Genomic DNA, 68,904 nt, shown 5'->3' with positions numbered 1-68,904 from the left:
TTTCCAAAAGTGGACAGTGCTAAAAATGGAAAGTTTAGGTGAGTTAGAATTTGTCCATTTTTAGTGGTGGAGAGCCTTGAAGGGGCTTGTGTGGCCTTAGTGGCGGACTTTTGAGTCATTTGTGCCGTGTGTGGCAGTCTTTTTAGACATTGTGTGGCCTTTGTGGCAGGGTTTTTAGCCAGTGGTGTGGCCTCTGTGGTGGGCTGTTTAGCCAGATGTGTGGCCTTTGTGGCGGGCTGTTTAGCCAGAGTGCCTGTTTAGGCGGTCCTTCGGGACAGATGGTCCTTCGGGACAGATGGCCTTTGTGGCGGGCTGTTTAGCCAGAGTGCCTGTTTAGGCGGTCCTGTTTAGGACAGATTGTTTGGTCTTTGTAACGGTCCTGTTTAGGACAAATTGTTTGGTCTTTGTGACGGTGCTGTTTAGGACAGATTGTTTGGCCTTGTTGGCGGTCCTGTTTAGGACATTTGTTTGGCCCTTGTGGCATGTATATGATCCTTGTGCGGTCATGAGGTCTTCCAGTGAGGGAATATGTGGTTGGTAGGACATTGAGATGTCTTACGTGAGCCACGGGAAGGAAACCTGGATAGGGATAGGACTCAGACATGTTCACAATTGTTTGCTCGCGACTCTTGGAGGACTTAGGTTCTCCTAGTACTGCCATATTCAGAGACTTTGTGGCTTGGGAGTATGGTTGGTATATCGACTTCGGATGATTATCCGGGGGCGCGCTGTAGGGTGGCAACCTGAGAGACGAGTATGGATTTTTCCTTATATATTGTGGCATGCAGGTTTAGGCTAGATGAGGAGCCAATATAACTCAAAGTTTAGGCCTATGAGTAAAGGAAAGTCCAAAAGTCGAGAGCAAATGATGCCTGGAGCGTGAGTCTATCGCCTAGAGGTGACCTTCTGTAGATCGGTCGGAGGAGTGTGGGCCGTGGAGACAGTTGCACGGGAGTCCTTGGCTGATGGTTGTTCGAGATTCGAGGACGAATCTAGCATTGGCGGGGGAGAATTGTAACATCCCTGAACAAAAATCCCGGTTTGGGGATTGCATTGGTCGATGCAATTGGTGCATCGGTCGATGCAGATTCAGTTTTGTGCGTTTTAACTTTTGTTAAACGCTGCGTTTTGGGTTAGGGAAAACCCTTAAGTCGACTTTTTTGTCTCATTCAGCGAGTTTAGCCGTTTCTGAGAGGAAAGAAGAGAAAAAGAAGAGTTCCTGGTGTTTTTGAGTGTTCTTGGTGATTTCTTGGAGCTGGAAGCTGTTTCTTTAGAGATCTGTAGCTGGGATCGTTGTAGGAGCGTCCTAGGAACGTTTTCTTCCTGTGTTTTGGTCGGTTTTCTTCTGTGGCAAAGGTAAGTGCAGGACCATGGCTTATCTAACCTAGAGAACTCTCTAATTTGCTTGTTGTGTGTTGTTAGACTTGTTAGATCGTTATTTTGGACGTTAGGAAGCTTTCTTGTGGCTTGGGATCGAGTTTTGTGGTTGTAGGAATGAAGATCCGGCGAGAAGCTTCGGGGAAAACACGATGCTCGGCATTGCATAGGTCGATGTTGCCCTGGGAACAAAACACTGTATCCGTTTACCCGAACCGGAACCGACCCAAAATAACAAATTCGGTTCGGGTTCGGTTATTGCCAAAATAACAGATGGATAATTATTTCTTATATCCGTGAGTATCGGGTCGGGTCCGGTTATTAGCCGAGAACCGAATGGGTACCCGAGAACCCGAGAGACTCTAATACTCAAACTTTAGTTGTTCTTCGTTTATTCGTTTATTCCCGAACCTTCACCTGTGTGATGAATCATCACTTTTGACAGCCCGCATCTGCTTTTGATTTTTGTCTTTCTCGATTCAGCCTGGTTTCCGTACGAGTCGTACATCTTTGTCATCTCTTATATATCAGTGTCTACCCTAATTCAGAAAACTGGAATCCTTAAATAATCTCTCCTCCTCACTGCCGTCTGCGTTGTCGAGAAACCAATATTCAAAGGTATGTTTTCGATCTGTTTCATTTCTCTTTTTCTATAGCCCACTTAATCCATTATTTGTTTAACTATTGTTATCACTTATCACTTCTTTGGGTGTTTTGTTAATCTTAAATTTAGATTTGTAACCTTTGCCTTTGCTGTTCGAAGTTTAAAAAAAAAAGATTTGTAAGCTCGGGTGTTTTGTTTATGATGTTCGGTCTAGCCTGTAGTCTAAGTTACTGTCTCTGATGTTCAATGTTCTTATCTGGTTTGTGCTAAGGTTGAAAAACGATTTGCCTTTGTAAGCTCGGGTGTTTTGTTTATAAATTGTAAGCTTTGCCTTTGCTGTTCAAGGTTGTAATGTAAGCTCTAGTAAGTAGTAACCTTTGATGTTCAATGTTCTTGTCTGGTTTGTGCTAAGGTTGAAAAAAGATTTGCCTTTGTAAGCTCGGGTGTTTAGATTTATAAATTGTAAGCTTTGCCTTTGCTGTTCAAGGTTGTAATGTAAGCTCTAGTAAGTAGTAACCTTTGATGTTCAAGGTTCTTGTCTGGTTTGTGCTAAGATTGAAAAAAAGATTTTCCTTTGTAAGCTCTGGTGTTTAGATTTATAAATTGTAAGCTTTGCCTTTGTTGTTCAAGGTTGTAATGTAAGCTCTAGTAAGTAGTAACCTTTGATGTTCAATGTTCTTGTCTGGTTTGTGCTAAGATTGAAAAAAAGATTTGCCTTCTCTGTTTTAAGCTAAGGTTGAAAAAATAAGATTTGTAATGACCGTTTGTGATGTATGGTTTGTGACTGTTTGTGACTGTTAAAGCTTTAGTCTAGGTTACTACTTAATGTCTGACTGTTTGTGATGTATGGTTTGTAAGATTTAATCTGATTTTTACTATTTCGTATTTCGTTGGTGTAAATTGCAATGTTCAATGTTTTGGTCTTGTTTGTAAGCTGTCCTGTTCAATGGCTAAATATTTTTTCTTAATGCTGCAGATGGCGTCTTTTGATTCTCCTCCACCAAATGATCAGTTTCCATTGAGTGATGAAGATGATGGTGAAAGAGACAATGATGTTGATTCACCTAGTTTTGTTCCTGGAGCTAACAACAAGAGGAAACATGGTCACGGAGGTATTGAGGATGGTTCTAACACAAAGAAGAAAGCAGTGACATCGTGGGTCTGGGAAAACTTTACTAAACAGAAGGGCAATAATGACTTATGCAATTGTCATTATTGTGGGGAACAAATGAAATGTCCTAGCAAGTCTGGTACCTCCAATCTCTCTAAGCATCTACTAACTGCATGTAAGTCGTACAAGGTATGGCAAGCTGCTCATACAGAAAAAGTCAGAATGTGTTTAGTCCCGATGGTATTAATGGTGATCTTAGATTGAGTAAAGTGTCTGAATCTGTTTTTCGGGAAGCTTCCAATGAGTTGTTTTTTTTAGCTGAGCTGCCATTATCTTTCATAGAGTGCTTAGCTTGGAGATACTTTTGTGCCAAAGTTCAGTTGTATAAGCCGCACTCTCGTAGAACAGCAACAAGAGATGTTGTGGAGATGTTTGTTAAGAGGAAAGCAGCTATGAAGAAGGTCCTTAGGGAGAATAAACAGAGGTTGTCATTAACAACCGATATTTGGGTGGCTCCATATACTGGAAATAGTTATATGGTCATTACTGCTCATTATATTGATGCTTGGTGGAAGTTAAAGAAGCTGATCATTGGTTTCAAGAATGTTCCGGATCATAAAGGTTCAACAATCTCCAAGGTTCTTATGGATTGTATGGAAGAGTGGGACATCAAGAAGATCTTTTGCATCATAGTAGACAATGCCACTGCTAAAAGTTCAGCAATAAGGAGATTCAAGGAAGCATTTACACAGCTTAATGGGAATGATGCATTTATTCTTAAAGGTGATTATTTGCATCTAAGGTGTGCCACTCATATATTGAATTTGATTGTTAAGGATGGTCTGACAGAGGTAGATGACAGTGTGGCTGCCATCAGGAATGGAATTAATTATCTGAGAGGTACAACGGACAGATTGAAAGCATTTGATCTTCAAGTGGAAACAGCAAAAGTTAAACGTGGAAGCATACCTTTAGATGTCAAAACCAGATGGAACTCCACTTACCTTATGTTAGAACAAGCTTTAAGGTTTAGGGTGGCATTTGAAAAGATGCAAGCTGAAGACAAAGTCTATAATGAGTACTTTGAGGAAAAAGTGGATGGGACAAAAAGGGTTGGACCAGCCGTCAAGAATGATTTCGATGCAGTTGAGAGGTTGGTTCAATTTCTTGTCATCTTTTACAAGTCTACACTAGTACTATTATCAGCTTCAACTTCTGTGTGCTCCCACAAGATATACAATGAGATAGTTACCATCTTAAAAAACATTACTGCTCTAACTACAAGTATTGGTCCTGATACAAATTTGAGATGGAAAGCATTGGTTATGTTAGAGAAATTAGAGAAGTATTGGGATCCTTTTGGAGGGAAGGTTGAAATGAATAAGTTGTTGATAGTAGCAAGTATATTCGACCCAAGAAAGAAGATGAAGTTTGCTCAGCTTTGTTTTGACACACTTTATGGTAAGAATAGTGTTGAGGCTACTCATCTTCATGATTCAGTCTTGCAAATCCTTAAGGATATGTTTGCAGAGTATAGTGTTTTAGTCAATAGAAGTGGCAGTGGTGAATCGGAGACATCTACTCAGTCCCAAAGAGCAACTTTTCAGTCTCAAGAACAAGTTGGAAGTGATTATTGTGAGAGAACCGTTGGTTTTGAAAGCATGGAGAGTCTCTACAAAGACGTGGTTAAAGAACTAGGAATTCAAGATTCATCAAATGACCTGGAGTAATATTTGAAAGAAAATGTGGAGAATCTGACCCTTCTAAATGGTGCTGAGTATGATTTGCTATCTTGGTGGAGGATCAATAGCCCAAAGTTCCCTATTCTATCACTTATTGATAGAGACATACTTGCAATGCAAGTGTCTTCAGTAGCATCAGAATCTGCATTTAGCACTAGTGGGAGGATATTGAACCCACAAAGAAGCTGCTTAACCCACTACATGATTGAAGTCTTGATGTGCACAGAGCAATGGATGAAATGTGAGATTCATGTCAATGAAAAAGGAGTGATAACAATCCAACAATTGCTTGCGGATGTGGAGTTGCAAGATGAGCTCATGCAAGGTAATTATATCTTCTATTAAACTCTTTTAACTCAAATGTGCTTTTTACTTTCTATTTCTGAAAATTGATCTTTTGCTTTGTTATGTACTATGTAGAGTTTGATCCTGAATTCAACTTACAAGGACTGTAGAGTGAGTTTCAATTTCAAATCAAATTTTAAGTTTGATGTATTTGATGAAACACATTCGATTTCTTACTACTGAACTAATAATCTTTTGTTTTGATATGTAGAGTTTGATATGCTGAAATGAATCAACTCGCAAGGAGCTGTGCCAAGGAGTCAAGGACGGTTTCAAGAAGCTTTCAAGTTTCAAGTTTTATCTTTGATGTCTAAAGTATGAACTTCAAGTCTTTGATAGTTTGATGTCTGAATTGGTCTTTGATGTTTGATGTCTTAACTTTGAGAGTGTGACTTTTGTTGGTCTTTGTCTTTGATGTTTGATGTTTGAAGTTTCAAACTTAGAAGACTAGAAGTTTTAAACTTGTCTCAGGTTTTTGTTTTCATTTTCGGGTATTATGGTACATGTGGGTACAAATGGGTACAAATGGATCCATTTTACCCGAAAATACTTGGGTATTTGAGTTTCGGATACAATTTGGTTCTAAAAATTACAAAACCGAACCGACCCGGAACCGAGAAGAACCGAACCGAATCTTCTTGGTTCTTAAATGGATACAAAATTTGCATAACCAAAAGAGCCGGACCCGATCGGTTCTTACCCATATCCGACACGAGGACCCGAATGCCCAGGGCTAAGTCGATGCATATCTTGCGTCGGTCGATGCACGTGCGAGACGGCGTGTAAAACTCTAGAGTTTTCGTGTTATGTCGAGCATGCGTCGGTCGATGCAGTGCGAGTGTTGGTCGATGCAAGTGCATCGAGCATCGGTCGATGCAACCCTGTGTCGGTCGATGCATCCCCATTCGGTGTCGATTGATGCATGTTGGTGTCGGTCGAGGCAGAGTCCTGGTTTGTCCTTTGTTGAATGTTGATTGTTGTTTGATGGTTAGAGATGACTCTATTGTTTGTGTGTATGGCCCAGTAGATGGGAGGATTGCCTTACTGAGTGTTTATAAAATACTCAGGCGTTGCAATTTGTGTTTGTGGTGCAGGTAAAGGCAAAGTGTGACCATTGAATCAGGGCAATGAAGAGGAGGATGTTCTAGTGGTTTGCTTGGTTGTCTAGCTTCTGTTAGATTGCTAGAGTTGAGTTCTATAATGTTGTTTAGGATTGCTGGCTCTCTGGTTTATATTGTTTGGATCATTAGTTTATGAATGGAATTAATACTGGTTATTATTTTATTGGTTGTTGGATGATTGATTATTTATTGGTATTGTTATTTCTGCTGTTGGTTGTGATTGTGGTTAGGCGGCTATTGGGTATGAGACCACTAGTTGTAGTTATTTAATTATTATTATTACTTATTTATTATTAAAAAAAACGGGTCGGATCGTTTTATTATTACTCTATAAATTAATAAACATTACAAAATTCAAAGGGGTGAACACAAAAAAAAAACAATTTTTCTTTCCTTATGAGTTCGTTGTGATGGTCGACGAATTGAAGGAGAGAAACTCCATGAGCTTTTCAAGGAAGTTGTATGTAAAATGAAGCTTAGGATGACGAAGAACAGATCTAACAACGGCGGAGATGCGGTGTCGGTGATGATGGGAGATTAGAATTACAGGTGAAGATGAAATAATTACATTTATGCCATTTGTTAAAAACTGTAAAAAAAGGGAAAAAGGTTTTCAAATGTGTTATTAGAGAGATTTAAACACACTTTACACCACTGGACTACGCCAATATAATTATAACTTTGTATATTGATATTGTATATATTTATTATACATGTGGAGTTAAAATCTAACATATTTATTGCTTACGTAATGGCTGTTAAATTTCATGTACGCTAACAAAAAAAATGAAGTATTTTAAAATCATATATATATATATATATACAATGAGGTATTTTTTAATTTTTAAGATAATAAGATAAGAATTTTTAAATCTCTATGTATATATATGGTTCCATTAATATCATAAAAATTTACATATATATATATAATATAAGTTAATATATTAGTATATACTGTTTAATTGAGTTTTTTTCTTAAAGCTTATCTCCTTAAATAAGAGTTATGTTGTTTCTTCGAACTATAGTATTGTAATATAAAAATAACTAAAATTTCCATTAAGTTTTAAATTTCAAAATATGCATCATTTAGTTTCGATAGTCTTATAAGCTGTTAAAATACAATAATTAAGATCATCTTATATATTAAAGAAGGGTTCTTTCTAAATTTTTCACGAGCTTGACATGTGGTATATGAATAATTGCCACATGTCTAATTAATTACTTGATTCTCCAATTAAAAATCCTTCAATTGATTTTTTTTTGTTAGCAAGCATCTCCAATCCATTTCTCTATTTTTTTTTCTTTTTAATTGAGTAATTCTATTTTGGAATTGGGGTTTACTCCAATCCTACTCCATTTTGAAGAAAAAAAAAATAGAGATCTCCAAATTATAGTGTAAAATATAAATGAAAGTCTCCAAATATATATATAAAAAAAGATTTCTAATTTTGAAGATGGAAATGGAGATGAGAGTTGGAGTAAAATTGGCTTCAAACTCCATTGTAAAAAATAAAAATGGATGGGTTAAAGATGGTTTATGGGCCATAAATGCATACATATGAGCTACATCCAAATTTCAGACCGTATTGCAATAGTATTTTAGTAATCATATATTTTTACCTAATAAGATCATCATCGTCTCGCCGCCATAAGAATGATCCTCACCATCTTCTTTCTCGATTCAGCTTAGTGGTGGAGTGGAATCTGTGTGTGTTTATGAGACTCTAAGCATTCAATACACTTTTTCTATCGGAGAGTAGGTAACAAAAATAGTATAAAATTATAACTTTGGAAGTCATTTGAATGTATTTCTCTTTTTTTTTCTAATTAAAATTTTTTTTTGACCTAATAAAATTAAACAATAAAAAAATACAATAAAGTTACTATTTTATCTTTTAGATACTTGATAAGTATCTTTTAATAGTTGATTAGATAATGACCCGTGCTGGTAGTGCAGAGAATTTTTTTATTTTTTTATTTGTTTATATTTGTTAAGATTATGATTATATTGTAACATTCATTTACATGTATATAATATAGTATTATATGGTGAGTTTTGAGTCATATAAAACTACTAATAGGTAAGCCTAGAAACTAATACCGTTACCCGTATTCAACCTGTTATTCGGCTCATATCCATCCCGAAAAAGGGTACCCGCAGCTTTAGGGTCGAGTGAAAGGTATTATAATTATATTATTTGTGAGTAAGGATCGAGTATTGGGTATTAATTTATTTTTTGATACCCGTACCGTTACCCGTTATGACAACCCGTCCTGCGGACCCCACTAGCCCACCGCTAGCCGTCCCAACGGACCCCAAGTTGGCCCTGCAGGGCATCGATCCTAACCCCTCACCGTGGACATGAACTATTCATCCAAATCCACCAGTAGGTTATTGGTGCGCCAGGCGTTCCTCGAACCCTGGTCCACACCAAGTTGTCACACCCATCTCATTATCCGTTTTGTTACCTGACCCATAAATACCCGTTAATATTTTGTAGTACTATCATTTATTAATAATTTATATATATATATATATATATATATATATATATATATATATATATTCTAGAATAAAAGTTAAAGCCTAAGTTCAACTTAGCTTTATTTTTAATGGAAAATGATTGTTATTTGTACATTTTGTTATTTATATATGAATGATCCGTGCAACAGTGCGGGAAAATAACTTTTTTCTTTTTATAAAATTATTTAAATTATATTATTATATACTATAATTATATGGCATATTATATAATATAGTGTTTTTGAGTCATATTATTTAGTACTAATTATTTTTTGTGTATAATATAAAATAAATACATATGATGGACTATATATTTCCATCTACTTGAAAACGTTTATATATATGTACGTTTTATCATAATACGTTATGTTTCCTTTGCTATTTTGTTAGTAAACATTTTCTGGTTACAACAAAATTAATATTAAAATTCTGTCATTATATTGAGAATTTGTTAAAAATACCCCTTTTCAAAAATACGCTCTTTTTGGCCATTTTTATTTTTGTCCTCCTTTAATTTTTAATGACCATTTTACCCTTAGATGAAGAATATTTTATTCAATAAAAAGAAAAACAAAATTTTCCAGCCAAAAAAATTTCCGATATATTTTTCCACCTAAAAATTTTCGACAAAAAAAACTTTCCTCTAAAAATTTTCCCGCCAAAAAAAATTTTCAAGGTTTTTAAAAGGCTTTTATAAGTTAACACCTTGTAAACGCTTTTACAAGATTTTTGAAAGAGCTTTAAAAGCTTTTGAAAGATTTTTAAAAGAGTTTTAAAAGGTTTTAAAAGGTTTTTTAAACACTTTGTAAACGCTTTTACAAGGTTTTTATAAGCTTTTTAAAAGGTTTTCAAAATATTTTTTAAAAGTTTTTAAACACCTTGTAAACGCTTTTACAAGGTTTTTAAAAGCGTTTACAAGGTTTAAATTTCAAATTTTTTGGCGGGAAAATTTTTCAATTTTGGCGAGAAATTTTTTTTTTGGCGGGATGAATTTTATTTTACGGGATTTTTTTTTGATTTTGGCGGGAAATATTTTTGATTTTGGTGACTGTACATTCTTGTTGTCATTCAGAGAAATGGTAATTTGATCATTTTGTAAATAAAGAGGGGTAGTTTTAAAAATGGTCAACATAGAGGGGTATTTTTAAAAAGTGACATGAAAAATGGAGTATTTTTGTGAATGCCCCTATTATATTTTGTATTAAAATACAGTGGTATTTTATGTAAATACTACATAGGAGTAAGGTTATTTGTTTAGAACATTGCTTTAATAAATACATAGAGATTCCAATGTCAAAATTTTCATTACAGATTTGTTCGTTGGTTGGTTTAATTCTATTTCGGACATATGCAAGTATGTAATTTATATAAGTTTATTTCTTATCTATATTCCCATTTATTGTTTTGGGTTGGTGTTCATTAGCATTATAATTTGGTTAGTTTTCCCTTAATAGATAACACAATTGAAAAAATTATAACATAAAAGCAACTTCCGCCGCTGCCGCAGCCTCCAACCAGGAGGTTGAGCTGAGAAAGACTTATCTGCATTTCCAGCGGCGTCTTCAAACCAGGAAAAACCAGAACCGAATCCTTTCGTCTGCCGGGAAAGGGCCACAACCCCAACGCTTGCCGGAAAAACCACACCGCTCTGGTGACAGAGAAGACAGTTTACCTCACTCATGATGCGGTTTGCATAACAGACCAACGATGAAGATCTGAGCCAAAAAGAAAAAAGAGATCGAGATCTAGATTTGAAAAAAACTTTTCGAGAGAGAGAGAAAGATGAACAGGAACGATTATCCTTTCGAGAGAGAGACTTTGATCAAACAAATTACCATTTGATCAGTAGTGTCTTCGCACGCTTTGAAAACTCGATCAGCAAATTTCCCCTACATATACACGGTAGACACTCAATGCTACATGTGTAAAAACACATAGCTTAAATTAGATAATTTTTTTTATTGCTATTAATCAAATATTGTCAAATCATGATTACCTTGTGCTTCCGATTTCAAACTCTAGCTTCTTTGTTGGCTTCTTGTATACCTCAATGGCTTCAAGTTGACCCACATCCACAACTTTACCAAGTACATTTAGGCACGTAAAATTAAGAAATAAACGTCACAGTAATCATAGTAAAAAACACATAGTAATTATTCTCTATGAAATGATAGTGAACTGAATATTACAATCAATAAAAACGGATTAATCCCCAACAACGATGTTGTGCTAATCGGGCAATGTGAGGTACACATCATCCGAAATGGAAAAACATGGAGTTACATGAATGTTGTTCACAAAACCCATCTTAAATTGATGATTAGTAACTATGAATTGTCCTCTCACTTGGGTTAGCCCAAAATGTTTGTTAACTCTTCACTCACCTTTTGAAGTCACAAGTGCTTGCTTGACAAAAAAAAGAAAAAAACTCACAAGTGCTTTCTTAATGGAAGCATGGATCTTGCTACCCTGTTTATGATAGAAAGCAGAGAACAAAATACTAGTTAATTTAGATTGTATTTTCTAATGGGAAAAAAGCTTTAAAATATTTCATTTAGTTTTTATTTGGAAGTTTAATACTTCGTCTTTTTTGGTTAGAAGAAAAATACCTCATTTAATTAAAACGTGTGATTTAATACTCAAACTAATAAATTTTGTTAGTTTCATACTTACAATTTTTTTGACAAAAATAAAATTCCGTTTTTACCATTACTATGTCAATTAATAATTAATTTTAAATGATATGGTATTAATTTATAATTTTATTTGAATTAAAATTAATAAAAAGAAGTATTAAATAAATTTAATTTTAATTCAAATAAACCTATAAATTAAAAAAATTCTTAGGTTTACAAAAGAGTGATTAGGGTTTAGATTTTACAATTAAACAAAATTATATGTCAGTTTGGGTTTACAAAATAGTGGTTAGGGTTTAGATTTTATAATTAAACAAAATTATATGTCGGTTTGGGTTTACAAATGAGTGGTTAGGGTTTAGATTTTACAATCAAACAAATTTATATGTCGGTTTGGGTTTATAAAAGAGTGGTTAGGGTTTAGATTTTAAAATTAAAGAAAATTACATGTTGGTTTGGGTTTATAAAAGAGTGGTTAGGGTTTAGATTTTACAATTAAACAAAATTGTATTTCAATTTGGGTTTATAAAAAATGATTAGGGTTTAAATTACACAATTAAACAAAATTATATGTCGGTTTGGGTTTATAAAAAAGTAATTTAGATTTACATATTATAATTAAAACTATAATAGAATGTTTAGAATTAATAACTTTAAAATTGAATGATACACATATTTTGTTTTTTAATTAATAATTTGTTTCCTTAATTAAGTGGGGGTGAACCCAAGAATTGTCCATAAATTAATACCATGTCATTTAAAATTAATTATGAATTGACATAGTAAAGGTAAAAATGGAATTTTATTTTTGTCAAAAAATCGTAAGCATGAAACTAACAAAATTTATTAATTTGAGTATTAAATCACACGTTTCAATTAAATGAGATATTTTTCTTCCTGAAACGACCGACCCTTTTTTTTTTTTATAAATAAATAATAAATACAATATAATAAAATAAATTACAACTAGTGGTCCCATACCCACTAGCCACCTAACCACAAACACAACCAACAGCGGAATAACAATACCAACATCCAATAAATAATAATTCAATAAATATAAATAACAAATATCCATAACATCAACAATATCCAATAACCAAATAACAGAAATCATAGAACCAGCAACCTAGCAATTTTCTAATGACTCAACTCTAGCAACCTAGCAAGCTAGACAACATCAAACCGAGTCCCTAGAACATCCTCCTCTTCATTGCTTGGATTCCACGATCACACTTTGCCTTTACCTGCACCACAAACACATATTGCAATGCATGAGTATTCTATAAACACTCAGTAAGGCAATCCTCCCATCTACTGGGCTATACACACAAGCAATAGAGTATCAATAACCAACACACAATAATCAACAAACGACAATAACAAACCAGGACTTAGCATCGACCGACACCACACATGCATCGACCGACACCACACATGCATCGACCGATGCCAAATGGGGAAGCATCGATCGACTCAGAAGCTGCATCGACCGATGCAAGTGTAACCTGCATCGACCGATACCCAGTCTGCATCGACCGACGCATGCTCGACGCAACACGAAAACCCTAGAGTTTCCGCGCCGTCCTCGCACTTGCATCGACCGATGCAAGATATGCATCGATCGACGCAACGTCGAGCACCGTGATTTCCCCGAAGCTTCTCACTGGATCTTTGTTCCTACAACCACAAAACTCGATCCCAAGCCACAAGAAAGCTTCCTAACGTCCATAGCAACATCCTAATACGTCTAACAACACACAACAGGAAGATTAATGAGTTCTCTAGCTTAGATAAGCCATGGTCATGCACTTACCTTTGCCACAGGAGAAACTAAACCTTAAACAATCAAGAACACGCTCCCAGGAAGCTCCTACAACGATCCCAGCTACAGATCTCTACAGGAACGCCCCAAATCTCCAAGAAATCACCAAGAACTCTCAAGAACTTTTTCTCTCTTTTTCTTTTCTCCAAAACGGCCACACCACGAAAATGAGACCAAAGGCCTCGACCCTAAGGGTTTTCTTTTTCCCTTTTAAGTCAAAACGCAGAGAATTGACCCAGCATCGACTGATGCTCCTACTGCATCGATCGATGCACATCCCAAACCGGGATTCCGGTTCACGGATGTTACACTTCCAACCAAAAAAGACAAAGTATTAAACTTCCAAATAAAAAATAGATGAGGTATTTTTAAGCTTTTTTCCCATTTTCTAATTTAAAGTAATGGTACACCCTATTAATAAAAATAGTTTGTTTATAAGAACTTACTCTCTGATCCACCAAAACCACCTCCATTGTTTCTCTAGATGCGAGGTAAGTCATAGCCATCCAAACATTCATTTTTGTAGATTTCTGTTTTGCTATAGTAATTTGATAACTGGTTTCATGAATGTGTTGCTAATAGACAGTATATTTAGGGAATTAGGTAGCTTTTAAATTAGATATAATTTTTTGAGATAAATGTTTGAGGTTATCTTCAACCAAGGAATATTCGAGATATAAGATCTTACTTGAAATATTTGAAAACCTTTCTGCCATTGTATGAACGTTGTTTTCTTAGTCCAGGTTCTTAAACTGTTTAATAAGACTCTTAAGATTGGTAGTTTTGTATTTAAGGGATTAAGATGTTTTGTATTATCGTAAATTGGCGAGTAAGATTATGTGAGATATGACACTACTTTTTTGCGCAAAACTAATTTTTTTTGTTGTTGTTTTTTTTTTAAGAAAGAATTACTCAAATGTTATCCAAAAGTTGGTTTATTCCTCATATCTAACAATTTTCTAAAAATTGCTCAAATGTTTAGTGTCCTGGGTGTAATTACAATTTAGATCTTGGGTTTAGTTTTTCGATTTTGATTAAAATTAAAATAAAAAAAATACACATCAGCAAATTAAAATACACATCATTTTATATTTTCCACGTCACAACCCAAAAAAAAAACTTAACGGCTGAGTTATAGTATTTACGGGAAGACGAAAGGTCTCGTCGATTCATATGACGGTTGATTTATAATGTTTTGTGGCTGAGTTATCATAAGAAATAATCTGAATGCAAATAGTTGATTTATATTACTTGACGGCTGAGTTACAATATTTACGGGAAAACGAAAGGTCTCGTCGATTCGTTTGGCGGCTGAGTTATATTGCTTTGTGGCTGAGTTATCACAAGGAATAATCTGAAAGCGGAAAACGAAAGGTCTCGTCGATTAATATGACGGCTGAGTTATAATGCTTGACGCCTGAGTTATTGCACAAAATAAAACAAATGTATTACAATAATACTGCATCGGACAAGTTTTTGCATTGTGCCCAACTTGTTTACATCGAGAGCATGCGTTTAGCTCATGGATAAACGCGTCCAATCCGTACCCTTCAAGAACAAGCTCCACAAGCTTGTCGTGTGTTGAGCCTCCATCTATCTGCACAACTATACACCCTCTATCGTCGGTGTTTAATACACATCTCTGTTTTTTTTACCCAATTACCGAAAACAACTAGTACCATAACTGGATCCATGAAAGAAAATGAAGAACAAGGTGAAGAAGAAGAAGAACAAGGTGAATAAGAAGGTGAAGAAGAAAGTGAAGAAGAAGTAGAAGAACAAGGTGAAGAAGAAGGTAAAAACCATGTATGAACAAGATTCAAAGGAACGATGTTTCGTATTTCCGGAGAAGAAAGATGATGACATGGATGATGCGTCTGACGTGGCAAGTTAGCCATCAAACAAATTATAACTCAGCCTAAATAAAACTCAGCCATCAAACAAATTATAACTCAGTCACAACATGAATAACATTACAGTAATTAAAAAACAACATGAATAACATTACAGTAATCATAAGTCAGCCGTTTTTCATAACTCAGCCACCCGGAAAAAGTTAATTCAGCCGTGTTTTAGTGATAACTCAGCCAAAATTATGACAACTCAAGCATCGGGTGAAAACTCAGCCGTAAGGACGGCTGAGTTAGAGCATAACTCAGCCGTAATGCTTGGCTGAGTTATGCTCTAAGTCAGCCGTCCACTCTTACTCACATGTTTTTTCCATAAATCAGCCGCAACATACCTATAACTCAGCCGTCATTACCTCTGTAATGCGTTACGGCTGAGTTATTTAATACACGTCAGCGATTTCTGACGTGGTGTGACAATTTCATTTTTGTAATTACGTTTTTCCGGTAACATAAAACAAGTGCACGCTAGGTATTTTGAAAATACCTGAAATATTCTAGTAATAATTTTTTTTTTTTTTTGTAGATTTTGATAATATTACCTAAAATGTATAACATCTAAGTAAATCTCCCTTTTTTTTAATTGGTGGAGGGCGGGAGGTGAAGCAGAATAAGTGCTACTTTCGTGGGTGAGAATTTTATTATTACAATCGTATAACCCATTAGTCTTTTTTATATAGGCCTTGAATGGCCCCTGATTTTGCATTGGTTTTTGGCTTTAGATTCTGCAAAATCTCCTTTTGAAGCCATTCATGATTATGAAAAAAATAGAATTCCTAAAATTTAGAAAAACCAGATTTTGGTGGATTTTACCAATTTGTTTGTAAAATCTAAAAACCACATTTTGTGGATTTTTAGCCTGAATTTTTTTTTTCTAATATATATTTATTCTAATTTACTTAAATTTGCATTAATGTGTTTTCTATATACAATAAACCTATGTTTTTTTCTGCATCATTGTATTTTTTAATCTTTTAATAAAAATTTATAATTGTTATTTTCTAATTTTTAAAATAATTATAATACATAAAACCCAAAAGCTAATCAAAAGTTACCATTCAAGATTTTGCAAAAACTAAAATCTACACCAAAAATCAAAATTTTTTAAAAAAAATCAATAACTATAATGCAAAAACTAAAACAAAAATCTAAAAACCAGTTAAAAACCAATAGCCATTCATGGCCATAATTATACTGACAATACTTGGGTTCACCCCTAGGAATGAACCTATTCATTCACCTCCTTTTAAATAAGGAAATAAAATCTGTATACATTATTATAAAATTAAAAACTTAAACCGTTCATTTATAAACACAAACCGATATATAATTTCATTCTAATTGTAAAATCTAAACCCAAACCATCTCATTTGTAAACCCAAACCGACATAAATTTCTTTCTAATTGTAAAATCTAAACCCTAACATCTCATTTGTAAACCCAAACCGACTCATTTGTAAACCCAAACCGACATATAATTTCGTTCTAATTGTAAAATCTAAACCCTAACCATCTCATTTGTAAACCCAAACCGACATATTAATTTTGTTCTAATTGTAAAATCTAAATCCTAACTACCTCATTTGTAAACCCAAACCGAAATAATTTCGTTTTAATTGTCAAATCTAAACCCTAATTCTCATTTATAAACTCAAATCGATATATAACCTCGTTTAATTGTGTGACAACCCGTCCCGTAGACCCCACTAGCCCCCCCCCCTCGCTAGCTTGTCCCCATAGGCCCTAAGCTGGCCCTGCAGGGCATCAATCCTAACCCCTCACCGTGAAAAGTAAATCACATCCAAATCCACCAGTAGGTTATTGGTGCGCCAGACGTTCCTCGAACCCTGGTCCCCACCCTTTAACAACCTTCCCACAGGACAATTGGTGACAGCTTGTCCTGTGGGAGGGTTGTTAAAGGGTGGGGACCAGGGTTCGAGGAATGCCTGGCGCACAAATAACCTACTGGTGGATTTGGATGTGATTTCCTTTCCATGGTGAGGGGTTAGGATCGATGCCCTGCAGGGCCAACTTGGGGTCCATGGGGGCGGCTAGCGGGGGGCTAGTGGGGTCCACAGGATGGTTTGTGATAACAGGATTTTCACCCAGGGTATCAAATCCCTATGCAGTTGTAGTACAAAGGGTTATCAATCCAAATGGTTGTTATGCTAGCAGATGAGATATGATCAGAACTATGCAAGTCAAGCCAAGAAATAAAATGGGTTTTATCTAACAATCCTAAAATAAATTAAATAAATTAAATAAACAAGAACCACACGACCTAAGCACTCGATGCAAGCATTCAAGTACAGGATCGGGTGGGGTGATCGGGTTAAGAGATCACGGATGAACAGCTCAAAGGTATACACAAAGCTGGTGATCGAGTACCAGTTCGGGTAAGGGATCGAGTTATGAATAAAAATGTAAACAATCAAGATGCAAAAGCTCCTAAGGATGGGGTAATCGACTCCTAAGTGTTCCTGACCAGTATGGATGACCTACATGCCTCCCTCAAGCAAATATACCCTAGAAAATGAATCTCTAAAATCTTGTTAAAACACTCTCGTGATAGAAACAATCAACCTTGATCACTCCCCTACCCAAGTCTCGTTGGAGAAACATGACCAAGCAGGCAATACAAACCGATTCATTATTGTCAATAAACTCCTTACACATCTAATCTCTTAGGCTAAGTGAGTAAATCTCTAGCATTGATTGATTCAAGCATTTCATCTACATCTTTCGATGGTAAAACACCTTAGATCTAATCTCAACCTCTCGGTCTCTTGATAGCATTAAAAACACCAATCTGGAAAGGAATTTATAAAACATAAACAATCAAGCTAAGACATCCTAACCAATCAAGAACACAAAATCGTCTATCCCATCCCTAGAAACTTTGATTCACTACTCAGATCTCATTGCAGAAAACACAAAAACATAGATAAACGAAAATTGCATTGTATTGAAAAATAAGATAGAAGTAAATAGTACATAGTATAAATCTAAAAGGATAGCAAAAGAAATGTAAAACAAATCCTAACAAAGTAGAAAAAGTGTTTGAGTCGCTAAAGATCTCTCTCAGAAGCTCTCGCTCTCTGTGTTGAGTGTCTGCGGCGTGCTAGGGCGAGAGGAAGAAGAGGGGGGTTTATATATGGAAACCCTTTCAAACAATACCTTTGGGTAGTTTTCTCTCAAAAGATGGAATACTAGACGGTTGTGAAAACTATCTAAGATTGAGAATAATTAATGAATACAAAGCTTAACTCTTGATAATCTACCATTTTCTCATTCACTTTTTTTTATTTTATTTTATCAAACCTCCTAGAATAAAACTACCCACAACTTCGATATTAACTCTTTTTTTTATAATCTCTAAGGTCTAAACTTTAAACATCTAGCTCTTTTTTTTTTCTTTCTTTGCTAAATTTCTAATAACATTTCTATATTATTATTTTTTTCTTTTTCTTTTCTTTTTCTAGGAGACTATATAGCAAGATCTTTTTTTTTTTTTTTTTTTTTACTTAGAGACTTAAAGCTAATTGAACCGAACCTTAGGGACCTTCTTCTTTAATTTCCTTTTTGTTCCTCAACCCAACCCCAGATAATCATGCTAACCACCTATCTTTTAAAACTGATTCTATTAGCTAGTCCAAATGATTCTAACTTAGCTAAATCAAGAGCCAATTCTTTGTCGATCTCAATACTCTCAAGGTTTCACAACCTATAGCACAATGAAAAGGCCTCACTCAACAATTTACAACAAGGTTTGAAAGAAAGGTTTGGGCTCAAGGGCAGAAAAAACAAATCGGGTTAAACGAAAAGATTGGTAAAAATGGAGTGCTAACCCGAGTTTAGAGTTATCATGAGCGAGTATTCAAATTCCATAAACAAGACAATTTAAGTTCAGGTTAAGTACAATAATATAGAGGTGATTCAATGTTCAAGCAAGTGGAGGAAGCATTCAAAAGACACAAGGTTCTAAACAAAGATTTTTCATTTTTTTCCAAGGATTGATCTAGCAATAATGAATTGTGATTAAGGGCTATAACTTCAATCCTAAGGTTTAACTTTAAACAAGGTGGTTTTAATCATTGTCCCCTAAGATGCATATGCAACAATCCTATATGAAGCAAACTAGACTAAATCTTAATAATTTTAAATGCAACTACATGAACACTTTTTTATTTTATTTTTTTTTTTAAATTTTTCTAATTTTTTGGTTTTTTTTTATGCAAATAGATGCAGACTCAAATGAATAAAACTAGCATGCAAAAATTTGAAATAAGAAAATAAAACACAATGTTATATACATTCCCAGACTCTCTCCCAAACCTAAATTACACAGTCCACTGTGTAAATAAAAGTCTGAAATAGAAGTCTGAGAATCACACAAAATGAAACAAAAGAAAATGCAATGGTATAGACAATGGTTTGGATGAAAGTGGTACCTCATGGGTTGGTGAAGAAGGAGGTTGTAGCAGCCTCCATGCTCGCCAACGTGTAGCCAGGATCGTCACCAGCTTTAGCAGGCGCCAGGATTTGCTCATCAGAGAGCTCGGTTATGTGCACGGACGACTTACTCGGACCAGCATCCGAGGGTTTGATCGGGTAAGGCATCGCGTAGTTCATCGGGTAGGGCATTGGGTAGTACGATGGGTATGGTGGAAGAGGTCCGGAATGGTCACCCGTGTAGCCGCTTGCATGGTGCATCGAGTACGGCATCGGATATGGCATCTGATAGGTCAGAGGGAATGACCCGAGTGTTCACCCGAATGGGTGCTCGATGGTGGCATCGGATAAGTTATAATGTACACCATCAGGTTAGGCGTCGGATAGGCATCTGAGTGGCTTCTAAGCGATCTGTCGGGTCTGGTGACATCCTCCTCTGCCTGGGGCTTGTAAGATGACGCTCTGTGAGGCTCTGGAGGTGCTAATCCTTGAATTCTTCCTAGTGGTCCGCTCCTCCCCATCCATGTGGGTACATATGCCGAAGTGGGAGCTGAGGCACAGCTTGCCTTGTCTTGCAACTCCTTGATCTGTCCTCCCATCACCTTCACTGAGCCGGTAAGGTCCTTCACCTTCCTAGCCAGGAACTTGTTCATCCTCTTCAACCATTCGATTCTCTTGTAAGCTTCTCTCACCCCAACTTGTTGCTTTTGAGAGCAAACATACTCCTCAAAGTCATAGTCCTCCGAATTGTCTCCATGTCCTTGCCCTGTTGGCTCTCTCTCTTCAGCCTCGGACTCCCCCTTAGGGTTGTATAGCTCCTCCAATGGTGGCATGAAGTCTATGTTCTCCCCTAGCCAAATTTTGGTGCACACGATGTTGGGCAGGATCATTTGGGTGGCTCCGGCAGCTGGATGGACGAACTTGAAGAGCAACATATCATTTGGCCTCTCATAGGCCAAGAATCTCGCTAGTGTCAGGTACTCGATCTCTAGCCATCTCAGCTCATGTACCACTCCCTTAAAAGGCACATCACAGGCTACCAAAATTGGTGTGACCAATTCTCCTATGGAGATCTCTCTAGCTCCCTCTCTTCTCTCAGTTTTCATTGCCCAAGACTTTAGGTAAAGAAATTGATCGAGCAGCACAAAGATCATTCTAGTGTCCGCAGCATCCCTTACCAGCGGTCTACCATCCCTAGCATTGTCTAATACTCCACACAAGGCAATGTCTAGCAGCTGGTGCTCATGATCATTCACATTCCCAGTCTCCTTCCTGGCGAATAATGTGCAAGCTAGAGACTTGTGAAAATACCTCAAAACAGGGCTCCTTATTTGAGCAGACTTGAAGCTTGTATACATGTAGGGAAGCTTGTCGCCTATTGTCAGCCATAGGTGTAACACCCGCAAACCAAATTTTGGTATTTTGGTAAGGGTGTCGATCGACACCTCCTAGTGAGGCATCGATCGACACCAATTGTGGTCGGTTTGGTCGGTTCAATTTTAATTGTCCGGTTTGCGTGGTTGGTTTAGGGAATCCCTAAATCGAGTTTTAAAAGAAGAAAACGACCTAGGGTCGTGTGGTTTGGTCTTATTCACCGTTTTTGAGAGAAAACACAAAGAGATAGTGTTCTTGAGCCTTTGGGAAAAGATTGAGAGATTCCTTGCTGTTCTTGGGAGATCCAAGGCTGGGAAGGTGCTAGGAGCTTGCTAGGAGTGAGGGAATTCGTTCTTGTTGGTCAGAATCTTCCTGCAAAGAGGTGAGTGCATGACCATGGCTTATCTAAGCTAAGATCTCTAGATTCTATGTGTTTTGGTGCTTATGTGGTTGTTTCTTTGAGTTCTCTATGATATTTCGTTGCTGTCGGGGCTGGGTTTGGCTTCTGGGAGTGCAAGGAGCGGATTGGAGAAGATTGGAGGCGAGATTCGGAGTTTCTGATCGAGGGAAATCGCTGCTCGGCATCGGTGTCGGTCGACACCAGTTGGGGGTGTCGGTCGACACCAACGCGAGGACGGCTCGGGACTTTGGCGAGTGTCGATCGATGCCATGTGGAGGTGTCGGTCGACACAAACTAGGGTTTTCGGGAGTGTCGGGCAGGGTGTCGGTCGACACCAGTTTGGTGTCGGTCGACACCAGATAGTCAGTGTCGATCGACACCATCTGGTGTCGGTCGACACCCCTCGTTCAGTTACGATGGATGTTGCATGCTATGTATATTGCCTGGTTTGTTTTATTGATTGTTGTTTGTGGCATGTAGAGATCTTATTGCTTGTGTGTATAGCCCAGTAGATGGGAGGATTGCCTCACTGAGTGTTTATCAAATACTCATGCATCTCAATTTGTGTTTGTGGTGCAGGTAAAGGCAAAGTGTGATCGTGGAATCAAAGGCAATGAAGAGGAGGATGTTCTAGGGACTTGATTGTATGGTTATCTGGCATTGTTAGGTTGCTAGAATTGAGTCTTAGAGCATTGTTAGGATTGCTGGTTGTTTGATTTATGCTGTTTGGGGATTAATGCTGGATATTACTTATTTGGTTATTGGATATTGTTTTATTGGATATCTATTGGTATGTTGTTCCGCTGTTGGATTGTGAATGTGGTTAGGTGGCTAGTGGGTATGGGACCACTAGTTGTAGTTATTTATTATATTATTATTTATTATTTATTTATTAAAAAAAAAAAAGGGGTCGGTTGTTTCATTTTGGTATCAGAGCCCTTACGGTTCTAGGTTTGGGTTCGCTAGGTTTCTGTTGTGATGTTTTGGATTGCATGCTTTATTGATTATGTGAGTTAGTCAATTGTGTGTGGCATGGAGTCCTAGAACATCCTCTTCGAGCCTTCAATGAGATTCCACGGTGAGTTATTGTTATGTTTCTTTGTGTGGTATTGATTTGTTTTATGCTTGTTAGCCTCTGTTCTTGGAAGATCAGTGGTTAAGGTGTTTGAGTTGTTGGTCGTGGACGGGGACGTGGTCGTGGTCATTGTCGGGCGGGTCCCGAGGCCAGCGAGTGTGTGGTCCAGAGTTCCACGAGGAGGTACGTCAGAGGGTCGCAAGCGTATCAGGAGGGACCAGAGAGGGTTACCCGGTGAGTGTGCCGGGGGTGCTGGGAACCCAGTTTTGGGGTTGCAGCAGGTGGAGCCCAGGGTCGAGATGATCGTTTGGCGGATCTGTTGGCGTGCTGTTGGAGCAGTTACCGAGAGGGGTACCAGTGCAGGCTCAAGTTGTGCCGCAGATGACGGGGTGCAGCTGAGGGCTGCGGATGTTGAGGACTTTCCTTCTTATGTTAGGAGGATGGAGCGGTTGTAGATGACCAGTATGAGATTATTCTTAAGGGGTATCAGGCCTAGAGAGGCGGATAGATGGACATATGCAGTGGAGCAGATATTTCTCTGTTTGGGGTTAATCCAGTTGAATATTATAAGTTGAGTGGGCAGGTGTAACATTGCAATGTTATACTCGGACCACAGGAGGTACTTGTGTCGAGAGATGTTTATAGTCATTAAGGATTGTTGCTCCTGAGGGGATGGTGATTCCCCTGAATACCGATAGCTCGAGGGGCTGAGGGCTCCGAGAGTGGCAGAGGGGATGTTGTTCTCCTGAGGGGATGAGTAGTTCCCCTGATACCGAGATCTTGAGGATTGTGTTCCAAGAGTGAGACGGTATAACTCGAAGACGCTAGTCTGAGAGTGAGATCGGTATGGCTCGAAGGTTGCGACCTAAGGGTGGTGGATTTGGGAGCAAGCAATGCCTAGGACGTGAGTATAAACAACCCGATTGAATGTAGACCTCGAGAGATTGACGGTGGTTTCATCTCGGTTTTTAGATGTGTTGACCAATGGGTCAGGGTTTTATGAACCAGAGCGGTTATGAATGTGTGGCTGTTTCGCCAGTATTGTGAGGCCGGTGGTGCTGGAGTCCCGGGGAGGGGAGTTACAGCAGGTTTGAGCCGGGAAAGGCATGTTTGCCAGATACATAAGTTCACGAGAAGCCTTCATGGCAGGATAAACTAATCGTTGCGACGATGTTGGATGAAGTTCATTGGAGATGGACAAGGTAGCTAGATTCAAGGTTTTGGTAAGCTTGTTGGAGGGAATAAGTCAAGTGGTTTGAGTTAGCGGCCTGCAAAGCATTTGAAGCGGTGAATTAGAATATGCGAGCGTATGGTACTTGTTTGTTTTATTACGTTCGTACTGATGATTTGCTGTGGAGAATTGCCAAGCGGAAAGCTATCTTTGGAATAAGCTAACTTGTGGAAGTTTCCCTAACTGGCAAGTTACTAGAGGTTTTTGAAGGAACAAGAGGGTTGATATTCAGGTGGCGGCGAGTTGATGTCGGCATACTTGAGTATTTGTTTAGGTTAGTTGAGGAAGTAACTAGAGGATTTATGGAGCAAGGGATTTATACGTTCTAGTGTATCACAGTGGAGTGCACCGGTGTTGTTTGTTAAAAAGAAGGACGGAAGTCTCCGCTTGTCTATAGATTAATGGGGTTCGAACCGGGTTACTGTGAAGAACAAGTACCCTCTTCGCAGGATTGATGAGTTGTTGGATCAGTTGAGGGGTGCTACTTGGTTCTCTAAGGTAGATCTGGCGTTGGGTTATCATTGGATACCAATAGATGAGGTAGATGTGAGGAAGACTGCTTTCAGGACGAGGTATGGGCATTGTGAGTTTATGGTGATGCCTTTTGGGTTGACTAACGCGCTAGCAGCGTTTATGAGATTGATGAACAGTGTGTTTCAGGAGTTTCTGGATGTATTTGTCATCATTTTCATAGACGATATCCTGGTTTATTCTAAGAGTCCAGAGGAGCATGCAATGAATTTGAGGGCAGTTCTGGAGAAGCTGCAGGAGCAGAAGTTATTTGCTAAGTTGAACAAGGGTAGTTTTTGGCAGCGTGAGATAGTTTCTCTGGGTCACATTGTTTCTGCATAGTGAGTTTCTGCAGATCCGGAGAAGATTCAGGCTATCAGGGATTGGCCTGGACTACAGAATGTCAATGAGATCAGGAGTTTCCTTGGTTTGGCAGGTTACTACAGGACTAGGAGATGAAGTCTCTGGTAGGAGAGATCAGTGAGTTGAGCTTATGTGCGGTTTCTCGAGAACCATTAAGTTAGGAGGCGGCTTATAGAGCGAATATTCTGAGCAGAGTGTGGTTGGCTCAGGAGAAGGATTTGGGGCTGGTGAATGTCTCTAAGGATGTTGATTCAGAGTATCAGGTCGCAGTTAATGGTATTATCTTGGTGCATGGTCAGGTTTGTGTGCCCAAGGATGAGGAGTTGAGGCAGGAGATCCTGAGAGAGGCTCAAGCGAGCAGGTTATCTATTCATCCAGGAGCGACTAAGATGTACCGTGACCTCAAGAGGTACTATCATTGGGTCGGGATGAAGAAGGATGTAGCTAGTTGGGTTTCGAGGTGTGATGTGTGTCAGCTAGTGAAGGCTGAGCATCAGGTTCCTGGCGGGTTACTGAAGAGTTTACCCATTTCTGAGTGGAAGTGGGATATGATCACCATGGATTTTGTGGTAGGATTGCCAGTGTCACGGACCTTTGATGCTATTTGGGTCATTGTGGACCGGTTGACTAAGTCAGCACATTTTCTGGCCATTAAGAAGACTGATGGAGCAGCGGTCTTGGCTAAGAAGTATGTGAGGGAGATAGTCAGGTTGCATGGGGTGCTAGCGATCATTGTGTCTGATAGGGATTCTAAGTTCACTTCGGTGTTCTGGAAGGCATTTCAGGCAGAGATGGGTACTAAGGTGCATATGAGTACAGCTTATCATCCCCAGACTGATGGACAGTCAGAGAGGACGATCCAGACGCTGGAGGATTTGCTGAGGATGTGTGTGTTGGATTGGGGTGGCCATTGGGCAGATCACCTGAACCTGGTAGAGTTTGCTTACAACAACAGCTATCAGGCGAGTATTAAGATGGCTCCTTATGAGGCTTTGTATGGGAGGCCATGTCGTACACCATTATGCTGGACTCAGGTGGGAGAGAGGAGCATGTTTGGTGCTAGTTTTGTTCAGGAGACCTCAGAGAAGATTCGGATTCTCAAGCTGAACATTAAGGAGGCTCAGGATAGGCAGAGGAGTTATGCAGATAGGAGGAGGAGAGATCTTGAGTTTCAGGTAGGAGACAGAGTGTACCTCAAGATGGCCATGTTGCGGGGTCCGAACAGGTCATTGTCAGAGACTAAGTTGAGTCCGAGGTATATGGGTCCATTCAGAGTGATTGAGCGGGTTGGACTAGTGGCATATAGATTGGAGTTACCTGAGGTGATGCGTGCATTCCATAAGGTTTTCCATGTGTCTATGTTGCGGAAGTGTCTCCGTGAGGGAGAGGAGGTGTTGGCTAAGATTCCTGAGGATCTACAGCCTAACATGACTTTGGAGGCGAGACCAGTGAGGGTTCTCGAGAGGAGGATCAAGGAACTTCGGAAGAAGAAGATTCATTTGATGAGAGTCCTGTGGGACTGTGATGGTGTTGAGGAGCAGACTTGGGATCCTGAGGCAAAGATGAAGGCAAGGTTCAAGAAGTGGTATGAGAAGCAAGCCGCGACTTGAGCTTGTTTAGCCTGGTCCCATCTGTAATCCGTGGCTGGAGCGGGAATGGAGTATTCCAGCCCATCTCTCTTGTTACTCGATCGCTTGGGGTGGTTGGTTGTGCGACTCAGTAACAAGATGAGGTGGTGTTCGGGGTACAAAGTTTCCGTGAGGCGGGGTTTTGGAAGAAAGTTTCCTGAAATAGTAGTTTCCAAAAGTGGAAAGTTTCCAAAAAAAAATGGAAAGTGCTAAATATGGAAAGTTTTCCGGGAGTTGGAATTTGTCCATTTTAGCGGTGGAGAGCCTTGGAGGGGCTTGGGTGTGGCCTTAGTGGCGGACTTTTGAGTCAGTGTGCCCGTGTGGGGCGGTCTTTTTAGACATTTGTGTGGTCTTTGTGACGGGCTTTTTAGCCAGAGTGTCTTTGTGACGGTTCTCTTTAGGACAATTGTGTGGCCTTGGTGGCGGTCCTTTTAAGGACGTTTGGTTGGCCTTTGTGGCGGGCTGTTTAGCCAGAGTGTCTTTGTGATGGTCCTTCGGGACAGATGGTCCTTCGGGACAGACGGTCTTTCGGGACTGATGGTCCTTCGGGACAGACGGTCCTTCGGGACAGATGGTCCTTCGGGACAGACGGTCTTTCGGGACTGATGGTCCTTCGGGACAGACGGTCTTTCGGGACTGATGGTCCTTCGGGACAGACGGTCTTTCGGGACTGATGGTCCTTCGGGACAGACGGTCCTTCGGGACTGATGGTCTTTCGGGACAGACGGTCCTTCGGGACAGATGACCTTTGTGGCGTGAAGATGATACTTGTGTGGTCATGGGGTATCCCGGTGAGGGGATATGTGGTTGGTAGGGCATTGAGATGTTTTACGCGAGCCACGGGAAGGAAACCTGGATAGGGATAGGGCTCAGACATGTTCAGAATCGTTTGCTCGCGACTCTTGGAGGACTTAGGTTCTCCTAGTACTGCCATATTCAGAGACTTTGTGGCTCGGGAGTATGGGTGGTATATCGACTTCGGATGACGATCCGGGGGCGCGCTGTAGGGTGGCAACCCGAGAGACGAGTTTGGACTTTTCCTTATATATTTTGGCATGCAGACTTAGGTCTGATGAGGAGCCAATAAAAACTCAAGGTTTAGGCCTAGGAGTAAAGGAAAGTACAAAAAGTCAAGAGCAAATGAGCCTGGAATGTGAGTCTATCGCCTAGAGGTGACCTTCTGTAGATCGGTCGGAGGAGTGCGGGCCGTGGAGACGGTTGCATGGGAGTCCTTGACTGATGGTTGTTCGAGATTCGAGGACGAATCTAGATTGGTGGGGGAGAATTGTAACACCCGCAAACCAAATTTTGGTATTTTGGTAAGGGTGTCGATCGACACCTCCTAGTGAGGCATCGATCGACACCAATTGTGGTCGGTTTGGTCGGTTCAATTTTAATTGTCCGGTTTGCGTGGTTGGTTTAGGGAATCCCTAAATCGAGTTTTAAAGGAAGAAAACGACCTAGGGTCGTGTGGTTTGGTCTTATTCGCCGTTTTTGAGAGAAAACACAAAGAGAGAGTGTTCTTGAGCCTTTGGGAAAAGATTGAGAGATTCCTTGCTGTTCTTGGGAGATCCAAGGCTGGGAGCGTGCTAGAAGCTTGCTAGGAGTGAGGGAATTCGTTCTTGTTGGTCAGAATCTTCCTGCAAAGAGGTGAGTGCATGACCATGGCTTATCTAAGCTAAGATCTCTAGATTCTATGTGTTTTGGTGCTTATGTGGTTGTTTCTTTGAGTTCTCTATGATATTTCGTTGCTGTCGGGGCTGGGTTTGGCTTCTGGGAGTGCAAGGAGCGGATTGGAGAAGATTGGAGGCGAGATTCGGAGTTTCTGATCGAGGGAAATCGTTGCTCGGCATCGGTGTTGGTCGACACCAGTTGGGGGTGTCGGTCGACACCAACGCGAGGACGGCTCGGGACTTTGGCGAGTGTCGATCGATGCCATGTGGAGGTGTCGGTCGACACAAACTAGGGTTTTCGGGAGTGTCGGGCAGGGTGTCGGTCGACACCAGTTTGGTGTCGGTCGACACCAGATAGTCAGTGTCGATCGACACCATCTGGTGTCGGTCGACACCCCTCGTTCAGTTACGATGGATGTTGCATGCTATGTATATTGCCTGGTTTGTTTTATTGATTGTTGTTTGTGGCATGTAGAGATCATATTGCTTGTGTGTATAGCCCAGTAGATGGGAGGATTGCCTCACTGAGTGTTTATCAAATACTCATGCATCTCAATTTGTGTTTGTGGTGCAGGTAAAGGCAAAGTGTGATCGTGGAATCAAAGGCAATGAAGAGGAGGATGTTCTAGGGACTTGATTGTATGGTTATCTGGTATTGTTAGGTTGCTAGAATTGAGTCTTAGAGCATTGTTAGGATTGCTGGTTGTTTGATTTATGCTGTTTGGGGATTAATGCTGGATATTACTTATTTGGTTATTGGATATTGTTTTATTGGATATCTATTGGTATGTTGTTACGCTGTTGGATTGTGAATGTGGTTAGGTGGCTAGTGGGTATGGGACCACTAGTTGTAGTTATTTATTATATTATTATTTATTATTTATTTATTAAAAAAAAAAAGGGGTCGGTTGTTTCAATAGGGACTTCATCTCCTCCTTGCTTAACTCCATGTTCTCTCCACTCCCAGCCTTGAAACCATATGAAACACATCTATTTGTGGGTGTGATGATGAATGTATGGAATGATGAGATATGAAATGAATGGATGGCAGGGTGTTTCAATTCCCCTTATGCAATTGTAGTATAAGAGGTGTCAATCCAATCTGAGAGTTTGCAAGCAATCAGGATGTGCATATATGTCTAAGTCAAGCCTAGTATGTAGGATGTTTGTCACTAACAACCTAATGATGAACGTAAAATGCAGAAAGTAAAAGCTACAAGAACTAGATGCTAAATATAAATGGAACAGAATGATTATGACAATTATGAAGCTAGAACAGAAATAGAAGCTATGATAATGCAAGTAATGAACTAATGCAAGGCAAGTAATGAACATGATACTAAGTGAATGCAACAGAAATGCAACCAAAATGAGACAGGACAAACACAAATCATAAACCAAAGTTCTGGGGATGAACTCGAGCAAGCACTCAATCGAGTGTAGATCGAGTGTAGGGTCGAGCTGGACAAACGCGAAAAATAGAGCAACACAAGAAAAACATAGCAATATAAAAGTTAATCAAACAACAAACAAGCAGCAGGATTTAAGCTAGGAAATCAATAAACAAGGAGAGCCTTGAGGAGGGATTCATGGGCTGGACTAATGATTGAGGTCATCTAACTTGGTCAACAAATCTCAAACAACTTGAGCTAATCTCTAGACAATAGTTTCTAAAAACATGTTTAATCCACTCTCATGGCAAAAAAACAATCAAGCTCATATATATCTAGACTTGTTCTCACAAAGTAAAGAATCCACACAAGCAAGCATTAAGCAATATGTCAAATACAAAACAAGACCTCTAATCTCTTAGCAAGCCTAATGGTAAACTCTAGATCTAGCAAAGTTGAAAGCAATGTTTTTGAATAACTTAAAATTAAAAATAATTAAATAATAGTATAATTTCTAATTTTATGAAATATATATATATATATATATATATATATATAATATTTATATAGAAGTGAGTATTTACAAAATTTAGAATTAATAATTAACTGTATATTTTCCTTAATCTTTTTTCTATTTTTTGTAAAATTAATAACTTAAAATTAAAAATAAGTAAATAATATTATAATTTCAAATCTTATGAAATATATATATATATATAATCTCCTCATAATTATTTTAAAAAACTTTTTATTTTTTTATAAATTCTGTAATTTTTGATAATTATTTTTTCACATTATTAATTTTTTTTAAACAAAATATTTTAATTTTGTTGTAATCAAATTTCTCCTACTAAATATTAACTTTTACACATATCAAAATCTAAAATTAATAATTTGACACATGTCAAAATCTTATTAGTGGCTAACTTTCAAAATCCAACTTTATTATAATAAGATTTTGAAGGAAAGATATATTTCTAAGTCTTGAAACTCACTAAAACTCACTAGTCACTAATGCTATAGAAAAGGTCGCTGAAATTATAGTTATGTCTCTCAAACTATACATTCCTAGCAATTAGTAACTTTCCTGATACCAAAAACGAAAAAAAAAATTAATAACTTTCCTATAAAAGTAAAAAAGGTAGAGACACTTGCTTGGAAACCCAAGAGATGAGTGGCATCGTTTAAAGGTGTTCGTTCCACTTCCATCCCACTCCCACGCATGTGTAATAGTCTAAGGGCATGTTTATAGGGAGATCAGTTTAGTGTTCTTAGAGTATAAATATTGTAAAAATAATGTAAGATCAGTAGTTAAGAACTTTTGTTAAGAAGTTATTTATTGGGAGAACATGTGTAAGATCTTAAGATTTAATAATATAATATTTTTATAGAAATTTAAGAATGTTTAATAAATATATAGATTAATGTTTAAGAATGTGTAATACTATTTAATAATATAATGTTTATTAATTGCAAAACTTATAAAATTTTTACTAAAATTAAAAAAAAACAAACATATTACTTAATTAATTAAAACTTTTACCAAAAAGAAGTCAAAATCCAGCAAAAATGCCAAGAGATAGAATTAAAAACTTCACACATAGCTTTTAGGTGTAGTATGTATATAGTGTTATTCGTTACTCGATTTAGTGAAAAGGAATTGGTATATTTCATTGAGAAAGCTTGGATCATCCATTGTAAATTACATTCATTCAACAAAAAGGTATCATTCCAGAGATTATGGGCATGAGAAAGCTAATATAATCTCAGACATGGAAAATTAACTCCAGAGATATTTGATCAGACATCAGCTAGATAGTGCTTGTTCTTAGTCTCTAGATCTTGAGAATCTTATGCATCGAACCTCTTCACAAGGGATAGATCATTGAGCATCTTCTCAATTGCTTCATCATCATCAGGACATCGTCTGTTAGCGTCCCTGATTCGAGAAGGCTCAAGCCATTCAAATTTGGTTCCTTCGTTTACTTCTTTCTTCTCTCCACAAACAGGATCTTGGAGCATTTTCAGCCTCTTGCTAGAATCCAATACAGGGACCTTATTCTCCTTAGAAGTCATTCCATCCTCCAAAACTCGCTTCAAACGAGAAATACTTGGAGGCATCCCTGGTGTTTCTGGACCAGGAACATCATCATCTACTCCTATATCTTCTACTGGTCTTATATCAGCTCTCCCACTGAAGCTAAACGTGTGGCCTCTTTCTTGAGACTGACCATTATTGGAACGATATTCAGGAAAAACATTATCATCCTTCATACATACAGATGAATCATTCAGCGGAACAACATGTTCTCGGCTCCTGTAGCATTTCAAAAAATGATCCAAGGCAGTAATCAAAATCTCCACATTGACAAACACATTACAAGACAAAACAATCTCTATTTACTGAGGCAAAAGATCTCTCTCTAGCTAATGATTTTAAGAAATAAGAGAAAACGAAGATTAGTAGTACCTTGCTCCAGAACAATCTCGATCATCGACCTTCACAAACTTATGCATAATATTAGTGAACAGCGACGAAGCTCCACCGCCGGCGGCGGATTCAGCCGGCTTAAATCCGGACGGCAAGACACGACGCGGAACCTTCTCCGGCGGAGTATCCGTTCCGCTAGTAGCATCGCCGGAAACCAAACCCTTACTCGCCGACGACGGTTTTTGAAAGAAAGACAAAATCGATCTCTGACGCTGCATTTTGGAATTGTGTGAGTGAGAGAGAAAAAGCGAGAAACGATGTTTTCCGATTATGACGGCGCCGGAATCAATCGCCTCATCGATTAACCAAATCGACGAGAAGAAACGAAATATGAAGAAAGCTTTCGACGATCTCCAAGCTCACCGATCTCTTCTTTCACCATCTTTCAACCTCTCATGGTCTGAGATTGACTCTCACTTTTCCTCTCTCCAGTCTTCACTGCTCGACCGCTTCCGTCTCCTCCAATCGGCCGCGCCTCTTTCCGATTCCAATAAAATAGAAGCCTTAACATCGGAGACACCACTCGTTTGGCCGGAATTGAGAAAGTTTTGTGAGAAGAAAAAGAAATGTCGAAGCCAGTGAAAAATGAAACCAAGAGTGTGACACGTCATCTTAAGATCAACACAAGAACTGGTCTTGAATAAGATCAGTTGGGCTGATCTTATAGCCACTGTTCAATTAATTTGATTTTTAAAAAGGCTTAGATCACCCCATGTGATATCCCTATAAATATGGCCTAATAGACTCATAACAGTGATTATTTTAATATCTGGACCATTTCCCCACTTAACTTTAACTTTATTATATGGTCACTAGTCACTACTCACTAATGATGGCAGCTTTATGTCACACTTCTTGTTGACGTGTAGTACTTAGAAAAAGAGAAAATATGGGAATTCCTGGTTTTATTATTAAAACTTAAACACTCGTCTCCCGATATTAAATAGAAAAACAAAGAATTTGTAAAATTCCTGGTAAGGTTTTGGGACCCTAGAGAATCCATGGCTATTACTCTCACCAATTCCACTGTAAGTAGAGAGTTTTTTTTACTATTGTTTCCTTCACTTGTGGGTTTTTGATGATGAGAAATTTATCAATTTCGGTCTCAGCTGCATCATATGGACGCAAACCTGAAACGTTTAGGCGACATATATCCTTCTTTTCAGCTTGTAGCGTTTATAGGAATTTGTGCATATATGTAGACATGACAGTCTTAATTTTGGATTGTGTGTCCTTAAGAATGTTTACAGTTTTAGGGTTGGGAGCAAATGTAGTTACTCTTCTTTTGATTCTCATACTCACAGTAATGACAAGGAAGGATAGATGTAACAGAAGGGTAAGCAAGTAAGCCTAATTTCTGGTCTTTGTATTGATAATTAACAATTGATCCATTTCTCTTCTCTTCTTCTTTATATAGAAAAGCTACATTGAGAAGTGTGTGTTGTATGTAATACCTGCACTTGGAGTATGTATGTCATGTGTGGACTTTGTGGTGCTTCTGAGAACGAACCGTAGGAGAGAAGTCATTCTCTGTTTACTCCCTTTGTCTCGTCTCGCAATGTGGGTAAGGTTCTTGTTATCAAACTAAGAATCTTCTTCTTTGTCTCTCTCTTCTGTTTTCTGTCCTGAAGCTTGTTTTACTCTGCAGGTTGTTGTCATGCTCTCATCAAAGTTCGCTTGTGCTTGCTGTGTTTTTAGTAGCCGGATTCTATGTTTCTGGTGGATCTTAAGATCCCTAACAGAGGCCCTTCATCTTACCATGATTTTCACTTTACAGGTAATTCAATTGTCTTTATAAATCTGTCACAATAAGTAGTTCCTTAACATAATTTGGACTCTGTACAGGAGGTTTTCCTGATCATGTTGGACATTACTTTTGGTATCTCTGTTAATGTCCTCAGGATAAAGCAGACTCCCCTAAAAATCAGGTATATGCTTTTAGTATGGCTCTCTTATTTATTTTATTTTCCTTTTTTTTTTTGCCTCTCCAGATTCTTATTCTCATTGTAGTTCTTTGGAAGATCCACTTATTGAAGAAGGTGACGATCAAATGCGCATTGTACGGCATCTCTCTTCCATCTAACTAATTAGTACTTGTTTTAAAGAGTAGTTAAACCAACAGATCTATTCATTTTTTGAAGGAGAAAACTAGAAGCTGGTGGGATTTGTTCACTTTTGCGTACATCGGTTCAATAATGAAACATGGCTCAGAGAAGCAGCTAGAATTTGAAAATCTACTTCCACTCCCACCTGATATGGATCCTTTTACATGTTGTGAGAATTTATTAAGATGCTGGCAACTTCAAGAGTGCAATAATGGCTCAAACCCATCACTATTTTGGTCAATTTCTGGTGTATATGGATGGCCATATCTTCGCCTTGGACTGTTGAAGGTACATTTGCTTTTTTTCACTTTCTTGTAATCTTTGTTACTATATATTTGCTACTGAAAAATATAAACTTTTGCAGGTGTTCAATGATTGCATTGGCTTTGCAGGCCCCTTATTTCTCAACAGACTTATCAAGTATCTAGAAAAAGGTCTCCATTCTTCTTAATGATTTTAGTAAATATGTTTACGGCTGGAATCACTGACACTGTTTCTCACTGAACAGGTTCAGAAAGTTCTGTTGGCTACACCCTCGCTATCTCCTTGGGCCTCACATCTATCTTTAAGTAAATATATTCCTAGACACAACTTTTATTTAACTCAAATCTGTAGAAATATTTATAGGCACTTCTGATACATGTTTTTTTTTTTTTTTTTTTTTTTTGTCCTGTAGGTCCTTTCTTGATACACAATATACGTTTCGTCTTTCAAAGCTTAAACTGAAGCTAAGATCTAGTATAATGAGTGTTATCTACAGGAAGGTAAAACATGTGAAAAGTGAAAACTTGTATTGTGATTGGTGGTACTTGGTTCCTTAAATATCTTGAAAGTGAACTATTTATCAAACAAGACGTTTGTATATAAACAGTATGTTTTGGAACCTTTTACTTTGCTTTAGTGAGTATTCGATTCAGGATATTTAAACATCTTAGCCATATGACTTCACCTTTTAAGGGGTTTGATACGATATGTAGTAACTTGACGTATCAAACACTTTTGGTTCTTTGGTCAAGGATGTTGATTGAGAGAGTATATTGTATATATGCAGTGTTTGTTGGTGAACACAGCGAACCGGTCAGGCTTTTCTGAGGGCGAGATTCAAACATTTATGTCGGTAGATGCTGACCGCATTGTTAACTTGTGCAACAGTTTGCATGACATGTGGAGGTAACAACATCTGCCTGTGAATAATGAATTTGTTTCCTTATTGATTATCGATAGAATATCCACTCTTTCATTCTCATTCGATATATTTGTCTCAGCCTGCCTCTGCAAATTGGGATAGCTTTGTATTTTTTGTATACCCAAGTCAACTTTGCTTTTCTGTCTGGACTTGCAATCACGATCTTGTTGATTCCGGGTACGAGCTTACATCACATTTCCTAATATATGGAGTGCCCACATTTCTCATATACATTTTTTTTTTTTTTCAGTCAATAAATGGATATCTGTGCTGATTGCATCTGCAACAGAGAAAATGATGAAGCTTAAAGATGAGAGGTATAGGACTATATTTTATTCAAGGCCAAAAGTTTAGTTCTGTCGCCAGAAAGTTTCTTAAGTGTGATCCTATGGGGTATTTGAGTAGTGATTTCTCACATTGTAAAAGGTTTTGTTATCCGTCAGGATTAGAAAAACAGGAGAGCTCCTAACAAACATCCGCACACTTAAAATGTATGGGTGGGATAACTGGTTTGCTAATTGGTTGAAGGAAACAAGAGCCACCGAAGTGACTCACTTAGCGGTTATGTTTCCGTATCCCTCCTTTTGCTATTTAAACGGTCCTAATAGTAAGTGCTTTGTATTAACAGTTATTTTTTTCGTTTGGCTTTTCTAGACTCGGAAAGATTTAGATGCTTGGTGTGTTTTCTTTTGGGCGACAACACCAACTCTTTATTCTCTTTCCACTTTTGGTCTCTATGCTCTGATGGGTCATCAACTTGATGCAGCAACGGTACTTATTGAATATTTTTCTATAATATCTTCTGCTTCAAATTTGTAAAAACACTTGTTGACACTCCTGATACTTCTTTTTTTCCAGGTTTTTACTTGTCTTGCTCTGTTTAATAGCTTAATCTCTCCATTAAACTCGTTTCCTTGGGTCATCAATGGGCTCATTGATGTAAGCTTGTTATTCAGTCATGTTGAGTAGCGTTTTATCAACCATTTCATTTTCAGTTATATATATAATTTGTTCCCTTGTTACAGGCATTTATATCCACCAGGCGTGTGAGCAAGTTCTTGTGTTGTTTTGAGCATAGAAAAGTATTTTCAATAGACTCTGGTTTGACCTCTGAAGACTTATCTGTATTTGTGGAAGATGCATCTTGTACTTGGTCAAGTAACGTAGAAGATGATTATAACTTGACAATAAAACATGTAAGCCTAAGAGTGCCAAAGGGATCCTTTGTTGCAGTTATCGGTGAGGTATAGCAATCATCCCCATCTTTGTTAATCTTAGTATCCCTTTCTTTACTTGTAGTATCATTCATCTGATTAAATTATGATTAACTATTTTTAGTATCATTCTTTAACTATTTTTTCAGGTTGGTTCAGGTAAAACATCTTTGTTGAATTCACTATTAGGGGAAATGCAGTGTGTTCATGGATCAATTCTATTAAATGGGTCTGTGGCATACGTACCACAGGTTTGTAAACTGATAAACAAAGGTTCTATGCTTCTTTTTCTTTTTGGTTTCAACATTCAATTATGACAAGTCTTACATTGACCTCAATTTACTGTAAGGTCCCATGGATTTTATCTGGAACACTACGCGAAAATATCTTATTTGGGAAGCTTTTTGACTCCAAAAGGTCTAGTAAATTTGCTTCAGCCACACATTTTATGCACTTGTACTCAAAATGTTCTGTTTTACAATCGAGTATATATACGCAAAGTTAGTTGTTAGATATATAGTTTATCTAGGAAAATGCATAGTTTAATCTTCCTGTTTAAACTAGGTATTTCGACACACTGAGTGCTTGTGCACTAGATGTGGATATTTCACTTATGGCTGGAGGTGACATGGCATGTATAGGCGATAAAGGAGTAAACTTATCTGGAGGGCAGAGAGCTCGGCTTGCTTTGGCCAGGTTTGATTTCTCTATATATCATGCTCTTTCACCATCCATCGATCAAGTGTTGTGTTTCTGATGATTTTGTGTGTGCATAATCAACAGGGCTATTTATCGTAGTTCAGACATGTATCTGCTTGATGATGTATTGAGTGCAGTGGATTCACAAGTAGGCTGTTGGATATTGCAAAGAGCACTTATGGGTCCTCTGTTGAACAAAAAGACTCGCGTTATGTGCACTCACAACTTGCAGGTTTCGAATCTCTCTTTACAATTGAAAATATATCAAGATTCAATGTATTTGTCAGTGTCTTTGGGATCAAGTTTGACATAGTGATCAATATTTTGATAACCCTCCTGCAGATGTACTTATTATGATGACACCTAATTAAATTTGTTTTCTCATACCGTCGAGCTCTTTTTACTACGACAGGCGATATCTTGTGCACATATTGTGGTTGTGATGGACAAAGGAAAAGTGAAATGGTCAGGACCTGTTACCGATATGCCTAAATCCATCTCTCCAACAGTTTCTTTAACCAATGACTTTGATATGTCATCACCAAATCACTTTACCAAACGAAAAGAACCTCTTTCTATCAAGAAAGGCGATGTTGATGAAATTAGTGCAGCTGCAAATATTGTCAAATTGGAGGAAAGAAAAGAGGGTCGAGTTGAAGTAATGGTTTATAGGTAAAGAAAATATTTGCTTAACCATGTTATTTTTTTTTTTCTTGATTATGTATAAGTAAGTGATCGACTTAACTGTTTTTGCAGGAGCTATGCTGTGTTTTCTGGTTGGTTCATTACAATTGTAATATTGGTTTCAGCTGTTTTGATGCAAGCTTCCCGTAATGGGAGTGATTTGTGGTTATCCTATTGGGTTGACAAGGCAGGAAGAGGAGTATCACATTACTCAACCTCGTTTTATTTGGTATTAAAATTCTCTGTAAAATCCCATGAAACGTAACTCTATCCTTTGTGTTATTGAGTTTAATGTCACTACCAATCGTGCAGATGGTTCTCTGTATCTTATGCATTATCAACTCTATATTAACCTTGGTGAGGGCATTCTCGTTTGCATTTGGAGGATTAAAAGCAGCAGTGCGTGTTCATAATGCATTAATCAGTAACCTTATAAATGCACCTACACAGTTCTTTGATCAGACACCAAGTGGAAGAATACTAAACAGGTTAGAGACAAGATTAGAAAACAGTTTGGATCATGTGTCTTGTTCTTCGTCTTAATCCCAGTTTTTGGTTCCTCTGTTCAGGTTTTCATCTGATCTATATACGATTGATGACTCTCTTCCGTTTATTCTCAACATTCTTCTAGCAAATTTTGTTGGCTTGTTAGGGATTATTTTAGTATTGTCTTATGTTCAGGTTTTTCCCAAACTCTTCTCTCTTGTTTTTAGGTATCATTCTTTTGTTTTTTTGGAAAGGAGTTACATCAGTGTAAAATATGTATACAGGTTCTGTTCCTGCTTCTGCTTCTACCATTTTGGTATATATACAGCAAGCTTCAGGTACTTTAGCCTCTTTTAATATATTAGCCATTCTGATATTATTTTGGTTTTTTCTTTTTTTTTTTTTTTTTAGTGAAGAAAGAGGAGGTGTAAGTTTCTACTAAATGAAAATTGTTTCAGTTCTTCTACAGGTCAACATCAAGGGAACTACGAAGGTTGGACAGTGTTTCACGATCACCAATATACGCATCTTTCACGGAGACACTTGATGGGTCATCAACTATCAGAGCTTTTAAGTCTGAGGTAGTTTAGGTTCTGCTTCAAAAAGAATTTGTTGTTATGATTGGAATGAATGTCAGGTTTTGCTTCTCTGCTTTAATGCTAGTTAGATTATGCATGACAGGACCATTTCATCGCTAGGTTTATGGAGCACTTGGGGTTATACCAGCGGACTACTTACTCAGAGATAATTGCAAGCTTGTGGCTCTCCTTGCGTCTGCAGGTACATACGACGAATACATCTTTCCTTATGTTTCCGTTGGGAATTTAAGACCGTTTTCAAATATCTTGTAACAATGTTTGTTTCATGCAATGTGCTCTGCAAGAAATGAGTATGGAATTAATCTCTACAAGGTGCAGTTGTTAGGAGCAATGATTGTCTTTTTTGTCGCCGTAATGGCTGTTATCGGCTCCCGGGGAAAGTTTCCAATCAGTTTTGGTACACCTGGATTGGTAAGGAATTGAAGTTTTCATAAATTTATAGGAAAAGTGAAAGCATTAAAATGTAATGTATGATTTGAATCACAGGTGGGATTAGCGCTCTCATATGCAGCTCCACTGGTTTCTTTGTTAGGTAGCTTCTTAACAAGTTTCACTGAAACAGAGAAGGAAATGGTTTCTGTTGAAAGGGTTCTCCAGGTAATGATTCTTATTAATTAACTTCCATATGCCTAGTAGTGTTACTAATAATAATACATGAACGAACCATGCTCTCTCGCCTGTATGAAATAGTATATGGATGTGCCTCAAGAAGAAGTTTCCGGTCGCCAATCTCTCAGCGGTAAGTGGCCGGTTCAAGGGTTGGTTGAGTTTCACAATGTGACGATGAGATACATCTCAAGTCTGCCTCCAGCACTCAATCACATTTCTTTTACAATCCAAGGAGGAATGCAGGTACATGTATCGCCAAACCAAGCCAAGCAATCTATAAACAGACTGTTTTTTTTCTGTTTCATGAAAGAACAAATTTTGTTCGTTGATCAGGTAGGAGTAATTGGAAGAACTGGAGCTGGAAAATCTTCCATCTTGAATGCCCTTTTCCGGCTTACCCCTGTTTGTAGTGGAGAGATAATGGTGGATGGAATTAACATACACCATCTTCCAATTAGAGAGCTTCGTTCTCGCCTCGCTATTGTTCCTCAGAGCCCTTTTCTGTTTCAAGGATCACTGAGGTTACAACTCTTTTACTCAATTTCATATTCAATATATCAGGGTCTTGCTTTTGCAGTTTCCATGATAAAAAGTTGTGCTTCTCATAGGAATAACCTTGATCCTCTTGGGTTGAGTGAGGATTGGAGAATCTGGGAGATCCTAGACAAGTGTAAAGTCAAGGCAGAGGTAGAAAGTGCAGGAGGGTTAGATTCCATTGTAAAGGAATCTGGATGTTCCTTTTCTGTTGGGCAGAGACAGCTTCTGTGCCTTGCCCGTGCTCTACTCAAGTCATCAAAGATCCTATGCCTTGATGAATGCACCGCCAACATTGACGTTCACACAGCTTCCCTACTGCAGAGCACAATATCGAGCGAATGCAAAGGCGTAACCGTCATCACCATTGCTCACCGCATTTCAACGGTTCTTGATTTGGATAGCATCCTTATTCTTCATCGCGGAATCCTGGTTGAACAAGGAATACCGCAACATCTTCTGCAAGATGACTCCTCAACTTTCTCAAGCTTTGTCAGAGCTTCCAAGTGAAATGTTGTTAGTATTTGTTACTTCTCTGATCTTTGCTAAATAAAACATGTCTTCATGATTTGATGATCTAACAACTAAAGAAAATGAAACAAAACTGGTTTCAGCATTAGTAGCCTTGTTTGAGTGTCATTTATATGCTCAGTTTTTCATCATAAATGACTCTTCTTGGACCTCTCAAATGGAAACATTACTACAAAAAAAAAAAAAAAAAAAGATAGATTCCTACACATTTCGCAATTGTTATTGTTTGCTTTTCTTCCAACAAGTTAGTTCACAAGGGATTTGTTCTTCTTTGCAACTTAAAACAGCGTTAGCCAAGAGTTTCCCAAGCCAAGCATGATAGAGTAGTCCCCTTGATCCGAGCCCTGCAAATACCCAGAATTTACTAGACTCACCTGCTGCACCACCTATGAGCTTATCTACACATCCCAAGAGCGGCAGTGACCCATGGCTTGTGACAGGCGGCATTGCTCTCAACCCTGCCCTAGCTCCCGTAAATCTCCACTTCTCTATGTCTGGATAAACTGCAATCGCCTTCGGAAGAAGCTCCTCGAGAGCTCTTGAAGCTTCCTCTGCTGTGACATCCGATGAATAATTTCTTGATTGCCACTCCCACGTGGATCCCATGTGTAGATTACGAGATCCCTGAACTGCGAGCCATGCATCTGACAAGATCGAAGGTCCACCATCAGGGTAACCCCTGCAATAGAGAATTTTAAAAGTAAACTAACCAATAAAACATGTTGCTGGGCTAGACGTCGCAATGCGAGTACATCAACACTTTATTTTTCAATGAAGGTCCCACACTTAACAAAAACCTCAGGCTGTAGTGAGAGTCCAACCAGAAGTGTAATATAGAATGAGGATGTAAAAGTTAATATCGGGGAAATGAAATAGCAGTATTGGAAGAAAATACTAGGAATGGACAATTTTTTATGGGGTCAAGGTCTCTATATGTTTAGAGGTATTGAGCAGAGAGAAGAAATACCTGGCACTCTCGGGTAACTCCAAATGAGTAATGACACCTCGGCAAGTCCTTAAAGGTAGCTTTCCAATAAGCCCTGGAAGAAAGTCTATCTTGGATCCAAGACATATTACTACTGCATCATATTCTCCTACACATAACAAGAACGAAGCTGTGATGAGAACCAAAGAGAAAAGGCATGGATACTCTACCAACGGAATGTTAATAGCTATCTACTCTTAAATGCTCATATAGACTCATATGATGCTTTCAGACCAGATTTTATCTACAACTAAGTTTATCACATCAGTTTTAAAAGGATGTTTCCATAAAGCTTATGCGAGTGCAAGAGTTAACCCAAAATATAAGAATCTAGTTCAAATGATGTGAAACCTGAGAAAATCACATTACTCACCTTCAAGTTCGAACACATCATCTATAGATTTCTTCACCAAAGTTACGTTTTTCCTTCCAAGTGATGCCTCTGCTGTGTTCTGGCATGCTAGAAAGAGTGCCTGCAGAATGGGTCGGTAAAAGCTTTGTTGCTAACATATAAAAAAAAATTCAAAATCTGTTGTTTTATGTCTGTTAACCTGGAGATATCGCTGCGGATTAACATTCATAGCTTCTGGAAAATAGAAGGCACAGTTTAAAGGCAGGCATAGATTGGGGACAAGATTTTGTGCACCATCTTTGTCAATAGTCTCTACTACACAGCTAGCAAGGCAGTTTCGAGCATTCTAATGGCAGAAGTAATAAACAATAAAACTACGGGTTTAGTTAAAAATATCTCTCGAGTATCTAAGTCAAGTTCAAACTTACATCACTCATTAAATCTAGAGTCTTGGCATTTGTTGCTGGTCTCAAGATTCCCCTGAAGCAAGAAGAAGAACTTCCTTTCAAGGGCAGGAAAAAGTCAAGTGTTTTATTGAGAGTGTGTGTGTACCTTCTTCGAACCAAAAAATTTCCGAAACTCTTATTAGAGTCTCCCTTCTCAGCATATGGGTAACAGGGAGAAGAAGCCGCTGTCTCGGCAACATTTAAGAGCTCTAAACATTCTCTCCAACACTCAGCACCATGCCAAAGTAGCTTGCCTACATGAAGTAAAAACCTCTATGAAACTAAGCATTACAATAAAGTATAAACTCTTCCGACTAAATCTCAGAGAACGGTCAATCACAAAAAGGGGGCAACGTGATCTACCTTTAGGAGAATAAGGGTGGAGTAGCCCTCCGGACACTCCAGAAGCTCCACCTCCGATGCCAATTTCATCATATACATCAACACTTATTCTCAGCTCCTTTGGACACTCCTGCAGGAAACAAAAAAAAAAGTTGTTAGTGATTCGCCAAAATGTTAAATCCCGAAGCAGATTTCTCTCAACACAATCACAATCAGAAAATGAAATTGTAACCTTAAGCAGGTGCCACGCAACAGAGATTCCAGCAAAACCCGCACCAAGCACGGCGTACCTTGATTGAATAATAAAAAAAAAAAAAAACCTAAAAATTACAATGCGAAAGGAGAGAAAGGTGTGAGAAAAAGAGCAGAGTTAACCTAAGAGGAGGACGGTTGGGAATAGAAAGAGACACCGAAGACGAAGAAGAAGAAGAAGAAGAAGAAGAAGAAGAAGAGGCGAAACAACGGGGAAACTCAGAGAAGCCTGGCCAGACCGAGAGAGAAAAAGTGTGAAAAACAGCATTGGTCATTGTGTTACACGACAATACGTTTGGTACTAATGGCCGTTCAAACAGTTATTTTACCATGTTCTATGTTATTTAAACAAACCTTACCCATGCTTTGAGGCCTTGTGTACGCGGTATGGGCGGCAGTACGTACGCGGTATCGATAGCGGTACGGTACTAGAGTCAATAGTGGTACGTACGCAGTAAGATAGCAGTACGGTACCAGGGTCGATAGCAGTACGTACGTAGTACAATAGCGGTACGGTACCAGAGACGGTAGCGATATGGTATCCAGAGACGGTAGCGATATGGTATCCAGTGCCGATAGCGATACGGTATCCAGAGACGATAGTGATACGGTATCCAGTGCTGATAGCGATACAATACTAGGGACGATCGAAGGACCGATTACGGATCGATCGGGGAGTCGATTGCAGTACGATAGAAAGACGTTATTCGGACAACACCAGGTCGGTATCCGGGTAATAGGACATACAGACCGTGGTACAGGAGGACACTGGACATGAGTTTGATAGACTGAGAGGATTTGAATGGAAATGGAGAGTTCAAGACTACTGAAGTAGTGAACAGACATTTGAACTGAAGAAACGGAATCCTTAGCTGCTTAGATGATGGAGGCATGTAATTTTCTGGATGAAACGGGACGTTTCGGTGTTTGGTCTAAGTTACAGTCAGAGTGACATTGATAGTGTAGTGAGAGTGACAGTGACAGTGTGGACTGTCGGGGAACGGTCGCATCGAAGAGCGATGGATCAGGCCGATAGACAAGGTTGGATCGATATGACTATGGGCCGATGGGTGGCCCGAGAACTCGGAATCTCTGCGGAGATTTAAGCCGACTCACGCGGATAGAAACCCGAGAGAAATGAAAACTCGCGGAAAAGGAAAAATTGATCGGATAAGGAGAGTAGGGAATAAAAAGGGAATTTAGGGGACGATAGGGCTTATCGTTTTGAGGAAACTCAAGGCGGTTTAGTCGACCCTATATATAGGATATAAACCCTTAGACTCTATAGAATGTTTTGCATAGACAGCCGAGAGCCACCGCGAGAGAGAGAAGGATTCTATCAAGCTTAAACCGAGAGAGATCCTAGTCATAGTCGAGAAGGGGACGGTAAGCGTTCCTCCACCTTGATCTGTCGATGGTTATGGTTAAGTTATCAGTTGTTAACAATGATGATCTGACCGTGTAGAGCCAGAGATAGGATTTGTACAGGGGAACCGAGAGACTTAACTAAGGTTGAGACCGAAGGTGAGTGTGTGACTGTGGCCAAGTTATGTGGTCGATCTCACGACTCGTGGTTTATTTAATTAGTGTCTGATAGCTTGTCTTGTTTGGGGGATATTGCAATATGAAACGTGGTTGGTCTATGTGATTTAGACAACTATCGTATGTGTGTTATTGATTTGCTTGACTTGATTGGAATAGACCCTATTCGGAAAGAGATTATTGAACTAAGCCTACTGAGACAGGATGACCGCTCCACTAAGAAAACTTTGTTTGCTTATGCCTCCTTTTTAATGGACGCAGGGAAAGATAGGTTGTATGACCAGGATATTAGTGGCTGAGCGGCTCGCGTTAAAATGGCAATGAAGGGGGATGATGGAGGCTTTGGGTAGAATTATCGTGTTTAAGTATTTTTATTTTTAATCGTCAGCCTATGGCATGGATTTGGGATGTTCGAACCTCATGATTAATTTGAATGCATCTTTTAAGTTATTTTACCTGTTATATCTTTTCGCTGTTGCATATTGTTAAACAAACGAGTTAAAAATTTGGTTTGGATCGGTTCTGTTATTGGTTGATTTAGAGAAATCAGCTTGACTTTTAACCAGTGGTGTACGTGCAGCCACCGCCTTCACGGAATTAACCAATCGGTTTCTCTGAATTAACCAATAATCCAAATCTATCTTAACAATTTTTGGAGTACATTTTTGTGCCATATTTTTTTTTTGTATTCAAACAAGTCCTAACTAAATTCTATACAATCCATACAACCAAACACAATCATTTTTTTTTGACAACAAGGTACAAGATCAGCTCAAACAAGCCAATTGGTAGGAAAAATGTTTACAAAGGTAATTTGATGTGACTCAATTCTATCACGACGCGCCAGCTTGTTTGCATTACCATTCTGCGTTCGGGGGATTAAAACTAATGAAAAAGATGGAATTCCTCCTTATCCGCCTCAATCTCGTCCAAATATATCTTGAAGGCAGGCCACTCGGAAGGCGAAGACACCATCTTCACCTAATCAGAACAGTCTGTGAGAAAAACAACATTCTCATTATCCGCACCAATCATACATCGCATTGTTCATATTAGAGCTTCCACTTCTGCATGGAAGGGTGACAAGCTACAGCAAAGGTTAGATGCACCCATAGTGGGAGATTCCCCCTCAGGAGAAATGCAATACCATCCTCGTCCTGTATACCGGTCAGTCACCTTCCAAGATCCATCCACAAAGCATCGACAACTGATTCCATGTCTGTTGACTGCAACAATATCCTTAATCATAGGACCAGAAGTGGGTCGAGACCCGTCCTGGGGAGATATTCCTAATGTGTCTGCTTTGCTAACTGTAAAATCGCTAGTGGGTTGGAATCCAAACTGCTAAAATTTTTATCATTCCTAGCCTTCCAAATATACCAGAGAATCCATGGGAAAATATCCGCTGAAGGACTCTGCAGAAATGTCCAAAATAAATAGTGCGAGCTCGTGTCAATAAAAGTTTCAACTCTAAGCGTATGATTGACGGGCGATCCAAAATGCAACGCTGGTCTCGGGGATTGAGCAGGAATCCAGGGATCAGACCATACTAAAATGGAATCACCGGATCCTACTCGTTTAATAAGTCCTTTGTTTACTAGAGAGCGAGCAGACACCATACTTTGCCATCCATAAGACGGTGAATAAGATTTAATTGGATCCAAGGGGTTGGAATGCCTATAGTACCGACCTTTAATAACCTTCGCAAATATAAGTTTGGAACTGTAATTAACTGCCAGAGTTGTTTAGCCAACAACGCGGTGTTAAAATCATCCAAACACCAAAAACCCAATTGTCCATCTAGTTTATCAACACATAACTTGTCCCAAGCTATCCAATGTAACCCTCGTGTGTCCCTAGAAGCACTCCACCAAATATTAGAAATCGCGCTAATAAGTTTTTGTGTAACCGTTTTCGGAAGACGGAAGCAAGACATGACAAAGGTAGGGACGACAGTCGCTACCGATTTGATCATGACCTCTCTCTCTCCCCCCCCCCATAGACGACAACCGGGCAGGCCAGCCACCTGTTTGTTTTTGAAATCGATCCTAAAAAAGGAAATCTTTTTTTTGAACCCCCAAGACTTTCAAGAATGCCCAAATAAAGGCTCATACCACCCAAGGTAGTAATTCACAATACTTATTTTAACTCCTCTCCTAGATCCGCATCATTTGTATGCCCAAATTGAACCGAAGACTTCTAGAAGTTAATTTGTTGTCTAGAGACCCGTTCGTACTGCTGTAGAATCCCTAAAATAGCCTCACACTGCTCCTTTGTAGCACGACAGAAAAAAGACAATCGTCTGCAAACAACAAGTGAGAGACCGCGGGGCAAGCAGTCGACACCTTAATAAACGTGATGAGCTTGGACCGTTCCGCCTTGCGGAGATATGCAATGAGAATCTCTGTGCAAAGAATAAAGAGATATGGCGATAGGGGGTCTTCCTGTCGGAGCCCTCTAGAAGGAAGTATGGAACCATGTGGTTGACCATTTATTAAGACTTTATACTGAATAGACGTCCCACACCACATAACCCAAGAATCCATTTTTCACGAAAACCTAATTTTCGCAGCAAATGTTCAATGAAAGACCAATATACTCGATCATAGGCCTTACTCATGTCTGTTTTAATAGCCATAAACTTACCCTTACAAGAAGGGTTGGTGCGGAGACCATGAAACATGTCTTGAGCAATCAAAATATTATCTGTAATCAAACGTCCCTCCACAAAAGCCGATTGTGTCTCAGAGATCAATACCTACAAAAAGGAACACAAACGCTGACATAATATCTTTGAGATAATCTTATATCCAACATTACAAAGATTGATGGGTCTCCATTCAGTCATCCGAGTCGGCTTATCCACCTTAGGGATAAGACAAATATTTGTCATATTTAGTCTTTTATCAAAAATACCATTCTGAAAGAAGGAGTTAACCAAATGCATTAAATCAGCCCTAACTGTATTCCATGCTCGCTGATAAAAAAGGGCCGTCATACCATTCGGTCCAGGGGATTTATCAGGATGCATCATAAACAAAGTCTCTCTGAGTTCCTGTTTTGTATCTGATCGCATCAAGGATTCATTAATTTCACCCGTGATAAACGTGCACACTTCACCCAGTGTTTCCTCGAAATCTGTAGGGTCAGTGGATGTGAAAAGCTCTTGAAAATAAGAGGTAGCTATGCCCTATACCTTAGTCTCCTCCATAACCCAATGTCCATCCTCGTTATAAGGACCCACAATGTGATTCTTAGCTCGTCTTTGTTTATCTAAGCATGAAAATAACTAGTATTTTGATCCTCAATGGCTTTCTGGTGGGGAAATCATGGAATTCCTAGCTTTCGCTTGTTATCGGTCGAGTATAGAGTCATCTCGCGTAGAGTCCCTGGCAAGCTCTCTAAGCAAGCTATCTTCTAGAAAAAAGGATACAAAAAAGGATGGGGACCACAATATCAAAGACTTCGACGCTACACTCACATAAAGAAGGGCAAGTACAAAATGAAAATTCTCTTTTCCACCACGGCTCCATAGAGAAACCATATTCATAGGACGCGTACCCAATAGCATTTGCACGGGCCGGGGATGAAGTAAACTTGCTACTGATTGAGCATGAAAACAGTCTGCACGCATCCAACGGCTCCTACTCTTCTGATACCAGTAAATCTCTTCCTCCCGATAAGCCTATCGCAGTTTCCAAGTTAGTTCCAAGATGACCTCAATAGAGATAGAATCATCTGCCTGAGTGGTCGCCAACCTGTTCTTCAGTTCCTCAATCGTTTCCCCATAAGTGACTTGCACTTTCTGCCACTGGGAAATTGCCTGACGACACTTAATAATCTTGTCCATAAAATTTTCCGTTGGAACCGCTACCCCAGAATCCCAACCTTCTAAGATAGCGCCAAATAAACCCTCTTTATCAAGCCACCGTCGGTCAAAACGAAAGCAACTCCTCCCTCGCCGGAATTTGTCCTCAAGAGATGCTAATACCAGTTTATGATCTGAAGCTATCATAGGTAAATAATCCGTTAAAGCATTACTAAAAATATCATGTAGCTTCTCATTGGCCAAAACTCGATCAAGGCGACAACGAATTGGCTTCTTATCCCACCAACCACGCCAAGATAGGCTATCCCCAACCGCAGGAAACTCTAGTAAACCACAATGTCAAATCATTATATTAAAACCAGCAAAGGAAGACACATGACGGAGTTTCCCTCCACGCTTTTCATGATTGCCTTTAATTCATTGAAATCTCCAATACGAAACCAAGGAGAATCTCTAGATAAACCAATTCGCGTTAAACGTTCCCACACTAAGTCTCGGTTCGTTGGAACCATATCACCATAAACAAAAGTAAAATAGATTATTTGTCCTTTATAAGTAAGTTCCACATCAATCAACCTATTAGATTCAAATAAAACCAAAACATCATAACTATAATTATAAAATAAGGCTAAACCGCCACTACAACCGATAGGATCAACCATTTTTAAGGTTGAATAACCACAATGACCAATAAAAGGTTCCAATTAAGATAAAGACTGTCTAGTTTCAGATAAAAATAATAAATCAGGCCTATGCCCCAAGGGGTGAACCCAAGTATTGTTCCCACAAAATACCACATAAGATTAGAAAATTTAGATAACAACATTCAATTTTCAAATTCTTAATAATTTTGGTAAGAGTTAATTTAAGAACATATATTTTGTAGAGTTCAGCTATTTTGGATTAAAAAAACACATAATTTTTAAAATATAAAGAAAGTTTGGATAATTTCCATTAATTTTGTAAAAATTATATACTCAAACGGAAAATATGGATATCCCGTTAGAAGCTTTCCATACTTTTTTTTTGACAACTAAATACAGATATTCTTTACCAATCTCTTATCCGCTGGAATAATATAAATATTGTCAAATGAATAATAATAATTAAAAAGTTATTATATACCAGAAAATTTACATTTCGTGTATACGAGATGTCCAAAGTATATATGCCTATGTTCTCTCATTTATAACTTATTTTTAGTCGTTTTCAGGACAACCGCTGGTCTGATCCAAGTCTTAAAGTACTGATTAACACTCTAACACTCAAATATTCATAAACCAAAATGAAACTGAACCAAAAACCAAAATGACAAAAATTTGGGTTAATGATGTTATACTAAATAAATATGTTTACACATACTAAATAAATCATTCTAATTCTTGACATGTTATTACATGATAAAATACATTAAATTTTCTCAAATAAATCTTACTATTTTCAATTGAACTAGCATAAGTTCAAAATAAAATAAAAATAAAAATACATAAAATATGTTCTATAACAGTTAAAAATATTAAAACAAAAAAAATAATGTAATATAGGTGAACCATATATAAAATAATAAGAACAAAGAAGTCAATTAATTTTGTAGTATTTTTATTATAACATATGATAGATAATTATACTATGAATTATATTTATGTTTATTCCATACGGGAGTTTGAGAATGTATGTTTTTGTCCGGTCCAGTCCTGTTTTCGATAGAATATACAAATTTGTCCCATATTCGGAATATCCCATATTGGGAATGTTTTCTTTTATGCAACGGAAATTTGAGAACGGGTGTAGGACATGATGGAACATAACAAAACGGAAAGAGAATTATGTCCACCCCTAAATATTCGTATTTGTCTTAAACGGGTTTTCATCGTCGTTAATTTGATAGTTCACAAATTTCATAGAATATAACCAATCATTTCTCTGATTTAGTTTGTTGTCAGTCCAACCATTATGTTGTTCCGAATTTTAAAATATCAGTGAAACCATTATTACTTCAAATTTTCAAACATTGATAAACTAAACCAAAAATTAAACTAAAATCTCAATTAGTATGAGTTTGATTATAAATACTAAAATAATTTGGTGTTGGTTTATAAACATAAACCCGCACGTACGTGCGGGTCCAAACCTAGTATAATATAATCAATACAATAAAAGAATAAAGTGTTTTTCTCCAGAGCATGACACATCAGCTTTTGTATTGAAGTAGAGACTGACACCTTAGTTAAAATAGATAACCAATCAAATTATAAGAATTAATACAACTCATCATTTTTCTCCAATAATAATCCTCGGTTCCACATCACTTCGTGGACTCATGGTGTTCGATCGGAGAAGGTGAAACAAAAAGTCATCAAGTTGTTTTGGGCCTTAAGTTTAATTCGTGGTCCAACTTATTTTATTTTACAAACGTAAATAGTAAATCCTATTAACCTAATATATAAACAAAGTTGATGCCCTTTTGCAGTTTTGTTACCGTAAGCCTCTGAATCTTTTTCTCCAATTATGAATAATTTAAAAAATGTAATTTTAAATTTGGTTTTTAAATAATAATCTAATTGTACTTGTTATTGTGTGTTTTCAAAGTGTTGTTTGAACATCAGCTTTTTGGAGTATTTTAAGAGTGACACATCATAAAAATTGATATCCAATAAGAACATTTCGATTAATACAACTCATATACATCATTAAAATTGTGTTTTTAGATTATCTCAACCAATAATAATTATTTCATGTTCAACATTAGTATTTCTAGATTTCATGGAACTAACACATCATTAAAATTGTGTAACCAATTAAATTATAAGAAATATTATACATCATATCATATCAATATTTTTCAAAAAAAAAAAATGTTTAAATTTAAACTAAATTAATAATTCATTTACAGTTTTTTGAAATATAATGATATCAACCAAGTATATTAATCATTTTGTGTCGTATCAATATTTCCAAAACATGGGTTTAAATTATAGCTTAAATTTAAAATAAATTAATAAATCATTTACAACTTTAAAAACAAAAGTATACTAATACAATCAATACAACACAAGTATCATATTAGTAAGATATAAATATAGTACAAATATAATATAAATCACGATTAACCAAGAATAACACAAAACCAAACTAATTAAAAAATATGTATGTGTATATTGACTTAAATGTAATTATTATAAAATAAAACAAAACAATTAGATTTTACAAAAAGAAAAAAAAGAGAAATAAATAACTTCTTTGAGAACAAACAAACTATAAGAAAAAATAGGTGATTAAATTTGTATAAATTACAAAAAAATACACCAGCAAATCAAGCTACACTAATATTTCTAACTCCCATAACAAGGTAATAAAATAAAATTTGAGAGTAATGTTGAGAGTGATTTTATATATTATAACACGAACTAATGAAAAATTAAACAATATATAAGTTCCAAAATTGAAGGTTTTATATTATAGTTTAAAGCAGTGAAAACTAAATAATTATTTACTTAAAAATTACTTTAAATTAGCCTAATCCTTATGTTGAAGTATAATAATATTAAAATAACACACAAAATCATAAGATAGTGTCTTTAGTCAAGTGGTTACAGGCTTACAATACCACCTCAACGACCGATTCGACTAGAATTCGACTCCACTAAGTCGCGTTCCAAAATATATCTATGTACTTTGACAAATATTAACTTTTCTAATAATAAAAAAAACACTGTAAAACAATATGTGATTAAATTTGTATTAAATACAAAAAATACACCACAAATTTAAACTACACTAATATATCTCCCACATTAGGGTAAAGAAAATAAAAGATAACATACATTAGGGTTAGTTAGGCTATTTATACAATTAAGTCTACCCGATTTAAATGTAAAAATTTATAAGCCATTTTAAATTTGAGATTTTTCAATTTTTGTTTTATTAGTGCATTTTTCTATTTTATCATTGTATTAACCATAGCTTTTACAATTAATCCAATTCCAAAAAATAAAGTTCATATTTTCAATAATTCAATAAATCTAAAAATAGTTACAAAAAGTATCCCACGGCGTAATGCGGGTCTAACCTAGTTTGTAATAAAAGTAGGAATATACAAAAATATTATAATGACTTACATTGGTAAAAAAATACATATTCATAGTGTATTTTTGACGAACCAACCAGTAAGAGTGTAACATCCGCGAACCAAAATTGGGGATTTTGGGGATGGGTGTCGATCGACACCAGTGTAGTGTTGATCGACACCAGTAATTTCTGGTTCGACCGGATTGTTTTAATTAACGATTTGGACCGGTTTGGTTTAAGGGAAACCATAGAACCGGATTATTTAAGTGAGAAAACGACCTAGGTCGTGTTTTGTTGTTTTGTCGCCATTGAAACAAGGGAAAAGGAGAGAAAACTTTGTTCTTGAGTTTTGGGGGAGATTGGTGAGATTTCTTGGTGTTCTTGGGAGATCTGGAGCTGAGGAAGTGTTAGAAGCTTCCTAAGGTGTTGGATTCGTCATCCTTTGGTCAGAATCTTCCTGCAAAAGAGGTGAGTGCATGACCATGGCTTATCTAAGCCTGAGAATCATTTGTTTGCTTGATTTGTTGTGTTTTGTGGTGTTGTTCTTGCTTGTGGTGGTTGTGTTATGGTTATTATAGGTTCCTGAGGCTTTTGGGAGAGTTTGGGACAGATTGGAGGCGGATTGAAACGGAGGTTCGTCGTTTGGATTCGTGCAGTTCGCATCTGCGAAGGGAGTGTCGATCGACACCAGTTAGGTGTCAGTCGACACCATGTTTGGCCAGTGTCGATCGACACCTCTCTGGTGTCGGTCGACACCAAGTTGCTTGTTTCGTGATTTTCCTGGTTTGTTTGTGTTTGGTTGTCATTTGTTAAGCATTGGTTTCTCAGTTGCTTATGTGTATAGCCCAGTAGATGGGAGGATTGCCTCACTAAGTATTTGTGATAATACTTACGCATCTCAATTGTTGTTTGTGGTGTGCAGGTTTGTGTTGTGAATCATGGCGATGAGGAGGAGGATGATCTAGGGTCTCGTTTGTGTGTTATTGGATTGTTGGATATGTTGTTGGAACCTTGGATAGAGATATGCTAGGTTGATGGATAGAATGCTTAGGATTGTTATTGTATTGATGTTGTAATGGTTTTGTATGGTTGGTATGTTTCCGCTGTGTGTACTGGTTGTTATTGGTTTAATGAGGAGTCGTGGTTTGGGTTGGTTTAATTTAGTAGTATAGGCTGCATAACTGTTTATATTGTATTTAATTATTAAAAAAAAAAGGTCGAGTTGTTTCATTTAGTTTAGTAGTATAGGCTGCATAATTGTTTATATTGTATTTAATTATTAAAAAAAAGGTCGGGTTGTTTCAAAGAGATTGCATTTTGTAAAAAGTACAAACTCATAATGTATATTTAGATAAACCAATCCCTAAAAGATTGCATTTGTAAACATATGAATTTGTAAAAACACACTCATAATATATATTTTAACGGACCAACCGTAAAGATTGCATTCGTGAAAATATAAATCATAACCCGCTCTACCATGTGATTGTGAGTTTCGAAAACCAACTCGTGTGTACTTAAAAATTCATGATAATCTTCTATATATATATATATCTTAGATTTGATCAACTTTTTGAAAAATATGTTATTAAGAAGTAAATTTAAGAATATTACACATATTGTAAATCCTTATAATATAGGATTATAATACAATATAACTTTAAATCCAAAAACCATATCAACTAATACTTGAAAGAATTACTCAAATGTTATCCAAAAGTTGGTTTATTACTCATATCTATAAATCTTCTAAATATTAATCAAATGTTTAGTGCCCTGGATGTAATTACAATTTACCCCTTGGGTTTAGTTTTTCGATTTTGAGTAAAAATCAATAGGACAGATTAATATCAATTTCAAGATATTAAACAAATTAATATCAATTTCAATAGGACAGATTACCGCATTACTAGAAGTCTATTCTAGATGGTAAACAAATTAATATCAATTTCAAGATGGCAGATTTTCCTGAGATTAGGGAATCAATAGGACAGGATGCGTGGGATGAAACGAAGAAAGTATCTATTGGAATAATTCCCAAGCTAGTTAATGGTGATTTCGTGTGGTCTGGTAAGGTTGTACATTTCCTACTATGTAATCAGTTAAGAATACATAAGAAGGAGCTTTGGTTTATCATCGGTGGTCAACCTATCAGGTTTGGCCTGAATGAATTTTCTCATGTCACGAGGTTAAACCTAGACCCAATGCCTACAGAAAGGTTTGAACTTAACGAGGAATACAAAGAGTTCTTCAGACTTTTGAAAGTGCCTGCTGGGGAAGGTCCATCGCTAGTTGAACTCAGGGCAGCATTAAAATTGAGCCGGGGATGGTAACCTAAGCCCCGTCAATGGTTGGGGCTGTTGTGTTTTCAAGCCACTGGACTTTATGTCATGCATCATAACTCTAGAATACCATTTGAAAGTGCGAAAAGATTTTTTGATGATGAAGCCATGAAGACTTATCCGTGGGGTCGGTCAACATTTGAAGCTCTTGTTGATTCTGTAAAGATGTTGAAGCCTACGGGAGGATCGTACACCCTTAGGGGTTTTACACCCGTGTTACAGGCTTCGGCGTATGAGTCAGTCCAATGCTTTGGAGAACAATTTGGGAATGCAAAAAAAGAAAAAGGTGGCATATCGTTGCTTCATTGGGGTGGAAACCGTATACGTTCAACGTTGGAATCCGTAATTGCTGAAGAGATCAGAGCGCTTGGTGAGGTAAGGTTTATATCTGGTTGAGTTATTATTTATTAGGGGCTAAGTTATTATTTAGTTATGGCTGAGTTATGATTTAGTGATGGCTGAGTTATGATTTAGTGATAGCTGAGTTACGGTTTAGTGATGGCTGAGTTATTATTTAGTGATGGCTGAGCTATGATTTAGTTATGGCTGAGTTATTATTTAGTGATGGATGAGTTATGATTTACTGATGGGTCTCATATTCTCTTATGTTACAGCTGCGTGTGACTAAAATGGTTATGAAGGATGATGTACGCGAGCTATTTCATACATGGCCAGATCAAGAAGAAGACCCAACACTTGATCGCCTTATCCAAGACATACATGAGGATAAGTTTGTTAAAGGTTTTTGGGATGTTAAGGGGAGTGATAAGAAGAAAAAGCTAAAAGCTAAAGCAGCTGTTGATCGCTGAATCTCTTCCCGCAAAGAAGCTGAAAGTCCAGAAGGTGGAAGTTTCCAACAGTCAGGGTGGTGAATCTGGTGAAGGATCTGCACCGAAGAGGAAGAAGAAGAAAGGAATAAAGGTAAGAGATATGGTGTATAGTGAGTTTATAATATATGTAATCTTTCGTTAGTTTGTTTACGATGGTTTGTGTATTTGTTTCAGTGTGCTAGTGAGGAGGAAGATGCTGGAAAAGATGTGTTGGTTGGAACTCTCATTGAGTTGGTGTCTAATTTAACCTCAAGGTTTGACACCTTGGAAAAAAACATTGCTGTGAATCTGGATAAGAAGATTGGAGATAGAATAGAAAAGAGGATGAATTAAAGGTTTGAAACTAGGTTTGGATCTGTTGAGAGTAATCTCAAACAGATGAAAGAGCACATGCTTTCTATGGGTGTTGAGCAAACTGGCCAAAACACTTTTGATGCGTGTTCAAATTATAAAAATTTCAAAATAAAGAACATGTTATCAGAAGACCTTCGGGGAAAACTGTTGACACCAAAAGGTCCACCAGCAGTTCCAGGAAAAATGCAACAAAACTACTCTGTCAACAGTCCTCCGATAATGTCTGAATTATGTTAAGTCTATGGCTGATTTTCCAGAATGTTTAGGTTGAGTTATCATTATCTTTAACTGTCTTTGCTATGTTATACAGATAGATGGCATTGATTTAGCTGGGATCAGTAAGAATCTGAATAAAGAGTTTGATAAATATGATTATCCTCTTGATTTCGTTGAGAGGTCTCCAGCTGCTACGAAACCAACTCAACGGCCTAACACGAGGAAAAATGCCAAAGATGCAAAGAAGGAAAAAGACTTAGATGCAAAGAAGGCCAAAGAAATAGAGGCAAAGAAGGCCAAAGAGGTGGCGGCAAAGAATGTCAAAGAGTTGGCGGCGGTAAAGAAGGCCATAGCGAACGCGGAAAAGAATGCAAAGGCCAAGGAGGTTGGAGATAGTCCACAAAAGAAAAGAAGTAGAAAGACTAGTAAGCCTACTACCGTGAAGGCGACTACTAAGCCTACTTTCGTGAGGCCGTTGAATTTTGCAGCACCTGTTTTGAATGAGGGAGAAGTTGAAGCTGGTGCAAACGCTGGTGCCGACGCTGCTGACAAAAGTGTATGTGATATGACATATGAATTTATGACTGAAAACAATTTCCTTGAACCTGGATCTGATGATGATGAGGAGGAAAAGATTAGGCTTGATAGAATTAAAGCTTTAAGGCTGGAGAGTGTTAAGCTGTCCCCGAATGGAAGTGCAATGAATACAGAACAAACTCCATAAGCAAGGATTTTTCCTTATATTGGAGACAACGGACTGACGTGCATGAGGAAGTGATGTGTACCTGGAGCTGGAATATATGATCCTCTGGCACCGGTTGATCCGGTGCAGTTGAAAAAACTTATGAAGCTCCTAAAGACAGCCGAGTATGACCATTTAGACCCATTGTTAATCACAGCTTGTTAACATTATATTATCCTGTGTTTATTTGTTTGTTAGGCATCTACTATTAGGCAAGGCAACAGTCGAAATTGAATTCTATAGGACTCTCATCACCGAAAGAAAGAACTGGCCAGTGAAGGATGAACACTTTGCGTGGCTGTCTGATGAAGTGAGTTTAACTTGATGTCTGAGTTATTATTGTTTACGGTTGAGTTATCATACATAATGGATGAGTTGTTATGTTTACGGCTGAGTTACAATACATAATGGCTGAGTTGTTAATGTTTACGGCTGAGTTATTATGAATACGGCTGACTTATCTTACATTATGGCTGAGTTGTTGTTTACTACTCAGTGTTCTATTTTACAGCACATGGGCGCGTATATGAGACTCCTCAAGATTAGGTACAAACGAGATCCCTTCCCATTCCACAACAAATGCATTGCGCTTATAGACCCATGGTTCACCAGTTACGATTGTTGTGGCTATGCTCAGTTCGAGATGAAACCCAAAATGTTTAAATTCAAAGGCAACAGTTATGAAGAGCTAGTTAATGGTTTGATTCCACAAGATGAACCGACTAATTTGAAGTGGATAGAAGATGTGGATCACCTGTATATTACTCCACAAACTGGAGGCGATCATTGGGTGGCGCTGCATGTGGATCTCACCAAGAGGCATATTGATTGTTATGATAGCATCGTGGGACAAGCAACCAAAGACAGTGATGTTAAAATGTTGAATGCTTGTAGGGGGTTTACGCGGATGATTCCAGCAATGATGAACGAGTCAATTCCTCACAAATATTGTACATCTACTTTCAGCCAGTTCAGTTTCAGGAGGAGGAGAAAATTGAAGGTCCCTCAAAACGTACGGGTTGGTGACTGTGGCGTTTACGCTCTAAAGTTTGTAAAATGTCTAGCGCTTGTTTTGTCTTTCGATGGTATCTGTGATCAAAATATCCAGACTATACGGGTTAAAATGGTAGCAAAAATCTACAATGAGGCACCTGATTTTATGGATCAGTTTAAATAATGCATTATGTCATTCATTTTGTTTCTTTTGGTAGGAATTGTACTATGATATGTAAAACATTTGGATTTCTTTTGGTAGGAATTGTACTTGGGTATGTAAAACATTGATTTTTCTATTTTCAAAGTTATGGCTGATTTACGGTTTAGTTACGGCTGAGTTATATACTTCACACGGCTGAGTTATGAATTACGGTTGAACTTCGTACGGCTGAGTTATGAGATATTAGTACGTATTCTTCTTTCCTTCCTGGGTCTTTTATTCTGTCAGACTCCTAATAAATTATCTAATTAAAACGTCTCTCGATATCACAAAAATTGTTGTTGGGGAATCGCGAACAATCCCTAATTTTGTGTTTACTCAGATTCACACATAATAAATACATAAAGTCAGCTTTTCACACAATATATTATTCAAATTAATTAAAAAATTTGTATTCAAATTTTGAATAAAAGAAATAAAAACAATTCCAAACAATTGAATGATATGGCTGAGTTATCGACATAAACGGCTGACTTATGAAATATTTGTAAATTAGAATTATTATAACTTAAAATTAAAACATAGAATGGAAAAATGAATATTACAATCATTATAAGCAATAAAAAGTAATAATTATAAACAAAGAGTGATTTTTACACATTCTGATCAAAGTGTGTAAAACATTCAAAAGATGACATTTAGGGGTTAGGGTTAGGGTTAGGGTTAGGGTTTGAGGTGTAGGGTTCATATTTCCAACATTATGGGTTTTAATATAACAGTTTGATTTTGGTTATATTGTGTTTGGTTTAAGGTGTTAATTTGGATATACTAATGTAACACCCGCAAACCAATTTTTGGTATTTTGGTAAGGGTGTCGATCGACACCACAGGGGGAGTGTCGATCGACACCAGTTGTGGCCGGTTTGATCGGTTCAATTTTAATTGTCCAGTTTGCGTGGTTGGTTTAGGGAATCCCTAAATCGAGTTTTTAGAGGTAGAAAACGACCTAGGGTCGTGTTATTTGGAGTTAGTCGCCGTTTTTGAGAGAAAAACAAAAGAGAGAGTGTTCTTGAGCTTTTGGGAAGAGATTGAGAGATTCCTTGCTGTTCTTGGGAGATCTAAGGCTGGGGAGGTGTTAGAAGCTTGCTAGGAGTGAGGGAATTCGTTCTTATTGGTCAGAATCTTCTTGGAAGAGGTGAGTGCATGACCATGGCTTATCTAAGCTAAGATCTCTAGATTCTATGTGATTTGGTGCTTATGTGGTTGTTTCTTTGAGTTCTCTATGATATTTCGTTGCTGTCTGGGCTGGGTTTGGCTTCTGGGAGTGCAAGGAGCGGATTGGAGAAGCTTGGAGGCGAGATTCGGAGTTTCTGATCGAGGGAAATCGCTGCTCGGCATCGGTGTCGGTCGACACCAGTTGGGGTGTCGGTCGACACCAACGCGAGGACGGCTCGGGACTTTAGCGAGTGTCGAACGATGCCATGTGGAGGTGTCGGTCGACGCAAACTAGGGTTTTCGGGAGTGTCGGGCAGGGTGTCGGTCGACACCAGTTTGGTGTCGGTCGACACCAGATAGTCAGTGTCGATCGACACCATCTGGTGTCGGTCGACACCCCTTGTTCAGTTACGATGGACGTGGCATGCTATGTATATTGCCTGGTTTGTTTTATTGATTGTTGTTTGTGGCATGTAGAGATCTTATTGCTTGTGTGTCTAGCCCAGTAGATGGGAGGATTGCCTCACTGAGTGTTTATCAAATACTCATGCATCTCAATTTGTGTTTGTGGTGCAGGTAAAGGCAAAGTGTGATCGTGGAATCAAAGGCAATGAAGAGGAGGATGTTCTAGGGACTCGATTGGATGTTGTCTGGCATTTGCTAGGGTGCTAGAGTTGAGTCATTAGAAACATTGCTAGGTTGCTGGTTTCATGTTTCTTGTTGTTTGGTATTGAGATATTGCCTTGCTATAATATTGGTTTATTATTGGTTTATTATTGGATATTGATTATGTTATTCCGCTGTTGAATGTGTTGTGGTTAGGTGGCTAGTGGGTATGGGACCACTAGCTGTAGTTTATTTTAATATATTATATTTATTATTTATTATTAAAAAAAAAGGTCGGTTGTTTCATTTTGGTATCAGAGCCCTTACGGTTCTAGGTTTGGGTTCACTAGGTTTCTGTTGTGATATTTGGGATTGCATGTCTTGATTGATTTTGTGAGTTAGTCAATTGTGTGTGGCATGGAGTCCTAGAACATCCTCTTCGAGCCTTCAATGAGATTCCACGGTGAGTTATTGTTATGTTTCTTTGTGTGGTATTGATTTGTTTTCTGCTTGTTAGCCTCTGTTCTTGGAAGATCAGTGGTTAAGGTGTTTGAGTTGTTGGTCGTGGACGGGGACGTGGTCGTGGTCATTGTCGGGCGGGTCCCGAGGCCAGCGAGTGTGTACTCCAGAGTTCCACGAGGAGGTACGTCAGAGGGTCGCAAGCGTATCAGGAGGGACCAGAGGGGATTAGCCGGTGAGCGTGCCGGGGGTGCTGGGAACCCAGGTGTGGGGTTGCAGCAGATGGAGCCCAGGGTCGAGATGATAGCTTGGCGGATCTGTTGGCGTGCTGTTGGAGCGGTTACCGAGAGGGGTACCAGTGTAGGCTCCAGTTGTGCCACATGTGGCGGGGTGCAGTCGACGGCTGCGGATGTTGAGGACTTTAAAACTTACGTTAAGAGGATGGAGCGGTTGTAGATGACCGGTATGAGATTATTCTCAAGAGGTATCGGGCCTAGAGAGGCGGATATGTGGACATATGCAGTTGGAGCAGATATTTCTCTGCTTGGTGGTTAATCCAGCTGGATATTATAAGTTGAGTGGGCAGGTGTAACATTGCAATGTTATACTCGGATCACAGGAGGTAGTTGTGTCGAGAGATGTTTATAGTCATTAAGGATTGTTGCTCCTGAGGGGATGGTGATTCCCCTGAATACCGATAGCTCGAGGGGCTGAGGGCTCCGAGAGTGGCAGAGGGGATGTTGTTCTCCTGAGGGGATGAGTAGTTCCCCTGATACCGAGATCTTGAGAATTGTGGTCCAAGAGTGAGACGGTATAACTCGAAGACGCTGGTCTGAGAGTGAGATCGGTATGACTCGAAGGTTTTGACCTAAGAGGGGAAGAGTTGGGAGCAAGCAATTCCTAGAACGTGAGTATAAACATAACGATTGAATGTAGACCTCGAGAGATTTACGGTGGTTTAATCTTGGATTTTAGGATTATGTTGGCCGTTGGGCCAGGGTTTTATGAACCAGAGCGGTTATGAATGTGTGGCTGTTTTGCCAGGATTGTGAGGCCAGTGGTGCCGGAGTCCCGGGAAGGGGAGTTACAGCAGGATTGAGCCAGGAGAGGCATGTTTGCCAGATACATAAGTTCACGGAAAGCCTTCATGGCAGGATAAACTAATCGTTGCAACGATGTTGGATGAAGTTCATTGGAGATGGACAGGGTTGCTAGATTCAAAGTTTTGGTAAGCTTGTTGGAGGGAATAAGTCAAGTGGCTTGAGTTAGCGGCCTGCAAAGCATTTGAAGCGGTGAATCAGAATATGCGAGCGTATGGTACTTGTTTGTTTTATTACGTTCGTATTGATGATTTGCTGTGGAGAATTGCCAAGCGGAAAGCTATCTTTGGAATAAGCTAACTTGTGGAAGATTCCCTAACTGGCAAGTTACTAGAGGTTTTTGGAGGAACAAGAGGGTTGATATTCAGGTGGGGGCGAGTTGATGTCGGCATACTTGAGTGTTGGTTTAGTTGAGCTGAAGAAGTAACTAGAGGATTTATGGAGCAAGAGATTCATACGTTCTAGTGTATCACCGTGGGGAGCGCCGGTGATGTTTGTGAAGAAGAAGGATGGGAGTTTCAGGTTGTGTATTGATTATCGGGGTTTGAACCGGGTCACTGTCAAGAACAAGTACCCTCTTCCCAGGATTGATGAGTTGTTAGATCAGCTGGGAGGTGCTACTTGGTTCTCCAACGTAGGTCTGGCGTCGAGTTATCATCAGATACCGATAGATGAGACAGATGTGAGAAAGACGGCTTTCAGGACGAAGTATGGGCATTATGAGTTCATGGAGATGCCTTTTTGGGTTGACTAACGCGCCAACAGAGTTTAGACTGATGAACAGTGTGTTTCAGGAGTTTCAAGACGTGTCTGTCATCTTTTTCGTCGATGATATCCTGGTATTTTCTAAGAGTCCTAAGGAGTATGCAGTAAATTTGAGGGCAGTTCTGGAGAAGCTGCGGGAGCAGAAGTTGTTTGCTAAATTGAGCAAGTGTAGTTTTTGGCAGCGTGAGATAGGTTCTCTGGGTCACATTGTTTATGCAGAGTGAGTTTCTGTAGATCCGAAGAAGATTCAGATTATCAAGGCTTGGCCTAGACTACAAAATGTCACTGAGATCAGGAGTTTCCTTGGTTTGGCAGATTACTACAGGACCAGGAGATGAAGTTTCTGGTAGGAGAGATCAGTGCGTTGAGCTTGTGTGCGGTTTTCTCGAGAACCATTGGGTTAGGAGGCGGCTTATAGAGCAGATCTTCTGAGTAGAGTGCGGTTGGCTCAGGAGAAGGATTTGGGGCTGGTGAATGCCTCTAAGGATGTGGATTCAGAGTATCAGGTCTCAGATAATGGTACTATCTTGGTGCACGGTCGGGTTTGTGTGCCCAAGGATGAGGAGTTGAGACAGGAGATTCTGAGAGAGGCTCATGCGAGCAAGTTGTCCATTCATCCAGGAGCGACTAAGATGTACCGTGATCTCAAGAGGTACTATCATTGGGTCGGGATGAAGAAGGATGTAGCTAGTTGGGTTTCGAGGTGTGATGTGTGTCAGCTAGTGAAGGCTGAGCATCAGGTTCCTGGCGGGTTACTGAAGAGTTTACCCATTCTTGAGTGGAAGTGGGATATGATCACTATGGATTTTGTGGTGGGATTGCCAGTGTCACGGACCTTTGATGCTATTTGGGTCATTGTGGGCCGGTTGACTAAGTCAGCACATTTTCTGGCCATTAAGAAGACTGATGGAGCAGCGGTCTTGGCTAAGAAGTATGTGAGGGAGATAGTCAGGTTGCATGGGGTGCCAGCGAGCATTGTGTCTGATAGGGATTCCAAGTTCACTTCGGTGTTCTGGAAGGCGTTTCAGGCAGAGATGGGCACTAAGGTGCATATGAGTACAGCTTATCATCCCCAGACTGATGGACAGTCAGAGAGGACGATCCGGACGCTGGAGGATTTGCTGAGGATGTGTGTGTTGGATTGGGGTGGCCATTGGGCAGATCACCTGAACCTGGTAGAGTTTGCTTACAACAACAGCTATCAGGCGAGTATTAAGATGGCTCCTTATGAGGCTTTGTATGGGAGGCCATGTCGTACACCATTATGCTGGACTCAGGTGGGGGAGAGGAGCATGTTTGGTGCTAGTTTTGTTCAGGAGACCTCAGAGAAGATTCGGGTTCTCAAGCTGAACATGAAGGAGGCTCAGGATAGGCAGAGGAGTTATGCAGATAGGAGGAGGAGAGATCTTGAGTTTCAGGTGGGAGACAGAGTGTACCTCAAGATGGCCATGTTGCAGGGTCCGAACAGGTCATTGTCAGAGACTAAGTTGAGTCCGAGATATATGGGTCCATTCAGGGTGATTGAGCGGGTTGGACCAGTGGCATATAGATTGGATTTACCTGAGGTGATGCGTGCATTCCATAAGGTTTTCCATGTGTCTATGTTGCGGAAGTGTCTCCGTGAGGGAGAGGAGGTGTTGGCTAAGATTCCTGAGGATCTTCAGCCTAACATGACTTTGGAGGCGAGACCAGTGAGGGTTCTCGAGAGGAGGATCAAGGAACTTCGGAAGAAGAAGATTCCTTTGATGAGAGTCCTGTGGGACTGTGATGGTGTTGAGGAGCAGACTTGGGAGCCTGAGGCAAAGATGAAGGCAAGGTTCAAGAAGTGGTATGAGAAGCAAGCCGCGACTTGAGCTTGTTTAGCCGGGTCCCATCTGTAATCCGTGGCTGGAGCGGGAATGGAGTATTCCAGCCCATCTCTCTTGTTACTCGGTCGCTTGGGGTGGTTGGTTGTGCGACTCAGTAACAAGATGAGGTGGTGTTTGGGGTACAAAGTTTCCGTGAGGCAGGGTTGTGAAGAGGAGTTTCCAAAAATGGAAAGTGTTAAATATGGAAAGTTTTGCGGGAGTCAGAATTTTGTCCATTTTAGCGGTGGGAAGCCTTGGGAGGGGCTTTTGTGCCTTTGTGGCGGACTTTTGAGTCAGAGTGCCTGTGTGTGGCGGTATTGTTAGACATTGTATGGCCTTTGTGGCGGGCTTTTAGCTAATTGTGTGGCCTTTGTGGCGGGCTTTTAGCCATTTGTTGGCCTTTGTGGCGGGCTGTTTAGCCAGAGTGTCTTTGTGACGGTCCTTCGGGACAGATGGTCTTTGTGACGGTCCTTCGGGACAGATGGTCTTTGTGACGGTCCTTCGGGACAGATGGTCTTTGTGACGGTCCTTCGGGACAGATGGTCTTTGTGATGGTCCTTCGGGACAGATGGTCTTTGTGACGGTCTTTCGGGACAGACGGTCTTTGTGACGGTCCTTTGGGGACGAGTGGCCTTGGTGGCGGTCCTTTTTAGGACATTTTGTTTGGCCTTGGTGGCGGTCCTCGTGAGGACATTTTTGTTGGCCTTTGTGGCGGCCCTTGTGGCGTATATATGATCCTTGTGCGGTCATGGGGTATCCCGGTGTGGGGATATGTGGTTGGTAAGACATTGAGATGTTTTACGCGAGCCACGGGAAGGAAACCTGGATAGGGATAGGACTCAGACGTGTTCAGAATTGTTTGCTCGTGACTCTTGGGGGACTTAGGTTCTCCTAGTACTGCCATTTTCAGAGACTTTGTGGCTCGGGAGTATGGTTGGTATATCGACTCCGGATGACGATCCGGGGGCGCGCTGTAGGGTGGCAACCCGAGAGACGAGTTTGGATTTTTCCTTATATCATTTGGCATGCAGACTTAGGTATGATGAGGAGCCAATAAAAACTCAAGGTTTAGGCCTATGAGTAAAGGGAAGTCCAAAAAGTCAAGAGCAAATGACGCCTGGAGCGTGAGTCTATCGCCTAGAGGTGACCTTCTGTAGATCGGTCGGAGAAGTGCAGGCCGTGGAGACGGTTGCACGGGAGTCCTTGGCTGATGGTTGTTCGAGATTCGAGGACGAATCTAGATTGGTGGGGGGAGAATTGTAACACCCGCAAACCAATTTTTGGTATTTTGGTAAGGGTGTCGATCGACACCACAGGGGGAGTGTCGATCGACACCAGTTGTGGCCGGTTTGGTCGGTTCAATTTTAATTGTTCGGTTTGCGTGGTTGGTTTAGGGAATCCCTAAATCGAGTTTTTAGAGGTAGAAAACGACCTAGGGTCGTGTTATTTGGAGTTAGTCGCCGTTTTTGAGAGAAAAACAAAAGAGAGAGTGTTCTTGAGCTTTTGGGAAGAGATTGAGAGATTCCTTGCTGTTCTTGGGAGATCTAAGGCTGGGGAGGTGTTAGAAGCTTGCTAGGAGTGAGGGAATTCGTTCTTATTGGTCAGAATCTTCTTGGAAGAGGTGAGTGCATGACCATGGCTTATCTAAGCTAAGATCTCTAGATTCTATGTGATTTGGTGCTTATGTGGTTGTTTCTTTGAGTTCTCTATGATATTTCGTTGCTGTCTGGGCTGGGTTTGGCTTCTGGGAGTGCAAGGAGCGGATTGGAGAAGCTTGGAGGCGAGATTCGGAGTTTCTGATCGAGGGAAATCGCTGCTCGGCATCGGTGTCGGTCGACACCAGTTGGGGTGTCTGTCGACACCAACGCGAGGACGGCTCGGGACTTTAGCGAGTGTCGAACGATGCCATGTGGAGGTGTCGGTCGACGCAAACTAGGGTTTTCGGGAGTGTCGGGCAGGGTGTCGGTCGACACCAGTTTGGTGTCGGTCGACACCAGATAGTCAGTGTCGATCGACACCATCTGGTGTCGGTCGACACCCCTTGTTCAGTTACGATGGACGTTGCATGCTATGTATATTGCCTGGTTTGTTTTATTGATTGTTGTTTGTGGCATGTAGAGATCTTATTGCTTGTGTGTATAGCCCAGTAGATGGGAGGATTGCCTCACTGAGTGTTTATCAAATACTCATGCATCTCAATTTGTGTTTGTGGTGCAGGTAAAGGCAAAGTGTGATCGTGGAATCAAAGGCAATGAAGAGGAGGATGTTCTAGGGACTCGATTGGATGTTGTCTGGCATTTGCTAGGGTGCTAGAGTTGAGTCATTAGAAACATTGCTAGGTTGCTGGTTTCATATTTCTTGTTGTTTGGTATTGAAATATTGCCTTGCTATAATATTGGTTTATTATTGGATATTGATTATGTTATTCCGCTGTTGAATGTGTTGTGGTTAGGTGGCTAGTGGGTATGGGACCACTAGCTGTAGTTTATTTTAATATATTATATTTATTATTTATTATTAAAAAAAAAGGTCGGTTGTTTCAACTAATATGATAACCATTTGAAAATTTTAAAATTTTTGAAATTACTTTTCGGTTATTTCTGGTTATGGGTCGGTTAGATGAATATATAACCATAAATAACCCAAATGTTATCCAAATTAGGTAGATTAACTTAATATAACCGATAGCTAGCAGAATATAACCGTAATTAACCGAAAATAATGGAAAAAATAGTTTCCAGCTCGGTTCGATTTGGTCGGTTATTTAGTCAATTCTAATTTGAGGGATGGCTGAGTTATCAAATGTTATGACTGAGTTATAGTAAAGTTATGGCTGAGTTATTAAAAGAGATTGATAAAACACCACGACATAGAAAGTTCATAGATACTTGTTCACAGCTCTTAAACTAAGCTCACAGATACTTGTTCACGCTCTCAAACTTCTTCTCAAGCGCGTTATATTTCTTTTCCATATTCAAGATCATTTCTTCTTGAGTCTCAATGCGCTTCTTGGCTGCATCCAAGTCCTGCTTCATCTCATTCTTCTCCTCCTGAATAACCCTAAACTCTTCGCGCAATACATCGATCCACCATCTCCTGAAACCGCAGCCTTGACCGGGACCCTTACAAATAGTACATAACTCATATTACATCCCAATTGTATAAAAAAATCAAGAAGAAGAGCACAAAAATAAGAGTACAGAAATCTTTACATCTGTGATTTCATACGGACAACTAAAATAAAACTCTCCTCTCGTGCTAGGATCATTAGAAGTGGCAACGAAAACCACCGCACCACAATTACACTGGTTGGAACACCCTTGTCGCGCCTCCGTATTTCGCCGTACCGCATTTTCATCTTTCTTTCTTTACGATTCAGCTCCTACTTTACCACAAACACAATATTAAGATAGTGTTTGAGATTTCAGATTGTCCAGAGATCTACCTCAGTTAATGCTTCAGAAGCAGATTTCTCATCAGCCCTAGAGTTTCCGTCGCAGAGATCTCTCTGTGCCATCATCTTGACTCGATTACTAAAGCACTTAATCACTACAATCCCATCATTTATACTAAAAAACAAATCGTACGACGTCATTTAATAATAATATACGTGACGGCTGAGTAATGGACTTAATAGCACTGAGTTATGGGTGTTACAGCTGATTTATTCAACGGTCATATTAATGGTGTTATGACTGAGTTATGCAACGGCCATATTAATTTATTATATACCTTCTCGAGAATATAAAAAGTGTTGTTGGGGAGATGCAAACAATATTTATGTTTCTTGTTAAGAACCACACGCGTAATAAATGAGATTTTAGCGATTTTTTATTTAAAAAGAATTCAAAATTTGAATTGGAATTTTTAATTTTTTTTTTAATAAAAGTTTTTCTCAAACAATTAACTGATATGGCTGAGTTATCGACATAAACGGTTGACTTATGAAATATTTGTAAATTAAAATTATTATAACTCAAAATTAAAATATAGAATGGAAAAATGAATATTACAATCATTATAATCAATAAAAAGTAATAATTATAGACAAAGATTGATTTTTACACATTCTGATCGAAATGTGTAAAACATTCAAAACATGACATTTAGGGTTCATATTTCCAACATTATGGGTTTTAATATAACAGTTTGGGTTTTGTTATATTGTGTTTGGTTTAAGGTGGTAATTTGGATATACTAATATGATAACCATTCAAAAATTTAAAAAATTTTGAAATTACTTTTCGTTTATTTCCGGTTATGAGTCGGTTAGATGAATATATAACCATAAATAATCCAAATGTTATCCAAATGTTATCCAAATTAACTCGATTAACTTAATATAACCGATTGCAAGCCGAATATAACTGTAATTAACCAAAACACCAATACAAAAATACCAAAAGGGGTAGAATTAGTTTTTCAGTTCGGTTCGGTTTGGTCGGTTATTTAGTCTTATAATTGTAGTTATGGCTGAGTTATAGTTTATGACGGCTGAGTTATCGTTTACGGTCTTCTCAATAATATGAAAACGTATTCTTCTTTCTTTCTTGGGTCTTTTGTTCTGTCAGATTCCTAATAAATAATAAAACGTCTCTGATGTCACAAAAAGTGTTGTTAGGGAAAGGCGAAAAATCGCTAATTCTGCGCCTGCTCAAATCCACATGCATAATAAATTCATAAAGTGAGCTTTTTATCATAATATACTATTCAAAATAATTAAATAATAATTATTCAAATTTGGAATTTTATTTCTCTAAATGTATTTCTCCAACAATTGAATATTATTATTATTATAACTCAAAATTTAAATTTAGAATAGAAATATGAATATTACTATCTTTAAAACCAATAAAAGGGATATTTATAGATTTAGAGTGATTTTTACACATTCTAATTTGAGGGTTGGCTGAGTTATGTTACTCCCGACTGAGTTATGTAAATAATTAAGATAAAGTGATGGCTGAGTTATCAAATATGGTTGACTTATCAATTTATGGTTGAGTTATCATTCCGTAATGGCTGAGAT

At 38.6% G+C, this 68,904-nt stretch overlaps 3 protein-coding genes across 16 annotated transcripts; 1 reads left to right on the top strand and 2 right to left on the bottom strand.

The window, feature by feature from the left end:
• Positions 1 to 30,934: 30,934 nt before the first annotated feature.
• On the bottom strand, positions 30,935 to 32,482 carry LOC104747249 (DNA mismatch repair protein MSH7). The gene is made up of 2 exons (XM_010468851.3): positions 31,760 to 32,482; positions 30,935 to 31,606 (listed from the first exon to the last, which is right to left on the bottom strand). Exons 1-2 carry the CDS (start codon positions 31,996 to 31,998, stop codon positions 31,141 to 31,143), a joined length of 705 nt encoding a protein of 234 aa, XP_010467153.1. The 5' UTR covers positions 31,999 to 32,482; the 3' UTR covers positions 30,935 to 31,140.
• A 176-nt stretch (positions 32,483 to 32,658) lies between these two features.
• On the top strand, positions 32,659 to 40,562 carry LOC104747250 (ABC transporter C family member 13). Of its 9 annotated transcripts, none has more exons than XR_015582349.1 (34): positions 32,659 to 32,808; positions 32,890 to 32,931; positions 33,030 to 33,116; positions 33,198 to 33,344; positions 33,429 to 33,557; positions 33,626 to 33,708; positions 33,791 to 33,839; positions 33,922 to 34,173; positions 34,250 to 34,319; positions 34,394 to 34,454; positions 34,562 to 34,649; positions 34,937 to 35,055; positions 35,151 to 35,248; positions 35,322 to 35,388; positions 35,515 to 35,632; positions 35,726 to 35,842; positions 35,930 to 36,010; positions 36,097 to 36,315; positions 36,435 to 36,536; positions 36,635 to 36,702; positions 36,850 to 36,981; positions 37,069 to 37,216; positions 37,397 to 37,656; positions 37,741 to 37,897; positions 37,981 to 38,156; positions 38,238 to 38,349; positions 38,439 to 38,492; positions 38,613 to 38,735; positions 38,822 to 38,934; positions 39,072 to 39,164; positions 39,240 to 39,350; positions 39,444 to 39,605; positions 39,696 to 39,883; positions 39,971 to 40,562. XR_015582349.1 is itself a non-coding variant. In XM_087488645.1 (34 exons), exons 1-34 carry the CDS (start codon positions 32,782 to 32,784, stop codon positions 40,404 to 40,406), a joined length of 4,275 nt encoding a protein of 1,424 aa, XP_087344771.1. In that variant the 5' UTR covers positions 32,661 to 32,781; the 3' UTR covers positions 40,407 to 40,562. The 9 variants fall into 9 exon arrangements, 4 of the variants coding, with proteins under 4 accessions (XP_087344771.1, XP_087344772.1, XP_010467156.2 ...); XR_015582350.1 differs by having other exon boundaries at positions 39,038 to 39,164; XR_015582348.1 differs by having other exon boundaries at positions 32,660 to 32,808; positions 38,836 to 38,934; positions 39,038 to 39,164.
• LOC104773265 (uncharacterized) lies at positions 40,491 to 43,141 on the bottom strand. 6 transcript variants are annotated; one of them, XM_019237313.2, is made up of 9 exons: positions 42,928 to 43,141; positions 42,785 to 42,842; positions 42,574 to 42,682; positions 42,317 to 42,464; positions 42,193 to 42,266; positions 41,964 to 42,110; positions 41,786 to 41,885; positions 41,395 to 41,521; positions 40,491 to 41,106 (listed from the first exon to the last, which is right to left on the bottom strand). In XM_019237313.2, exons 4-9 carry the CDS (start codon positions 42,408 to 42,410, stop codon positions 40,647 to 40,649), a joined length of 1,002 nt encoding a protein of 333 aa, XP_019092858.2. In that variant the 5' UTR covers positions 42,411 to 42,464; positions 42,574 to 42,682; positions 42,785 to 42,842; positions 42,928 to 43,141; the 3' UTR covers positions 40,491 to 40,646. The 6 variants fall into 6 exon arrangements, with proteins under 6 accessions (XP_019092858.2, XP_019092857.2, XP_010467157.3 ...); XM_019237312.2 differs by having other exon boundaries at positions 42,193 to 42,262; XM_010468855.3 differs by having other exon boundaries at positions 42,193 to 42,244.
• Positions 43,142 to 68,904: the final 25,763 nt, after the last annotated feature.

This window comes from Camelina sativa, chromosome 15 (genome assembly GCF_030686135.1).
Source record: "Camelina sativa cultivar CO46 ecotype springtype chromosome 15, ASM3068613v1".
In the NCBI taxonomy this organism is placed as follows: Eukaryota; Viridiplantae; Streptophyta; class Magnoliopsida; order Brassicales; family Brassicaceae; genus Camelina; species Camelina sativa.
Note: the sequence above shows the minus strand (reverse complement) of the source record. Positions and strands in the feature narration are given on the sequence as shown.

Coding starts and splice junctions, on each gene's coding strand:
- LOC104747249 (XM_010468851.3), bottom strand. CDS start 31,998: ATGCAGCGTCAGAGATCGATTTTGTCTTTCTTTCAAAAACCGTCGTCG. Junction 31,607..31,759: donor CGAGATTGTTCTGGAGCAAG/GTACTACTAATC, acceptor GAAATGCTACAG/GAGCCGAGAACATGTTGTTC.
- LOC104773265 (XM_087488648.1), bottom strand. CDS start 43,079: ATGACCAATGCTGTTTTTCACACTTTTTCTCTCTCGGTCTGGCCAGGC. Junction 42,843..42,927: donor CCCAACCGTCCTCCTCTTAG/GTTAACTCTGCT, acceptor TATTCAATCAAG/GTACGCCGTGCTTGGTGCGG. Junction 41,886..41,963: donor ATCCGCAGCGATATCTCCAG/GTTAACAGACAT, acceptor CCCATTCTGCAG/GCACTCTTTCTAGCATGCCA.
- LOC104747250 (XM_087488645.1), top strand. CDS start 32,782: ATGGCTATTACTCTCACCAATTCCACT. Junction 35,389..35,514: donor ATGAAGCTTAAAGATGAGAG/GTATAGGACTAT, acceptor GTTATCCGTCAG/GATTAGAAAAACAGGAGAGC. Junction 38,350..38,438: donor TAGTATTGTCTTATGTTCAG/GTTTTTCCCAAA, acceptor ATATGTATACAG/GTTCTGTTCCTGCTTCTGCT.